The sequence below is a fragment of the Lissotriton vulgaris genome, chromosome 3_1 (genome assembly GCF_964263255.1).
Source record: "Lissotriton vulgaris chromosome 3_1, aLisVul1.2, whole genome shotgun sequence".
NCBI lineage: Eukaryota > Metazoa > Chordata > Amphibia > Caudata > Salamandridae > Lissotriton > Lissotriton vulgaris.
In genome coordinates this window covers 230,307,287-230,379,375 of record NC_141689.1, presented here as the reverse complement: position 1 = coordinate 230,379,375, position 72,089 = coordinate 230,307,287, and the positions used below count along the sequence as shown (strand labels likewise).

At 42.9% G+C, this 72,089-nt stretch overlaps 1 protein-coding gene across 1 annotated transcript; it reads right to left on the bottom strand.

Moving 5' to 3' along the window:
- Positions 1–34,141: 34,141 nt before the first annotated feature.
- On the bottom strand, positions 34,142–68,835 carry LOC147726234 (uncharacterized). The gene is made up of 3 exons (XM_086963441.1): positions 68,771–68,835; positions 36,915–36,977; positions 34,142–35,633 (listed from the first exon to the last, which is right to left on the bottom strand). Exons 1-3 carry the CDS (start codon positions 68,833–68,835, stop codon positions 34,142–34,144), a joined length of 1,620 nt encoding a protein of 539 aa, XP_086819567.1.
- Positions 68,836–72,089: the final 3,254 nt, after the last annotated feature.

Below are 72,089 nucleotides of genomic sequence, written 5' to 3'. Positions count from 1 at the left end.
TAATTTCTGTTGTACCAAAATCCCATTAACTTGCAAGTGCTAAAATGGCCGCCAGATTTGTAAATAACTGAACAGGTTTCTGTATGTCCTTTTACAATGTCTACTACCCTATCCATGTACTAAAAGAAGGGTTCAATGGCGACGCAAAACATCGTGATCAAGGGAGCTTGACTCCCGAAATGCGTTGATGTAAGTTGAAATAAATAAAGCCTGAAACCTACGATACCCGTGTGAGAGTGCCGGATGATTTCTACTGGTAAATTGGAGCAGATATCCTATCTTGAATATATATATATATATATATATATATATATGTATATATATATATATATATATATATATATATATATATATATATATATATATATATACGCTGCAGAAGTACATAGAGGTAGGGAGAATCCCCAGAGGTCTCCGTATCTTTATTACTCCGACCTTTAGCAATCCAGATCCCGCTTTGGTCGAAGATTGGGCTCAGAACAACCATCCATGCGTGTTCTATGAATATGCTACGCATGTTAGTAAAATACGCAACGATAGATGATGAAAGGCTAGCCAAAGAAATTGAAAAATATACAGAGGAGCTGAAAGACATGTGCAGCGAGGAAGAATTTCGCAAAGATATGAACAAAATGGAAACAAACCTAAACAAAATTGAGGATGACATAAAAGTAAAGAAACAACGAAAGTTTCAGAGGGACCTTGTGGACTATCAAAAAAGTCAAATCATAACCTTTGCGAAAAAATACGATAAATTGAGAGGCTCTACCACAAACGCCTTTGCAACGGCAACTACAGTCAACCCTGGCACGGACGCTGCGACCACATCTAGGCAGTCGACAAGCGAAAATCAAACAGATGGAAGCATTACAAGTGGAAGTGACTTTTCAAGCTTAGGAGACTTTGGAGTGGTAAAAACCAGTGCTTTAACAGAGTTCGATCTCATAATGAGAGGGAGACAAATGAACAACAAACGTGGAGGATCCCAAAATCAACGTCAAAGAAAAGGAAACAGAGGCGGGAGAAACAACAGCGCAACAACCTCAGGAAATGGTGGAAGCCCCGTGGGAAAACGGACAAGGGGCCAACTAAAAGGGAAATGATGGAACGGAACACAGTCATCAACTTATCCGAGAGGAGCCTGACAGCGTCTGAGGTAGAACTTTTATCTTTGGGTTTAACATTTTGCCCGTCGAGTATGTTTAATTATACGCAAAGTCGGGTTGATTTATTTCTCTTCACGAGGAAATTAAAAATAAACAAATGGTATGCCACCAGAGTTAAGGAGGTAAACGAGACAATGGGGGAAAAACCTAGCAGTATTACAATTGCTGATGTTAATCTGTTACACACTTTAAATGTTCTGAATGAAAGTGTTGATGAAAATAGTGACCCCATTGATAATTTACGGCATGAAAACATTCCACTTGATCTGAGTGGGAACAGTAATTTTAAACCAAAATCTAGATTTTTGCCACAGATTAAGAACGACGCAATAGATGTTTTTGAAAGAGGTCTCTGCAAAGAACTTCAAAAACGTAGCCAAGAGAAAAATTACAGTGGCTGGAGCAATGTTACCCCAGCACAGAGAAAAGCCATTGAGAATTTGAGAAATGACAGGACAATAGTCATAAAAAAATCGGACAAAGGTGGCAATGTTGTCGTGCAATCTAGAACTAAATATGTTGAGGAAGGTCTAAGGCAAGTATCAGATACAACGAAATATTGCAGGAGCAATAGGATGGAGTATGAGGGGGCAGTGAGAAACTTTGGAACACAACTAGTGAGTTGGAAAAACAAAGGATTGATTGAATATGAAGAACTTAAGTTTCTAGACTGTAAATTCCCAAAATTACCTGCCCTCTACCTACTGCCCAAAATTCATAAATGCATAGACAATCCTCCTGGGAGACCTATAGTCTCAGCAATAGGCAGTTGCCTCGAGAATACATCACAATACGTTGACCACTTTCTGCAGACACCAGTATAAAAATTACCATTGTACATTAAAGACTCTAGTGATTTTGTAAGGTGTGTAGCAAATATCGAATGGGAGGCTGACCTCTCATTATTGTCACAGGACGTTGCTAATCTCTACACTTGTATCCCACACAAACTCGGACTTGACGCATGTAAGCATTTTTTAGCACAGAGATCCATTTCACATTTACACCACACTGAAATGTTGATTGAAATGATGTACATATGTTTAACTGAAAATGTCTTTCTTTTTGACAACAAAATATATTCAGGCAAATCATCGGTACATCGATGGGGACATGTTTTGCCCCTTCATTTTCAGGCCTCTTTATGGGGTATTGGGAAGAAAAGGTAGTGTACCAGTTACCCATATTCGCTGAGAAAGTGGGAAAGTGGGTCAGGTATATAGATGATATTTCTGCGGTGTGGAAGGGAACGGAGAAAGAAGCAACCAATTTTGTCACAATGTTAAACACCAACGACTACAACCTAAAATTCGCAAGCCAGTGGTCAAAAGAAACACTGGAATTCCTGGATCTGAGACCGAGAATAGAGAACAATAATTTGGAAAGTTCACTATTCAGAAAAACGACTGCGGGAAATAGCATTTTACATGCTAGAAGCTGTCACCAATATTCTCTCATCAATAGCATCCCATTAGGAGAATTGTTACGGGCAAAACGAAACTGTAGCATAGAGAGTAGCTTCAGAGCTGAGGAAGATACAATGACATTATGATTTCTAGCAAGAGGGTATTCAATGAAGGTGATAAACAAAGCAAAAAGAAACAGCAGCAGAAAGGACAAGAGATTCAATATTGCAGAAAGATACAGCAAAAGATCAGGTAGAATCAGGAACAACTAGGTTTATCACCACCTATAGCAACCAAGCGTATACCGTTCGAAAATGCTTACAGAAGTTTTGGCCCATACTACACACAGATCCTGACCTGACCAAATGCGTGGCACCTTCACCACAAGTGACTTTCAGAAGTGCCAGATCACTGAAAGACTTCCTATGCAGAACTGTAGAACCCCCAAAAACCAAAATATTGGGAGTACAGGGATTTTATACTTGCAGAAACTGCAAGGCATGTAAAAACAGCAGGAATAGAAAGGAAGTTACCTTATCTGAAGGTAGTGCCCCATTTAAGATTGTAGAACATACCTCATGCAACACGGAATTCGCAGTCTATGCCCTTTTCTGCCCATGTAAAAAAGCCTACATAGGGATCACTGTTAAAAAAGCAAAGCTTAGAATTCTCGAACATTTGAGAGCGATAAAACATGGGGACAAGCAATACCCAATCGCTCGTCACTTTGAAAGCCATCACACAAACAAAACACAGACCTGTTAAGTTTCTGTGTTCTTGACACGATTAAGCAAAATGAGAGAGGAGGAAATAGAATCCAGAGCCTACGGCGCCTGGAGTCAAGGCTTATTATACAGTACAGAACCATGATACCAAGAGGGCACAACTGTGACAAGGAATTAGAAGTACATCTGGGGTAGGAGAAGTCAGAGATCACAAAAATACAATATACAAACTTATTGTGAAATCCGATGCTTTTATATGCTTTTCTGTGTGCTAAAAGGGTAGAGCGAAGAAGATGAACAAATTGTAATAGTGTAAGAGTGTAAGGTTACCAGCCCGCAGAACTAGTTTGTTTTTAATCAGTTCACTGTTAGTGTAAATGTTGATCTATTTTAAGTTATTGTTGTTTTAGGAGAGGAATTAATAAGCTTTATTATTTTTCCTTTTTTTTTGACAGATCACACAATTCATGGGATTGGAAGCTAAAATGAGGAGGATGAGAATCTACGTTAGAATAAGAATAAAACGATGTATCTTATAGTTGGGATCTGCTTTTGACATTTGAGTGCCCACTTGGGCGAGACTAGTGGAGTTTATTTGAGATGGAATTAAGCCCACATGGGCAGTACAGCTACTAAATCACATACCCCTATAGAAACGCTGTGCTAGGCAATGACATTTGTGAAGATTCCTAATAATCATGCCATATTGATAATTTATTCTTAAACAAAGGATACTTGTTAATTAGATATTAAAATATTACTGCTTGAGAATGTTATGTGAAATCAACAAACAATGCTCAAAGGATACTATGTTAAATTTGTTTTCCACGAATGACACAATGTAGTCTGTCTTCTATGGCATCTGAAAAGGAATCACATGTTTATTTAAAAAACACTTTCACTTCACTGACGGTACTCGTGACCAAGAGACAGGGTCTCAAAACTCGTCGAGTGAGTTTTGCCTTTTTGAAAAAATAAAATCACTGTTAATGCAGTTGGAGTCCGTGGTGGTTGTTTCCAAATTTGGAATCGAAGACAACGCTGTGAATATATATATATATATATATGCATATTACACTGGCGGTCGCCAGTAGGTAGTTATAGTTAAAACCTAGTTTCGATAGGAAATCCGCAACATTCTATTTGGAATAACTTTGGCGCCGGTGGACGAATCTTTGCGAATTTCTCCAAGAAAATGGCCTGCTCCACTCCTTCCCTGAAAGTTTGGGGGTGATTCGTGAAGTGGGAGCCGAGAAAAAAGGGGGGTCCCAAAGCGTGTTTTACCCATGCAGTTTTCCATAGGACCTTTAGCCAGGGCTACAGCCCGAACGGCTGAACGGAATGATACCACATTTGGCAAAAAGGTAGAGTTCTGTTCGTAGATCACGCTTCTTGTTAAATGGTGTAAATCCGTTCAGTAGTTTCAGAGAAAATCATAAGTAAAATCATAAGTATATCTATAGGAGCTTACTGTAAGCTTACTGTACTCTGTACCTTCCCGAGCACAAGCTGAATGCTAATTGGCTGTCAAAACTCCAAACCAGGAAGTGTTGGCAGCCATCTTGTGCTTCGGTAGAACCGAGGCACAAGAAAGCAGAGAAACAAACGTGGAAAACGCAAAAAGGGGGCAGGGTAGAAACACCCTGACCACTAGGCATGCTCAGGGGGTCCCACAAGGACCCCAAGGCCCAAAAAAATTGTATTTATTTTTTAAATCATGGGGTTCGCGTACGGTACACGAACTCCCTGAAAAAAAAGAAAAAAACCCTGGTCTGCTTTTTTATAAATTAGCCCCAGGGGGGACCAAATCCCGGGGGCAAAATAATGTAAAAAGTGTGGCGGGGTCCCAATCCCCCCACACTGCCCCAGGGACCGCCACCCCTGGGGAAAAGTAATTGTGATTGCGGGGGGACTTTGTTATTAGTGAGGGGGGCCTCTAAGGCCCCCGAGCCCCGGTGACCGCCACCCCCGGGGCTTTTTTTCTAAGTTTGCAGGGGGGCTCATGACCCCCCTCAGCCCCGGGGACCGCCACCCCGGGGGTTTAATAGTAGTGATGGGGGGCCTATAAGGCTCCTGAGCCCCGGGGACCGCCACAACCGGGGATTTCTTCCTAGGAGCCCCGGGGACCGCCACCCCCTGGGGCTTCATTTTTGTAATAAAAAAAACCTGTGGGGGGGTGCCACCTCCCCGGGGCACTTATATGTAAAATAGGGGGTCCAAGACGGACCCCCCAGCCCCGGGGACCACCACCCCCAGGGCTTTGTTGATGTTGGGAGGGGGGCCGAGCGGCCCCCCTCCTGGAGCCCTCAATGGTCATGGGGACCACCACCTCCCAGGGCTGGCTCCTGCAGTGTCCCGGGGTGCCCACCATTTTGTGTTGCCCTCACGTAAACCTGTGAAGGTGCCCTGGTGAATAAAGCGGCCTGGCCTTCTTAGTCCATGTATACATTAATTATGTTTCTTTCTGACTCTGGAATGAACTGTAAGAAACTGACCTCTTCACCTGAAACTGACCTCGCAAAGCCAATTTCCCTGATCGATCTTTGTCTGAGATTGCCAAACAATGTTCAGGACATCGTTAACTTTTAGTTTCCTTGCACATGCCTTATCTTGTTCATCATCTGTTACTGTTTCTTTTTATGTTTCTTCATTACATGGGTTATGCTTTCAATTATAGGTTTGTCTGACTTTTGGAGGTTGAATTTGGGACATTCTTAATGATTGACTTTTGGGCTGGGATACTGTACATGCCATGCCCTGCAGTGCCATCTAAATCAGGGCTGGGATACTGTACACGCCATGCCCTGCAGTGCCATCTAAATCAGATTAACCTTTGTGAACTATGTAATTATAATGTTTTGCCCATATCCTGCTTAAACCCCAAAGGCTACTCACCTGTTGACACTCCAGATTTTCCATTTGTTTAGAAATGTAATAAACAGTTAACTGATACAACTCCCTTACATGCCTGGGGCAGGATAAAGAGTATATAATATGTGAAGTAAGACTATTCTAGCAGACTGCCCCATTCAGTTGCTAAGGCTTCTGTGTGACGTAGTCTCGCTCATTTGAGTTTAATAAAAATGTTCTTTTATATTTTCAGCTTCTGTGCCAAATTCTTTATTATTGGTTTGAATGGACTAAGTATCAGTGGAACCCCTGAGAAGTGGATTTTTGTGGATTTCTACAGACCGACCCTGAAAAGTAAATGTAACCATACTTACAGTAAGTTGAATTTCCTTCCGTAGGCAAACATTGACCTGCTTCACATGGAAATTTTTCTAAGTGTGGAGTTTTGGAAGTTTAAAAAATTCCTGCAAAATCATCCGAACTACGAATTCCGATTTACTCACCTGTTATCACGAGAGACGTCAGTGCTGCATCTTTGAGCCCAGGACGGACCCTGAAAAGTAATTTTAACGATACTTATAGTAACTTGAATTTCCTTCCATAGGCTAACATTGACATGTTTTACTTGGAAATTCTTCTAAGTGTGGAGTTTTGGAACTTTAAAAAATTCCTCTAAAATCAGTCGAACTACGAATTTCGATTTAATCACCTGTTATCAGGAGAGACCTCAGGGTTGCATCTTTCAGCCCACTACTGATTCTAAAAAAAGATTCTAAACGTTACAGTCATTTGAATTTCCTTCCATAGGCTAACATTGACTGGCTTCACATGGAATTTTTTTTAAGTTTGGAGTTCTGGAAATTTCATAAATTCCTGTAAAGTCAGCCGAAGTACGAATTTCGATTTACTAACCTATTATCACGAGAGACGTCAGTGCTGCATCTTTGAGCCCAGGACGGACCCTGACAAGTAAATGTAACCATACTTCCAGTAACTTGAATTTTCTTCCATAGGCTAACATTGACATGTTTTACTTGGAAATTCCTCTAAGTGTGGAGTTTTGGAAATTAAAAAAATTCCTCTAAAATCAGCCGAACTACGAATTCCGATTTACTCACCTGTTATCAAAAGAGACCTCAGTGCTGCATCTTTCAGCCCACTACTGAACCTGAAAAAAGATTCTAATTGTATTTACAATAACTTGAATTTCCTTCCATAGGCTAATATTGACTGGTTTGACTTTGAAATTTTTCTGTGTGGAGTTTTGGAACTTTAAAAAATTCCTCAAAAATCAGCCGAACTACGAATTCCGATTCACTCACCTGTTTTCAAGAGAGACCTCAGTGCTGCATCTTTCAGCTCACTACTGTTCCTGAAAAGTAAATTTAACTGTACTTACCAGTAACTTGAATTTTCTTCCATAGGATATCATTGCCTGTTATATAAAATATATAGAAATTAAAAAAAATTACAATTTCAATATTTTTAAAAACATTTATTTTTGAATTTATATAAAAAATATGTAATGTAATTTAAAAAATAAAATATCTAAAAATAAATAATTTAAAATAATGTAGTAACTCAGAATGAAAAAAATATAACAATTAATACATTTAAAAATGATCATTTACAAAACCTTTGAAATTCACTGAAAAAAACATAGGTTTCAGCCACGTTATAGTTAAAAATTAGCATTTAAAAAACCTTAGAAATTCACTGAAAAAACCAGAGGTTTCACACACGTTATAGTTAGCTCGATATTTCACTCATACAAAACCATTGAAATTCCCCCGTTATAGTTAACTATAACTCGCGTGCCCGCAATGCACTGCTGATGACGTCACATATTACATCACTCATGACATGGTCAGTGACATTACTGATGACATCACTGATGACATCACTGATGACATCATCCTTGTGAAAGACTGACAGACCTCCTCTCAGCGTAATAGCGTAATATAACCCTTGATACACACATTAAAAAATAGAAACTAACATTTTTTAAAAAAATGGAAAAACCAATTCCAGTTAGAACAACCTATTCAGTAATTCTAAAATCTACATAAACATCCAGTCATTCACTAACAGTTCTATATAGGCACTTATACATGTACTCACTCTTCATGTGTACTCATACACCTAAATACAAATCAACAAAAGAGTGACAGTAAACAGTCAAATACAAACAAAGGCAGTATAATAGTTCAGTTACTACCACCACAATAAGAAGAAAAAAGAAAAACAAAGAAAAACAAGGAACCGGTAAGTTTTGCAAGGGCAAAGTGGTAAAAGAAGAAGAACCCTCAGGCACCAACTGAAGGTCGGATGCCAGTTGTCTTCATTGCATTCTTATGGAAAACATGATTTAGTAACCACAAGTGCTGAAAAAGTGAATTCAAAAGGAGTGTGGACTACTCCCCAAATCAGAAGATTATTTTAATGAAGGGGTAGTTCCAACTCCATTAAAAACATTAGTGAGAGCGGACATACATTTGGTCATGTTAATTTAAACCAAGAAGTCCTATACATAGAAAAACAATGAAGGTCGACATGACGTGTTTCTGCTATAAAGAGCTACCAGTAAGCTCAGCATTCATCAGGAGCAAAAAGAAGAAACCTTGCCTAGTGGCTGGTGCACTCCAAGACACCAATACCAACTGTAGCGGGACAAACAACACACAGATTACAAACTTGAATGCAACCAATGCACAGGTACTTCGTTGTGCGCCCTCCCCAAAGCGTGAGGGATGAAGTTTCTGTAATATATCAATAGACATAAAAAAGAAAAGAAAACAAAGGGTGAACTGCAAGGCATTTCCCCATTTTTAACCGTAATTTTCAAAACACAATTACTGCCAAGAAAATATTGTAAGCAAAACCCACCAGAAATGTCAAAAGAATTTTTGGTAACATAGTGGTACTCGCTCTATCCTAACTAATGGTAATAAACTGATTTTGCGCAATAACAATCAGAAATTCCTGTGCATACAACTATGCAGCTTTTCTGGCGAAATCTCGCCTTTGGGATATCAACCTCTTATCAGCACTCATGATCTCTTATGATACATGGGCCAAGAGGGATTCCTTAAGAAATTATTTGAACAAGTGTCCGTTTTAGAATAAAATAATTACATTTAAAATACACCTTCAGGAAGGGAGATCGGTAATTAAAAGTCTAAGGCATAACACTCACTCATATGGCTCAGGAGTGGAACACCATAGGCGCATGGCAGGGGGAATTCTTCACGCCCGGGTCATCTAAAAGATACAAACCGGGTCAGCTGACAACCGTAATTTAACAGCATGACATGTTCTATTGTGAGCTCTTTCAAAGATAATTAAGTTACTCATACACCTATACATCTTATTACACACCAACACTTATCTATAGAGTTACTCACACACAAACTCACACATGCAAACAAACTATCAAACATCCATTTACTTGCATATACAGCTATACGCCCACCACTACACTTACTTCTACAGAATCGTTCACATACTTACTCTCTTAAACAATCACTTATAGAAACACATACGTATTTATACAGGAACTCCTACAATCTGTAGTGTAGTTCCTAGTTTCCCACTAGGCCCTGCGCATTGGAATAACATAAACAGTAGTATCGACTTGGAACTGCGGATATTCCAGGCCTCCACTGACTATGCTAAACTTAATTGGGTTGTGTTACCAACTAGCTCAGAGGTCACTGGAAACTTTCTTCTCTGCATAGGAAGTGATCAGCTTCCTTGGCACAGACAAGAAGGGATTCAGCTTTCCAACAACCGTGCAACATGACAACTTTGCTCCTCAGATCAAGAGTCAATCTCTAGGGTCGTGTGAAACAATAGACATGTATTTCACTCAGTCAGTCTAGTGCAGTTTACTTTCACGAGATGTAGAGAATAGAGAGACGGGCGTTTGTCAATAAAGGGTTAACATTTATTGAACAGTCTTTCTTCTCATACAAGAGAAATGTATTGCCACAATTGCAATAATTGTTATTATAAAAAGTACGTACAGTAAGATAAGTATTGCGAAATAGAACTGTAAAAGCATTGATATGGTTTCTTAGCCATACAATGGTTTAAAAGTAATAAAACATATATACAGTCATATATACATTAGGCTAACATACTCAACTGGTGCTTCTAACTAAGCCTACCCCAGTGTGCCTGACCTAAGCCTAACAGGTGGAAGGGGAGTAAGTAAGTAGCTTTAAGTTAAGTTGGTTTTGCCAAGGTTTGTTTCAAGAATTCTCGTCTAAGGGTTTAGTCAACACCATACCTCTGAATAGAATGATGGAGGATTGGTATCTCCTTCAGGGGTCTCTCTCGATATCCCAGTCACCTGCGAGGGTAAACCGGAAGCGCCGGGACTGGATTTCTCTGCACGAGAAAGGCAGCGGCTTCTCTTCAGCGCGTCGAGGAAGGAGGGGGGACAGCGTCCGCGGGCAGCTGGAATCTGCTGGATGTCTTCGCAGAGGGACGGCTGTTCAGCTCCTTAAGCGTACTGCACCATAGGTCGCGCTTTAGCGGCGATAATGGTATCAGCAGCTTCACCACCACAGGATAGCAGGCTGCAGCGACAGAGTGCTAGATTTACCAACACGGGGTCGTGCAGGCAGCTAGCTTCAGTAGCTCGTACAACAGGCAACAGGCATTGCTTAAGGCAACATTGGTAATATTTATACCTGACAGGTGCCGGGTTTGACGCAAGTTTGCTGGACATAAGACGTCAATTAAAGATGTCACTAGGAAGTGATAGTTATCAGTTGCTCATTAGAGTTCCATTACTAATCAAAACATAGCAAGCGGGGATTTCTAGGTTTGCTGAGTTTTTATCTTGTTGAAGAACTCGGAGTGTTATCTAGGAATATCAGATAGTGACTACTGCTCTGTCATTGCACTAATTGGTCGCAAAGGAAGTGGCAGAGGGAACTATGCTGGAATGTGGCTCTGTTCGTGTGAGGCCAGAGATGACTTTTCAGAAAATTGCACTTGAACGGTTATGCCAATATAGGGAATAAATGGATTTATAGCCGAATAGGGGCATAAGGTCACAGTATCGATCAGGAACCTAGATAAACACGCAACACCCACTCCACGGGTTAATGTCCATCAAAATTACTAAAACTAAAGCAATTAGATGCATGTGTAACATTGCCCACCCCAAAATACATAAATGCATTCGAAATAGGCATACTTGTAATACATGGATTTAGGTACTGTACGTTTTTTAAAGCATAGTAATCATTCAAAAAATTATTGCATATGAAATCAATGAACGATTATGCAAAAGGAATTACACATGAAGTATCTCTGACAGAAGAAAAGGCGAGATAAATCATCACATAAAAATGCATTGTAATAACATGTGTGCTAGAGGCTGGTGTAATGTTGTTATGTCTCTAGATGTGTTTAGAAATAGAAGTGTGAAGCTTATGTTCTCTAAGAATAGTTTTTACGTTAAGCAAAGAATTGTTCGTGCCAAAAAAGGGTCAATATTAAAAAAATTGTCCAATTCAAAGAAAATAGATTTCCAAAGCTCTTGGCAGTTTTTGTTGATCAAAACTGAAGGCCGAATTCAGAGTTCATGGGAACGCTGTGTGTCGGAAAGCTTCTAAAAGTTATTGTTTCTCTATGGGTGAGAACATCGTATCAGACAGGCTCTAAAAGAATTGGTCTACAAAATCAGGTGATAGTTCAACCAAATTAGATAGCGCTGTAACTTGGCAGGTGTGAGAATGATTGCTGTCATCGAAGGCAGGACCAGCAATGCTCACAGAATGTTGTACCTGGATGATGTTGCTTTTGTCACTCGCTCCACTGTTACCACTTGGCTGTAGCACAGGAGTCTCCACGAATGCCGTCATCAGGATTGGTAGCCGCTGGGGACAACACAATGCGTGAGCCGTTATTGGACTGAGCAAAGTATCGACGTCCATTGGTACTGCTGATGGAAGTGAAAGACAGATGTCCAACACGCATTCATCGCCGCAAAGCATACACCGTAGCACAGGTAAAATGCAATTTTGCCATATCGGTCTGAATGAAAGGAACCAGGTCATGTTTAGATCTCTCAGCCTGGCCAATCCAAGGACGTTAGTTATCCTGTCCCGGTAGCGCATTGCTAGGATTGTCTCTTCCATTCCCATGGGAGCTATGTCTGAGCCGAGGCTTGCCATAACGTAGCAGGAGGGTCAAAAATAGAATCCCTGCGACGAGTCCCAAAAATAAAGGTATGCCGCCAAAAATGGAGTGCACAAAATTAGGAAAGATTCCCAAAATTGCCTGGAAGGGTGTTAGCAGTCCCGTAAAGACTGTCTTAAATATGCCTGGGATGCTTGTAGCACTAGACATGTTAAGGAGTTGGCTGAACATTTCTACGAAATGCACGGGGCAATTTGTTGATAAAAGGTCATGAATTTCAGTAGCTGTCCTTGCAACTAGAAGATCATACGTCTCTTTAGATGACGTTATAGGCACTGTTGTCTGTAAAAGTACAGATTTCATTTTGCTTAATGTATCAATTCGTATAGAACAGAGATTCAGAAGAGGCCAGATGGGAGTCACTATGTCTGGAGGCCCACTCGGAAACAATGCTTGCATACAACATTTGACCATGGACGTTACTTCTATTAGATAACTTTTCCCTGGCGTGAGGCCACAACATCTGTGATCCGTTCTAAGAATGTAACTCCCGTTCGCGAGTTGCATAAAGAAGGGCTCTATCTGAGTTGCAGGTGTGACTAGCTGGTGGCATGAAAGGTTGTTTGAATTTCCATCACATGCTCCGTGTAAATTAATACCCTGACACAAAAGTATACCGCTTAGTGAATGTTTACAATTCTCACCACTAAGAAATACATTTTTGTCACTGTCACTATAGCAAGAATGAGTGTATGGTAATTTCCATTCGGATTTTACATATCCTTTACCCAATTGTTCATACTGGCCAGCAGGTATGTACTCAAGTCACTTTTTAAATCGGAAAGTTGTTATCGGAATTGTGATAATTCCGTGTATTATCCATTCAATGATAAGTGTTTTATTCAGGAATCTATCTTGACAGCTATTTGTGTCTGTAGGCCAGATTAACCACTTTTTCCAATCAGGATGTGTTCTGTTGAAATGTAAAATATGTGACACGTCTAACTCAATATCAGCGGTTGCATTTTCTGGTATTGGCTTCGGAATAGACGGTGTTTTAAGGTCTTTGATCTTAGCTAGGCCAAGACAAGATGTTTGGTGTATTGTGTCATTTAAAAATAACATTTGTTCTGGTATCATGCAGGTTCTAAATAGTGCTTCAATGCCTTGCACCTGCCAATCTTTTGTACCCCAAATTGTTTTCGTTTCAATATTATTTTTCCAATAATCAAAACCAAATGTCATCATTTTGTCATAAAATGCTTCTGAATATATCAATTTAGAATTTGTCAGCATTGTTTTCATTCCTGTTTTATCTAACAGTTTATAATAAAACGTTTCTGCATCACTGGTGTTAAACCCTGAGAAGTATTTGAATTTCTCAAAAAATGCTTTAGAACTGCTTTTAGGTGGTGTAGCACAATGTTCCCATTGATTATACATAAAAACATTTCTAGGCTGTGCAGATTTATGCAAGTAATGATCCCCATAGTGGGTGTAACAGAATAACTGCTCATAACTAGATGAACCTTGTAAATAATCATGATCTGTGAATCTAGCTGACATTACTAAATCAGACATCATGTCATTAATACTGTTAAAGTCCCAATCATCAGAGAATGTACTTGGTGTCACAAAGTCACTTAAGGAAACCTTTAGTTGATGAGGATACTTCAGGATTTCGACCGGACCATAGATCTCTATGGCTGAGATACCCGCCACCCCCTCTCAACACAATCCCCAAGGATGGGAAACCGGAAACAGTTCTGAAGTTTTTGGAGTCGGGAGGGAGTGACCCTCCCGGGCCGTATTTATTAAAATATGAAACAAAATTAAAACATTAAATCAACAGTTTCATATTATGTAAAATTTCATTACCACATTACGATGTTTGGCTAACCTTAACATATCCTCTAATACAAAGGTTCTCCTACCCGAACTAACATCCTACCAGACATTTACTTAACTTTTGAAATTGTACATCCTAACGTTTAAGGGCCAACGGCAAGGTCGTAACCGGTGTCAAGATCCCTAACCCAGACATATCCCCCTCACTTGAGAGGGGCGGCACGGAGGCATACCTCAAGTGCAACTACCAATTTCCCTTGACTTGACGGGGGCCCCAATAAAACTCGACGCCACTTAAAGGTCGTACGAGGACTCGTGTGAGGTATCTAGAAGGTAGCGTAGACCCCCCCCAAACCCCACACAACTTACCACATCTGCCGTCGCAGACGTCCTGGCCCCGGGAAATTCCCCAGGAGGGGGCTGTAACCCCTCCTACCCATGAAGGGGCCTTGACCGCCTTCCCTTTCCTTTCGGCGACCCATCCTTAGAAGGGACCGCCTCCCCGTTGAGGGGCCAATGGCCACCTCCCCCGAGCGCCCCCATCCGTAATGGGTGACGCCCACTCATAGGGATCTTCCAATTAGTGCTCACCGATCATGACCTTACCGCCCGACCAAAATAAATACGACAATGATAACTAAATAACTAAAGACTAAATATAACAGACAGTATCAATAACAACTTTATTCAAAGCCTGCTTACTGATGAACACTAAAGCACAATTCCTTTATTTGCAAAACATAACACAAATCGATCATTCTTTATTGCATACTCAAAATCTTCACGATAATACCACAACCTGTAAATGAAAATCAGAATTATCCATCAAACTTTATTCAAAACCACTCGCTGTCTTCAGGGGCTGGTGGGTGGGTCAAAATTGGCTCTTCGTTCCGTCTCGAGCTCACGTGCAGCGAGGAGGTGCAGCTTCGGAGCACAGGAACAAGAGGATGCTTTCTGGTCTTGCTCCTCCTTTTATCCGTCTTCAGGGCGGGCGTAAACCCGCCCCTGCCTGCCCCAAGGGCGTGGCCAGCCGCGTCAGTGTCTAGGCCAGCCCACTCTAGGGCGGGAAAAGGCGCGCCCCGGCTACGCCGCTTCGGGCATACCAGCCGAGACTCGCCTCCCGCCCAAGATGGCTTCCCGGGGGGATCGTGGTACTCTGCCATACGTTCGGGGGGACCGATTGGTCGCCCCTTTCCATATGGCTGAGATACCCGCCACCCCCTCTCAACACAATCCCCAAGGATGGGAAACCGGAAACAGTTCTGAAGTTTTTGGAGTCGGGAGGGAGTGACCCTCCCGGGCCGTATTTATTAAAATATGAAACAAAATTAAAACATTAAATCAACAGTTTCATATTATGTACAATTTCATTACCACATTGCGATGTTTGGCTAACCTTAACATATCCTCTAATACAAAGGTTCTCCTAGCCGAACTAACATCCTACCAGACATTTACTTAACTTTTGAAATTGTACATCCTAACGTTTAAGGGCCAACGGCAAGGTCGTAACCGGTGTCAAGATCCCTAACCCAGACATATCCCCCTCACTTGAGAGGGGCGGCACGGAGGCATACCTCAAGTGCAACTACCAATTTCCCTTGACTTGACGGGGGCCCCAATAAAACTCGACGCCACTTAAAGGTCGTACGAGGACTCGTGTGAGGTATCTAGAAGGTAGCGTAGACCCCCCCCCAAACCCCACACAACTTACCACATCTGCCGTCGCAGACGTCCTGGCCCCGGGAAATTCCCCAGGAGGGGGCTGTAACCCCTCCTACCCATGAAGGGGCCTTGACCGCCTTCCCTTTCCTTTCAGCGACCCATCCTTAGAAGGGACCGCCTCCCCGTTGAGGGGCCAATGGCCACCTCCCCCGAGCGCCCCCATCCGTAATGGGTGACGCCCACTCATAGGGATCTTCCAATTAGTGCTCACCGATCATGACCTTACCGCCACAGGTCCGGATAGTTGACCGGCTATCCGGACCCCCCACCATACTCCTACCTAAAGGTCATGTTTTAACGTCTTCAGCCAAGCTATGAAGTCTCCTATGAGTAACTCATTCCCCATCCGAGACAAATGAACACCGTCCCCCAAGTACATACTGTCATCATTAATACATCCATGCGCGATAGAATGCAGTGCATTGGAACGGAACAACCTACTTACTTTGTTATTAATTTTCCTCACAGAGTGATTTAAAGCAGAAACAGAAAAAGCCCCCCGCCACACTTTTCGTGGGATCATATGGGACCACCCAATTGTGCACCCTGGAACTCTCCTCGCTAACCAACTTACAGTGGAAAGCATCGCCTCCAGGAGAAGTCGTCTACCAGTGGTGACCAAATCATTGCCCCCAAGATGTACTATGACTACAGACGGCGGTGACCTCGTCCGCCCTAGCAAACCCTCGAAAAAAGATTGAAACTGGTCAATACAGAGACCGCCCTTTCCGTAGAAGGACACACTGTACCCGTATTCCCCAGCCACGTGCACCATGTCACCTGCCTTGAATACGTCCGCGGCACGCCTCACGTATGAGTGGCCCACGACCCACACCTCTTTTTTAACAGCCGGTGATGTCTGACCGCTGGCTCCCCGGTGTTGGGTCGACTGCATAGTCCGCCCCGCCTCGTAGGCTTGCGTAACTGAAAACCAAACAAAACAAGAAGCGTGAGTACATCATTACAGCTTCACAACATGTGCAAACGCACATACCTTTTATAACAGTTGGAGGACCAACGCCCCACACGTTTAACTTGTTCCACATTCAGACCCCTGGCTGTAGCCTCTGTAGCAGCCCTTATCCGAAAGGAATGGGTCCCAAACTCACCCGGGTTCAAGCCCGCAGCTGCAATTGACATCGCAAGCACCCGCTGAAACTGAAACCTTGTCAGTGGGGTGGCGTCTGCGTGTCTCAACAAGGTCCCCCCCCATGATGCCACCCTTTGTGTCAAGTAATCTTCTAAACACTTCACTGGGCACATGGACGACCCGGGAATCCTGTGTATAATTATGCCGTCGCCCATCCCGCTTTGATCGGTCTTGGACCTTACAAACGAGACCGTCATCGTCTCCCCTCTGAGTTGAACGTGCTCTGCGCACAACCCTCCCGTAACATCCTGCTTGTTCCTTGCCACTAATTCGCTTACCCGCATAGCTCCATGAAATGCTAGCGTAAAAGCAGCTCGGAATAACACTGTCTCAAAGTGAGATGAACATGTCGTAGGGAGTCTGGATAATAACTGGGCCAACCTATCCAAACCTATCGGGCGCCTGTCATCTACTCTGCTACCCTCAAGGCGTTGCCACCCTCGTAGCGCTTTTTGCACTGTGAAAGACGCTGTCGGGTCCTGTATCCCGTGAGCCCTAGCAACAAAAGAAATGGCGGCCCGATGCCTCTGGGCCGTGGCCACCGATTTCCCTGCCCGATGTAAAGACATCAAAAAATTCACTACCCATTCCTCCTGTCCCCAAAGCTCCCCTCTAGCAGTCCCCAAAAAGGCTAAATAGGAAAGGAACGCCCCTTCATATGCCTTCCTCGTCCTGGGTGCTAAACTCTCTCCCACGAGGTTACGAAGCTCGGGGCACCGAGAGACCAGAGAGCTTCGGGAAAGGGTGCAGGCTCCGGGTCCGCTGTGGGAAGGAAACCCCAGAAAGCCTGCATACGAAAACGAGAAAGGGCATCAGCCGCCTGGTTCATTATCCCCGGGACATGTCTCGCTTTGAATAGTACATTCAATTGCATACATAATAATACAATTTCCTTGAGCAGTCTCAAAATCCATTTGCATCGTGCTGCCTGGCTATTGATACACTTAACCACGGTCATATTGTCAGACCAGAATACCACAGAGTGATCTCTGAACCCTTCAGGCCACGTTCTCAGGGCCACCAAAATGGGAAAGAGTTCCAGGAAGGCAATGTTACTTGTCAGCCCACTATCTCGCCACCATGCTGGCCATTTTTGTGCAGACCATCGAGTACCGAAAATGGCACCAAAACCTATACTCCCTGCCGAATCTGTCCTTAGCCCCAGTTCCTCGGAGGACACGGCTGGTTTGTTCCAGACGACTCGACCATTGAAATCCGCCAGAAATGCCAACCAAATGCGCATGTCCTGGCGGACCTCGGCCGAGAGCCTTGTGCGATGATGGCCCTCCTTCAGTCCGACCATGGCTTGAGCGATCGAACGGGAAAAGGGGCGGGCCATTGGTATAACTCTTAGGGCAAAATTCAACTGCCCCACTAACTGCTGTAGCTGATGCAGTTTAACCTTAGTTTCACTCATACACATTTGCAGGGATGCCCTGAATTTTAACACTTTATCACCTGGTAAACGGAAACAACCTTCTCTGGAGTCTAACTCGATCCCCAGAAACTCGAGGCAGGTCGAAGGACCCACCGTCTTACCTGGTGCCAATGGCACGCCAAACTGATTCATTAAAACACAAAATGCATCCGAAGCTTGCCCACATTCCGAATCCCCGGCTGCCCCCAGGAACAAAAAATCATCAAGATAATGCATAACATGTTGAAAACCCGTCTTCCTAGTAAAGACCCATTGTAGGAAACAACTGAATTTCTCGAAATAGGCACAAGAAATAGAGCATCCCATCGGCATACACCTATCCATGTAATACTGTCCCTGAAACGTGAAACCCAGTAGCCGCTGATCGTCTGGATGTACCGGGAGCAACCGGAACGCTGACTCGATATCAGATTTTGCCATCAGCGCACCGGGCCCCAGGCGATTCAAAATGGCCACGGCCTCATCAAAAGATGCGTACCGTACCGAACATATTTCTGGGTCTATCGCTTCGTTTACGGAAAGACCACGTGGGGCTGACAAATTATGTATCAGCCGAAACTCCCCCGGGTCCTTCTTGGGGACCACTCCTAAAGGCGAACAAACAAAGTTAGCCACCGGGGGTACACTAAACGGACCAGCGACTCGACCACGAGTAACCTCCTTCCGGATCTTTTCCTGTACCACGGTCGTATGCTGCAAGACCGATATCTGATTTTTGCATCGTTCCACACCCTGAAAGTCCCCCACTGGGATGCGGAAACCATATGAAAACCCGTTCCGCAACACCCCAGCAGAAGCACGATCCGGGTATTCACTGAGCCAGGGAATCATCGCCAAGGTATCAATCGGGGTAGGTAAAGGCGCCCCTCGGACTATGTTAGACCTGTTTGGCGCCTCCTCTACCCCCGTTATCACCCGTTTTGGCTCTGCACGTGGACTCAGGATGGGATGATTGCCCACACCCACTACATTCGTGTTTAAACTTGCACGATCCCTGGGGCCTAGTACATTTACCCCTGTTAAAATTCCAACACACCCCCTTTTTACCTGTATTACCGGTAGGCCTCGAGTGATTGTCGGTACCCGTACCTGATCGAAAGGGCGTCCCCGCATACTGACGGGAGGATTCGCCCACATTACTCCCTACCAATGGCACTTTCAACATACCAGTTTCCTTCATTTTGGACCAGGACACAGAGTCATAACAATCCCAAGTTAAGTTTTTATCATGTTCTTTTGCTTTTCTGAAAAGATTATCATAGCAAAACCAATGATTACCCTCGTGTGATACCGAGTACCCCATGATCCGTGACTGATAACTCGGCAATTCGGGTAGCAATTCGGGCCTCCGTTCACCCAAGATCGATGTGAAAATCCCCCATGCCTTGCCCCAATTGCCAATGTTTTCATTAACCTTAAAGGCGGCCATCTTTGCGCGCCAAACACTCGGATGCATGAGATCCTTCTGACTTTTAACATGCTCCATCTCATAATGATCAGTAAGCAACGAGAAGATGTTTACATATTCCCCTGCCCATATCTTTTCTTTAATAGCTAAAGGAACATGCTGACCCAACCTCTCCCTTCGAGAGGGTGCCGACTCTTCCCTCGCAATCGGCAATGGCCGCTTACCTGAACTGGACGCTGTCTCTGCGACTAAAACCGTCCCCTGAGGCTTCCCTACAGCCGCGGCCGGCGTGGGTACCCTCGCTGCTTCACGAGTTTCCCGCAGTTGCTTCATCAACACCTGCGCGTCTACAGCCGTGGCGCCCTCGCTACTTTTACCCAACCACGCTGCTAATTGTGCTGCCAGCTCGGGTGGCATATCTTCCCCGGACATGGGGGTGACCACCACGGGAATCGGATTCCCTTCCTCCGGCACAGGAGTGGGTGCTTCGAGCGGAACACTGGGACCCGGGGTAACTCCCCCAGCTGCTCCTCTCCTGGGCCTCTTGCCTTTTCCACCCGGGGCCGTACCCTCCAAAGGACGTTTCGGGCCTCCTTCCTCATTTTTATCCATCCGCCTCTTTAGGTCGGTCATCTCCTTCATGAGAACACGCAGCATCTGTTCGGTAGTCATTCGCTTTCCCGCCTTCTTCGGCATTCTCCTACAGAGTATCTGCAAAACAAACGAGAAAGATTACAACGCTCAAAATTGGCTCTTCGTTCCGTCTCGAGCTCACGTGCAGCGAGGAGGTGCAGCTTCGGAGCACAGGAACAAGAGGATGCTTTCTGGTCTTGCTCCTCCTTTTATCCGTCTTCAGGGCGGGCGTAAACCCGCCCCTGCCTGCCCCAAGGGCGTGGCCAGCCGCGTCAGTGTCTAGGCCAGCCCACTCTAGGGCGGGAAAAGGCGCGCCCCGGCTACGCCGCTTCGGGCATACCAGCCGAGACTCGCCTCCCGCCCAAGATGGCTTCCCGGGGGGATCGTGGTACTCTGCCATACGTTCGGGGGGACCGATTGGTCGCCCCTTTCCAATAGTCTGTTTTCTCCCATACTACCCCAGCAGGTATTGGAAATGCTGTGACATTTACTGTTGACAGTTCTCTTTTCTTCACGTGGGATGATTTGTGTGGTTTCAGGACTGGGTTGATGTTCTGACTTGCTGTGTCCATTGTAATATATTTTCCTTCAATGAATTTTCCCAAACACAGTACCATGATGAGCCAAAGCAGGAGGAAAAATACACCTAGACCGAACCAGAACTCTAGCCAAGGGGAAATGAGGTAGATTTCCTTCAGTTGATGAAAGAGTTCCGTTGCTTTTTCTTTAAAAGTCTTTTTAGTTTCTGGCATCACTTCGGGGTCATTTAAATCTTCAGAGAAGTTGTCGAAGTTGATGAAATAACCAGAGGCAGTTCTGTCAATTGATGGAATTGTTCTTTCAATCTGTCTCTCGGTAGCATTTTCTGATGCCACATCATTGTAGACTGGTGTTGTTTCTTGACGAACTGTTTCAATTTGTGTTTCAAGAGGCACGAGTTCCATGGCATTATTGCATAGTCCTTCATTGTGCACTGCAGGCTGATCGAATGTGATGAGTCTTTCAGTTTGAACCTCTTGGATTGTTGCAAGTTTGGGTATTCTGTTGTTTCTTGGGAGTCCACTGGGCCTACTGTTGATTATAGGCCACATGCTTGTGGTTTTACCAGATCGATGGACACGACTCTGTTCTCCTTTTTACCAGCAAGGGGCGGTAGCACAACTGATCTTGTTCCGGTGACTGCTAAGACAGGTACTGCTTTTCTGTAAGAAGGCCCAAATTCCTTCTTAACCGCGATCTTTTCTCTGACTAGATCCCCAATCTTTGGAATCCAGACAGGCCTTGCTGGGGCTGTTGCGGGTGGTGCCTTGTCAGTGGTACTTGGCTGTTGCTTTAACTTTATGTTGCTTAATGATTTTCTTGTTTCATTCAGTTCCTGTAAAACAGCCAAACGATCCTTTACATCAAAGTGCGTTGTTTTTTCTTGTACCACTGACATCTGACTATCGAGGTCCTGAACTCGCATTCTAATTCCGAACAATAGTTCGTATGGGCTGAAACCTTTTAGAGAGTTTCTTGGCATGTTTTTAAGACTAGTCTGGACACTTATTAAATGTTTGACCCACCCAGCGCCTGAACCTAATACCTTCGCTGTTATAGATTGCTTTATGTCACGTTTTTTTCTTTCTACCACACTATTCCCTTCGGGGTGCGACGGACAAGAATACCGCAACCCAATTCCAATGCTAGCCATGGCCTCCTTATAGGCTCGAGAGCTGAAAGCAGGACCCTGGTCCGAATGGAACGTGGTAATTGCGTATGTGCCGATAAAGACTCGCAAATCTTTTATAACCGTTCTAGCGTCAGCCGAGCGCTGGGGCCACATCCATATGAACCTCGTACAGGAATCCACTGCTACCATGATATATCTATAGTTACCGTCCCTTTGTAGGGGACCACAGTGGTCCAGGTAAACGCATGCAAATGGTTTATCCGAGATGAGAAGGGGTGTCTGCGCTGGTCGTTTTACTGTTGATACTTTTATCCTTTGGCATATGTCGCATTCTAATACATACTTTTTAGTTTGTATTCTCAAGCGAGGCCACCAATATCTCTGTTTTAATAGTGATATTGTTGCGGAAACGCCAGCGTGTGCAGAAGCAAGCCCTTCGTGTGCCGCTTTGATTAGTCCTAGTCTGTGTTCCCTGTTTGGAATTACTCTATCCCCCACTCCAGGGATTCGAGCAAAAGGAACATTATTTGTATCCGTTAAGTACAAGTACTTTTCAGGAAAGCCTTTTGGGAGTGTTTTCTTATCATTTTTTACTGACGCACTGACAGCTTGTAGAATATCGCTGTCTATTTTTGTTTGTGACCGAGTTATCGCAGCTACGGAAGCCGTTTGCACAGCTGCCTTCGCGGCTTCATCAGCCAATGAATTCCCTGCAACGTGAACGCCATCACGTTGATGACTCAGTGTATGTATCACGTGAGTCTTTTGTAGTTCTTTCTGTAAAAGAACTACCTGTTCCCAAAGCATTTTATGCTTTATTGTGCCACCTTTTGCATCTTTGAAACCATTTTCCACCCAATTCTGCAAGTATTCATTATAAGATTATACGCAATAAAAAGAATCGCACACCATTAGTGTGGGGAATTCGCGATCGGTATTTTCTAGCGCCATCTTAAATGCTACTAATTCAGCTCGTTGAGCCGAGCAATCTCCTAGAGATTGAGTTTTAGTGACCAGTGGTCTGAATTTTCCTTTGTGCCAGCGACCTTTTACAATCGCGCACGCAGCACTGTAAGCTTGCTTACCCCCAACTGCGGGTTGTGCTGATCCGTCAGTATATATAATACTTCCGTATTCTTCGAGAGGCAGGATTTCAATTGGCAGAGGACATTCATATTCATATTGTAAAAATTCCTGTGTTTTTAAGTTAGGATCAAATTCGTAAACTACGTCTGTTGCAGCAAGAGAATTAACCCACTGAATCCATCTCGGATGCAAAGCTTTAGCATTAGGAATGCTTGCTTTAGTTACCGCTTCTAAAGCCGGTATAGGAGTTACGATTATTATTCGTTTGCCTTGTGCTAGGGGCCTTTCTTTCGCTACAGCAGTCTGAACCGCAGTTAGAATTTTCTCCGTTGAACTGAATTTTATTTCAGCCTTTGTGTACAAATGTGATTTATAAGCTATTGGTACCTTTTCTCCCTCATTAGAGGTTAGGTACGTGAATCCGCATCTTCCTGGGATGACTCGGATTACAAGATCACGTGTGTTGTCACGTGTATCTAATTTTGTTTTTGCTAACATGTCTGTTTGCAGTGATCTCAAAATTTCTGTGTGTTTTTGAGTCCAATTGATTTGTTTAAAATCAGGTTTAATTAGTTCGTAGAGAGGTTTAACCCTCTCTGCGTAATTTATAATGTAAGTTCTTCCGAAATTCAGAAAACCTAGTATGGATTGTAAATTCTTCAGCGTTTTTGGAGCTTGGAGTACAGCGCACTTCTCTAAGAAGTTGTCCGCTAGGCTTTTCCCTTCACTTGATAATTCGTACCCTAAAAATAGTACTGTCAGATGGGCAATTCGGGACTTTTTAAAGTTGAATTTGTAACCCTCTGCTGCGAACCCAAGTATAATGGTGTTTACTCTTTTCAAGTGAGTATCCAAGTCGTCGTCTGTGAGATAAATATCATCTACGTAAGATAATGCTTCATCATCATAGATTTGTAGTAACTCTGTTACCCTAGCTGAGAATAGTCCTGGGCTGTTCTTGAACCCCTGTGGGAGTCGACAGAATTTTTTCTGTGACTCAAATGCGGAGAAAGCGGTCAAATATCTGCTTTCTGGTGCAATGTTTTGACAAAAGAAGCCATTAGAAATGTCTAATGTTGTTTTATATTTTTTCCTAACTATATTATTCATTAGGGCTGCACTATGCGAGTTTTGTACTGCAAAGGTTTTGCAACATGTATTAAGATGTCTGTAGTCCAAAACTAGACGATATGAATTGTCTGGCTTGGAGACAGGAAACAAAGGATTGTTCATTTGAGAGGTGCATGTTTCAATCACCCCCTGGTACTCAAGTTGATCTAAGATCTCCCTGACTTGTTTTTTAGCTTCTTGCTTTATGGGATACTGCCGTTGGGCAGTTGGTTCACTTTTTAATTGGATTTTGTGAGGCGGTGAATCCTCATCCCATCCTACATTTTTTTTTTTTCATAATGCAGGTGCCTGGGCCACTGCCCATTTCCTTGCATATGTGTATTTTTTGTGAATCGGTATGTGATTCGAGAAGGCAGGCATAATCACTTCTTCGCCACGAGGGCACTCCCTGACAAACTCCGGGGGCCAATCTTTTTCAGCTAACAGAATATCATAGCCTTTTGAGAGCTTATCCCAAAATAGACCCTTAATTTTCCTAGTCTTATCACCCTCTATACGCAATGTTATTTCGTATATTTTATGGGGCTCGCTAAGTCTGGCGTCGGCAGTTTCAACCTGAATGTATTCATTCGTGTCCACTGTCTCCAGATGACTCATCAAGATCTTGCGCACTATACTGATTTCTGCTGCACTGTCCAACATTGTCAATGCCCACTCCCCGTTTTTCAACTGTGTCCTCAGTATCCTCGGCATGGTTGATTACTCTAATACTGGCTACCTTCTTTTTCTGAAATTGAGATTTCTTATTTTGAGCAGGTTCCTTGTCTTTGGACTTGGTGTGCTCTCCTGGGTCTGACCGTCCTCTTCTTTCCGAATTCTGTGGAAAAGATCGAGAGGGACGTGTATCAATACTTTGATATCTATCAGGTTTTTTTAGATTATCCCTATTTCTAAGGTTATATCTTTTCTCAGAGGGCTCCCGCTGGGGAGACTGGCGTTCTCGAGTCGGAGTTCTTTCCCTCCGTCGAGGAGACCTTCCTCTGGACTGGAAAACTTTTTCCTTGGGAGTGGATTGTTTATTTCCATCCCAGCTCTTTTTCGGAGTGTTTGAATTATTTTTAATAAATAATTTTTCAGGATTTTCGAGCAGTTGGGGCTTTACTGGTTTCCCACCCAAGCTGTCTCTACCTAATTCTTCATAGCACTTTTCTATGATTTTTGCAAGCTCAACAGGATCTTTTATATCTGTTTCCTTCAACTTCTGGCGAATCGCCACAGATGCTGCTTCTCCTCTTATATTGGCTAATAATATAGCCGTGACCTGCTTGAAGTCTTTCAGTAATTTCATACCTAGATTTAAAGCGGGCTCTGGACCGAATTCATTTTGAATCTGTTTTAGCACTTCTGGTATTACCGCCATAGACGGAACACCGTGTGTTTTTGTGTAAATGGAAGCAAAGACTGTACCCCAAGTGTCACAGTCCTCCACGTGTGGTGCGATTCCCATAGGAAGGCAGATGGTCAAGATTCTGTGTTTCTCAATAGGGGTAGTATCAGGAAATACTGCCTCTATTTGAGTGATTTTCTGTGCTAACCAGAAAGGAATTTGTTCCCGTTTTACGGGTGTTTTACCAAGACATGACTGTATGTTCTGTGGTGTAATTTTATTTTTGTTCCCCTGATGAGGGGTCAGCTGTGGTACATTAACAGCTGGCTGGACTGTTGCAGTTCGCATTACATATTGGACTAATTGCCTATGTATTTTTATTAATGTGTTTAGCTGTACTAACAGCTCTTCCTTAGACATTTTTGCAATGTCAGGATGTGGTGTGTAGCTGGCTAGAACCGGCCACGTGGCTCCTGGTCTACCTAGTGGACCGAGCCTGGTAATGTGATCATTGTGTTTTAGGGCGCCATTAAACCAGAGCAGGTGCTCTTGAAATTTAAGTGGAATTTCAATCTCCTTGAAAGGAGCGTACTCTTCCGGGGGTTTCTCTATTTTGTAATAGTGAAACTCTTTTGTTATAGCGTTTACCGCTGGAAAGTTTATCCATGAATAGAATACCTCTGTCTGCCGATACTCGTGAGCCTCTATCACGAAAATTACTGTACCACCCTGAGGTGTCAGTCCGTTTACTATAAGTTTTGAAGTTATAGATTTTCTTAACTGTGCCGGGATGATTATTGCATCCGGGTCTGTGTATTCGGGACCTTGCTGAGTCGCATCTACTGCGGCCCCAGTGGTTCCGTTATTTTCTGGCATTGTAAAAATGCAAGGTTTGCAGAGTAGGTCTCCAAGGAGACAAAGATTAGGTGCACAATATTTTGGAACACTGTATCCTTCAACGTTGAATAAACCAGAGCTTTACATAGGAATCTCTTCCTACTGAGGTCGGGCAGATTTTAACCTTTCACCCACTCCAGACGTCTATTGGAGTATTTACGGGAGAAAGGGGTGTGAAATATGCACGACTGAGTTACTCTAAAAGTCTTGTGTTAGTTTATCGCCTTACCAAACGTTAGGGCGCCATGTAGTGTAGTTCCTAGTTTCCCACTAGGCCCTGCGCATTGGAATAACATAAACAGTAGTATCGACTTGGAACTGGGGATATTCCAGGCCTCCACTGACTATGCTAAACTTAATTGGGTTGTGTTACCAACTAGCTCAGAGTTCACTGGAAACTTTCTTCTCTGCATAGGAAGTGATCAGCTTCCTTGGCACAGACAAGAAGGGATTCAGCTTTCCAACAACCGTGCAACATGACAACTTTGCTCCTCAGATCAAGAGTCAATCTCTAGGGTCGTGTGAAACAATAGACATGTATTTCACTCAGTCAGTCTAGTGCAGTTTACTTTCACGAGATGTAGAGAATAGAGAGACGGGCGTTTGTCAATAAAGGGTTAACATTTATTGAACAGTCTTTCTTCTCATACAAGAGAAATGTATTGCCACAATTGCAATAATTGTTATTATAAAAAGTACGTACAGTAAGATAAGTATTGCGAAATAGAACTGTAAAAGCATTGATATGGTTTCTTAGCCATACAATGGTTTAAAAGTAATAAAACATATATACAGTCATATATACATTAGGCTAACATACTCAACTGGTGCTTCTAACTAAGCCTACCCCAGTGTGCCTGACCTAAGCCTAACACGTGGAAGGGGAGTAAGTAAGTAGCTTTAAGTTAAGTTGGTTTTGCCAAGGTTTGTTTCAAGAATTCTCGTCTAAGGGTTTAGTCAACACCATACCTCTGAATAGAATGATGGAGGATTGGTATCTCCTTCAGGGGTCTCTCTCGATATCCCAGTCACCTGCGAGGGTAAACCGGAAGCGCCGGGACTGGATTTCTCTGCACGAGAAAGGCAGCGGCTTCTCTTCAGCGCGTCGAGGAAGGAGGGGGGACAGCGTCCGCGGGCAGCTGGAATCTGCTCGATGTCTTCGCAGAGGGACGGCTGTTCAGCTCCTTAAGCGTACTGCACCATAGGTCGCGCTTTAGCGGCGATAATGGTATCAGCAGCTTCACCACCACAGGATAGCAGGCTGCAGCGACAGAGTGCTAGATTTACCAACACGGGGTCGTGCAGGCAGCTGGCTTCAGTAGCTCGTACAACAGGCAACAGGCATTGCTTAAGGCAACGTTGGTAATATTTATACCTGACAGGTGCCGGGTTTGACGCAAGTTTGCTGGACATAAGACGTCAATTAAAGATGTCACTAGGAAGTGATAGTTATCAGTTGCTCATTAGAGTTCCATTACTAATCAAAACATAGCAAGCGGGGATTTCTAGGTTTGCTGAGTTTTTATCTTGTTGAAGAACTCGGAGTGTTATCTAGGAATATCAGATAGTGACTACTGCTCTGTCATTGCACTAATTGGTCGCAAAGGAAGTGGCAGAGGGAACTATGCTGGAATGTGGCTCTATTCGTGTGAGGCCAGAGATGACTTTTCAGAAAATCGCACTTGAACGGTTATGCCAATATAGGGAATAAATGGATTTATAGCCGAATAGGGGCATAAGGTCACAGTATCGATCAGGAACCTAGATAAACACGCAACAAATCTCTCGCTCTCACATATACTCACTCATATACATCACTTATATACATCATTACTCACATATACTAGTTTAAAACATATGTAGTTACCCATAAAGATACTATTGAGACAGTGATTCACTCACTAACACACCCATACACACACTCATCCACCCATACAGTCCTGCACACATGTTGTCTTCAAAACACATTCAAACAGTGAGTCGCACGTTCATGCATCTATGTGGTAAGTAATACCCCCCACGAAACCATACAGACACTCATACTGATACTCTAAAAACCAACTAATAACCCATATTGACACATATGTAGCTAGTCACCAACCCATGCAGCCACTTATATACAAAGTGAGACACTGATACAGATATTTACATATTTAAACATTACTCGCTAATACATGTATTCACTAAGATACACTTAATAAGTCAGTTATACAATCATTTTTACAAAAAAAACATCCATTTAGACACTTATTTACACATTTATTCTTCCATCGACCTTTAGATATACATATATAAAACATTTTTATTTTTCGGAAAGACACACATTCAATGGATGCCAGCAATGCATTGCTGATGACGTCACATATAACATCACTCATGACATGGTCAGTGACATCACTCATGACATCACTCATGACATCTCAAATGACATCACTAATGACATCATCCTTGTGAAAGAGTGGCAGACCTCCTCTCAGCGTAATATAACCTTTAATACACCCATTCAAAAATAGAAACTAACATTTTCAAAAAAATGGAGATACTGATACCTCTTACCAACAAGCTATTCAGTAATTCCACCATCTACATACACATCCACTCATTCACCAACAGTTCTTTATAGTCACTTATACATGTACTCACTAATCATATGTACTCATACACTTATACATCCTGTTACACACCGACACTCATCCATACACTTACTCACACATATACTCACACATGCAAATAAACTATCAAACATACATTTATTTGCATATACAGCATATACACACAGCACTATACTTAATTTTACAGAAACGCACATATACTTACTCTCTTAAACAATCAGTTACAGAAACACATACTTATTTATACAGGAACTCTTTCAATCTCTCACTCTCATATATAATCACTTATCTACATCAATACTCATATATAGTAGATTAAAACATATGTAGGTACTCATAAAGATACTATTGACAGTCAATCTCTCACTAACACACCCATACACACACTCATCCACCCATACAGACCTGCATATATGCTGTCTTCAAAACACATACACACAGTGAGTCACTCCTTCATGCATTTATGCCCTAAGTAATACTCCCCACCAAACCATACAGGCACTCATACTGATACTCATAAAGCCAACTAATAACTCATATAGACACTCATGTACTCACCAACCCATGCAGCCAATTATAGACAAAGTGGGACACTGATACAGATATTTACATATTGAAACATTACTCGCTAATACATGTATTCACTAAGATACACTCAGTTATGCAATCATTTTTTTTTAAAAAAACATCCATTGAGAGATTTATTTATCTATTTCTTCTTACATCGACCTTGTGATACACATATAGAAAACATATTTAAATTTCAGAAAGAAAACATTCACTGGATGATGTCATCAGTGATGTAATTTGAGATGTCATGAGTGATGTCAGTGACCATGTCATGAGTGATGTTATATGTGATGTCATCAGCAGTGCATTGTGGGCACACGAGGTCTAGTTAGCTGAACTAACTATAACGGTAGAATTTCAAAGGTTTTGTATAAGTGAAATGTCCAGCTAACTATAACATGTATGAAACCTATGGTTTTTTCAGTGAATTTCCAAGGTTTTTTAAATGCTAATTCCTAACTATAACGTGTGTCAAACCTATGGGTTTTTCAGTGAATATATATATATATATATATATATATATATTACCTACTGGCGGTCGCACGTAGGTAGTTACAGTTAGGACCTAGTTTCCGTAGGAAATCCGCAAGATTCTATTTGTAATAACTTTGGCGCTGGTTGATGAATGTGCGTGAAATTCCCTAAGAAGATAGCCTGCTCCGTTCCGCTCCTTTCGTGAAAGTTTGGGGGTGATTTGTGAAGCGGGGGCTGAGAAAAAAGGGGGTCCCAAAACGTATTTTTCTCATGTAATTTTCCACAGGGTGTTTAAGAGGGGCTACAGGCCGAACTGCTGAACGGACTTACACAAAATTTAGCAAAAAGGTAGAGTTTGGTTCGCAGATGACGCTTTTTGTTAAATGGTGTAAATCCGTGCAGTAGTTCCTGAGAAAATCTAAAGTAAAATCATAGATATATCTATGGACAAAGTACCGTCTGAGGATTATACGTGTACCCTTACGAGCACGAGCTGCATGCTAATTGGCTGTCAATTGTCTGTCAACACTCAAAACCAGAAAGTGTTGGCAGCCATCTTGTGTCTCGGTAGAATCGAGGCACAAGAAAACTGAAAAAGAAGTGCCCAAAAGATGCTAAGGGGTCAGGATAGAAACACTCTGACCCCCTAGGCCTGCTCAGGGGGTCCCACAAGGACCCCCAAGGCCAAAAAACATTTTTTTTGTTTTTCTTTTAAATCGCAGGATTATGAGTCATGCATCCATGGCGTGCACAACCGGGGTCCGCACTGAGCTGGGTTCGCAACTTCTACTTCTTCCGTTAAAAAATAGCCCCTATCAGAACTTTCTAATATTCCTGGGGATCGTATCCCCAGGTCTTATAAAAAATGTTGGGGACCGTGAAGGGAGCCACTATGCCCCCATGGTCCGGCCGGCTTCCCGTGTTCTTTGGGAGCCAGTATTGCTTTTTCACATGGGGAGATGCTAACTTGCATGTGGAAATGCAATCCTTTTTTGGATTTTGAAAGTGAGAACAGATTTCACTGCTCTGTCTTTCAAAATGCAAACTAAGTGTGCTATGGGAGAGCAGGAGCCACAAGACATCTGCCTTCTCATAGCAAACAGCAGTGTCCTGGGGGTAGGCACCCCGAGACACTGCAGGAATCGGCTCTGGGCGTGGCGCTCTCCAGGGTTCTCGAGGACACCAGGCGGAGGGCCACGCAGCCCCCCTCACACAATACAGAAATCGTTGGGGGTGGTTGTTCCCAGGGTTTGAGGGGCGTCATTGAGGCCCACACACTTTTAATTTTGTAGGGGGGGCCTTGGATGCGAAAGTGGTGCAAGGGGGTTGTAAATCTGGTACACAGTGTTTTGTTTTACTTTGCTTTCCTTTCCTTTCTGTCTTGTACAGCCAGTACATTTCAACCCTACCTACAAACGGCTTTCTGCCTGTTACCATAGTACTTCAAATTATAAATATTATTTCTATTGGTGACCGTTACCCCCCAAAAAAAGACGTATATACTTTTTTTTAAATTATTGTTTATTAAAACAACAATATCTGGAAACTTAACTTAAAGATAAGAATACAATAAAGAACTAGAAACATAACTTTAATAAAACAATATAATAGACAAAATGTAATGTGGACCCCAATAGACGTAACGTAGGTAATCTGCAAAACAAAAAATAAATGCGTGTTTAAAATTAGATCAATGTGACTAAATGAAGTCAAACATTACAAGTCAAGGTAACACTAGGATTTTACGTGTGCACTGTGCCTGGTACATTTCACTTGTGTTATACGCCTGCATTGAAGCGGTGTCTGTATGGAAGTGCCTACTGCGTTAGTGACACCAAAGTGGCGCAACAGGATTGTAAATAAGTTCTTTTATTTGTAATACATTTAATCAGAGGCATTGTATATCTAGGCCTCTCTGCTTACCTTGTTTAAAGACTGTGACCAGCAGAATTCACAACTTCAACTTAGTTTTGGTTCTACACGTCAGAGTAGACAGCAGCGTCCATAACTTTGAAAGAGGAAGAGAAATGATATGAGAGAAAGAGAGAGAAAACAACATTAAAACTGTGAGAGAAAGTTATAGATGGAGCAGTTAATACTGGATAAAATACTCATAGCTCACCTTTTGCCTCCGTTGTCTGTCCACGGATGTGCTGCTTCAGAGTGCACCCTCCAGTTTAGTGGTCTGAAAGATAGTATAAATAGTTAGTAATAGCATAGTCCATACAACTGCACACATATATTTTTGCTTTTTTTTTGTACACTCAGGATACTATATTACAACAAGTTTAGTTTAGTTTAGTTTAGTTTAAAGGGGTTTATAAAGCGCATGGTGACGCCTCCCGACGTGTCCCCGCGCTGTGGAGAAGAGCAAGCAAGAGTAGAGAGGGGAGTGCCATTATGAGGTGAAAAGAAAGGTTTTTAACAACTTTCTAAAAGAGGCCTCTTTAGTCTCTAGCCTAATGATCGTAGGAAGGAGATTCCAGTGCTTGGCTGCCAGAGTGCGGAAGGATCTGCCTCCCATTCTAGCTTTTCTGGGGCGTGATGTTCTAAGCAGGCCCATTCCTTTCGATCTTAGGGTTCTATTCGGTTCATACAGGGATGCCAAATCTGACATATAAGCTGGCGCTTTTTGGTGGATTATCCTGTGGCACCATAGTAGAGCTTTAAAAACAATCCTCTTGCTAATAGGTAGCCAATGGAGGGCTGCCAGAGAGGGGCTCGAAGGGGCTCTGCGAGGCATCCTTAACACCAGACGTGCTGCAGAATTTTGTAGAACCTATAGTCTCTTGATGTTTTTGGCAGATGTGCCCAGAAGCAACACATTCCCGTAATCGATCCGGAATGTGATTAGAGCCTGTGTCATGGTGCATCTAGAATTCAGAGGCAGCAAGTCAAGGGTGCGGTTGAGCATTTTTATTACTCCAAAACATTTGCCTACTGTTTTCTTGACGTGGCTGTCAAAAGATAGCTTGTTGTCTACCCAGACACCTAGATTTTTTGCTTCCCGGTTGGGAGTAGGCAAAGGACCCAGGCAGTTGGGCCACCATTCTTTTGTCCATTTTGCCTCATTGCCCCCGATTATAAGAATCTCTGTCTTAGTGCCATTTAGTTTTAGGCAGTGCTCTGTCATCCAAGTGGCCAGCTTACTCATGCAAGCATTGAAGTTGTCTGCTTCCATTGAGGGGGCTTGTGACAGAGATATTAGAAGTTGCGTGTCGTCGGCGTAAGAGACAAGCTCTACGCCGAACGATTGTACAACTTCTGCCAAGGGAGCCATGTATAAATTGAACAGGGTGGGACTCAGGGCAGAGCCCTGAGGCACCCCCTGTTCCAGCATCACGCTGTCTGAGAGAAAAGTCCCTCTCTGGACCTGAAAGCTCCTGTTAGTCAAAAAGGCTTTCAGCCATCCCAGTGCCTTATTGGTGACTCCCGCTTTGTTTAGACACTGTAGCAGGATGGAATGCGCTACAGTGTCAAACGCGGCACTGAGATCCAACATGATGAGAGCCATGGTCTTACCCTCGTCCGCTCCTTCCCGTAGGGTTTCAGTAGCCCTCAGGAGTGCTGTCTCTGTGGAAAAATTAGATCTAAACCCCGATTGGGATTTATGAAAAATATTATAGACTTCTAAATGGTCCATGAGTTGGGCATTAGCAATTTTCTCAGCTAGCTTTGCAAGGTAAGGTAACAGAGATATTGGACGTAGATTGTCTAGTATGTCTTGACTTATATTCGGCTTTTTTTTTTATCGGTAGTAAAACAGCCTGTTTCCATTCCATAGGCAGGCTAGCTGTGGAAAAGGAGACTTGAAGCAGATGTCTAAAATGAGGTTCTAGTACAGGAAAAGCTTCCGCTAGAATTTTAGGAGGCGCAGGGTCCCGGGGAGATCCTGATTTGATTTTTTTGCACATTTTTGGCCAGTACTTCATAGGGAGGAACTTCAAATGAGCCTAGGCACTCCGGGGTGCTTACGAGATTGATATTTTCAACAAAATCGGTTGCCGACTTTATATTATTGGAAAAACTAGCATAGATGTTTGTAATCTTTCCTGAGAAGTATTGGGCAATTTTGTTACAGGTTTCCACCGAGTCGTTTTGGGAGGAGGGATTCGCATCCACTATGGAGATTTCTTTATAAATTTGGTAAAGTTCCTTAGAGGAGTTATCTGCTTCCATAATGCGAGTATGGTAATGAGCTGCCTTAGACAGACGTATGGTTTTGTTGTATTCTCTTTGCGCTATCTTGTACTGGGCTTTAATTTCTGGGCAGTATTTTTGGCGCCATGCTCTTTCAAGCTTTTTACAAGCTGTCTTCATGGTTTGAAGTTCTTGACTGAACCAGGGAGCAGCTTTTTTTGTTCTCCTATCTTTGGTCGTGGTGCGAATTGGGGCAGTGATGTCAAGGGCCTTGGTGACAACATTATGTATATGCTTATTGGCTGTCTCGCAATCATTCCCTCTAGGAGGTCCTACATCCTGGACAATTTTAGTAAAAGATTCTAATGAGAAATTTTTCCATTTTCTGCGTTTATATCGTATGGACTGATGACGATAATGTTCAGTTCTGTCTAATTGAATAGTGATGGGGATGATGTAATGATCCGACCAAGGTATAGGTTGAGGAGCTGAAGTTTGAGCTCCATGCCAGTTGCCAAAAACAGGGTCTAATAAGTGCCCTAATTGATGTGACGGTTCCTTGTTTTTTAATTCCAGCTGTATCGAGAGTAGCTCAGCTTGAATATCAGTAGCGTCAGTGTCTAAGGGGTCTTCAAAGTGGGCATTAAGATCCCCTAGCACTAGTAAACGAGATTTCCTTAGTGCTAGGTGGGTTATGGCTTCCATAAGGGTGGAAGTAAAGTCATATAACCTGCCAGGTGGTCGATATATCAGGATGCCCGATATAGAGTGATTGGGGCCGGTGTTAATCGTGAATGAGCCCGCTTCACTGTGGTCTACCGAGATGGGAGATATCGTGCATACTAGAGGGGCTTTCGTAGCGATGGCGATGCCACCACCTCGACCGTCTTTCCTATCCAATCTGGAAAGAGCGTATCCAGGGGGAAGGGCTTGAATAATATCCGGGTCGGAGTATTCATCCAGCCAAGTTTCCGTCAAGAATAATATGTTAAGGTTCTGATCCTCGAGTAAATGGAAGATTTCTATACAATGCTTACGCAGAGATCTGCAATTAAGCAAGGCTGCTTTGATGGTATGACCCGTGTTAGTTGCTGGGACATGGCTGACAGGAGCAAAAGTGCATAGGGTGCATTTATTTAGCGACAGGGCATGCAAAGAATGTTTGCAGCCTGCTGGCGTGTCAGGTTGCAGGGCAAGCAATTCCTGTCTGCCATACCTGATAGTGGTAGTCGTGGGAGAGCCAGGGATTATGGCCCCGAGCCCCGTCCGGCCGCGGACGGCTGCAGACGGGCTGGACTTTGGCTCGACTTCGGCGCGCTTCCGGCGCGCCCGCTGCACGCGTCCGCTGCGCGGTCGCGGTCCTACACACATTTATAGATGAGGTAGGGGCAACTAGAGCGCTGACCTTTCGTCCTGAGCCCGGAAGTGTTGGGCTCCTCCTCCACCCTCCGCAACAAACGCCCAGCAAGGACGCGGCGGACCGGGGTGGGAGTTCTACAAATACAACCCAATCTGTGAGTTTACATTATCCTACAAGGTGAGGTAGCCTTTTTAAAAATGCACAGTCAATTTAGCACCAAAATACACAAAAGATAAAATTAGCGGTCACTAAGTTTTTAAAAACGTTATATGCTTAGCACTTGCAGTGCATGTCTAGAGACACACAACGCTAGCAGATAGAGTCCGCCACTGCCACCGGCGAGACTCTTCTCCACCACGTGCGTGTGTCCAGACCAAGTTTATATTACCTCCCTCGTACAGCGCAACTAGAGCGCTGACCTTTCGTCCTGAGCCCGGAAGTGTTGGGCTCCTCCTCCACCCTCCGCAACAAACGCCCAGCAAGGACGCAGTTACACTGTAAGGAGATGTTTGTGCGCTGTTTTTGTTCCAACGTAGTGTATCCCATGCACTCCCACTGCATAGCAGTAAATTCTCAATATTGCGTACCTAGACTGTTGCACCTCATTGACTCGCAGAGTCTGGAGGTGAGTGTTTTTCTTGAGAAGTCAGAGGCAGATTTACAAGCTCCTTGCACCACTTTTCCAATGATAAAAGTGACACAGAAGTGGCGCAAGAAGCTTGTGGATATGTTCCTTGGATTGTTGTAACCTATCTATTCTCACTGCTCGGAGGTAATTGTATATTTCTATGCAGTCCAGCTGCTGCACACTACCCACTCTCTACTTTCGCAGATAACTTGTTGTTGTTTCGGAAACAAGTTTCTTTGCTCACCTAGTGCCATTGGCGTGCTTCAAAGAGGGTGCACTACGTGTCAAAGCAGGCTTCACTGTGGCCAACAGAGTTCACTACTTGAACTCAGCTAAGGTTGTACATGGCAGAGTGGACAGCAGAGTCCATAACTTTAAAAGAGAAAGAGAAAGCGAAACGATGTGAGAGAAAGTGAGAAAGAGAAAGAGAGAAAAAACGACATTAAAACGTGAGAGAGAGAAAGTTGTAGATGGAGCAGTTAATAGTGGAGAAAATACTCATAGCTCACCTTTTGCCTCCATTCTGTGTCCAAGCACATGCTGCTTCAGAGTGCACCTTCCAGTTTAGTGATCTGAAGATAGTATAATGAGTTAGTAATATCATAGTCCATACAACTGCACACGTTTTTTTTTCTTTATTTTTTTGTACACTCAGGATACTATATTATACCAAGTTCCACTGTAAGGAGGTGCCTGTGTGCTGTTTTTCTTGCAAAGTAGTATATCCCATGCACTCCCACTGCATAGCGGTGAGTTCTAAATATTGTGTACCTAGACTGTTGCACCCCATTGACTCGCAGAGTCTGGAGGTGAGGGTTTTTCTTGAGAAGTCAGTGGCAGATTTACAAGCTCCTTGCTCCACTTTTTACATGTTAACACTGACACAAAAGTGGTGCAAGAAGCTTCTAGATCTGTTCCTCAGACTGTTGTAACCTATCTATTCTCACTGCTCGGAGGTAATTGTATATTTATACGCAGTCAAGCTGCTGCACACTACCCACTCTCTCCTTTCACAGATAACTTGTTGTTGTTTCAGAAACAAGTTTCTTTGCTCACCTGGTGCCATTGGCGTGATTCAAAGAGGGTGCACTACGCGTCAAAGCAGGCTTCACTGTGGCTAACAGATTTTACTACTTGAACTCAGCTAAGGTTGTACACGGCAGACAGCAGCGTCCATAACTTAAAAAAAAAAAGAGAAACGATGTGAAAGAGAGTGAGAAAGAGAAGAGAGAAAAAACGACAATAAAACATGGGAGAGAGAAAGAGCCGTTAATAGTGGAGAAAATACTCATAGCTCACCTTTTGCCTCAGTTGTGTGTCCAAACAGGTACTGGTTTATAGTCCACCCTCCAGTTTAGTGATCTGAAAGATAGTATATAGAGTTAGTACATAAAACATACAACTGCACACGTATATTTTTGATCCATTTTTTTTTACACTCAGGTAAATATATTTGATCAAGTTCCACTGTAAGGAGGTGTCTGTGCGCTGTTTTTTTTCCAAAGTAGTATATCCAATGCACTCCCACTGCATAGCGGTAAGTTCTCAATATTGCGTACCTAGACTGTTGCACCCCATTGACTTGCAAAGTCTGGAGGTGAGTATTTTTCTTGAGAAGTCAGAGGTAGATTTACAAGCTCCTTGCGCCACTTTTTCCATGTTAAAAGTGACACAAAAGTGGCGCATGAAGCTTATAGATCTGTTCCTCAGATTGTTGTAAACTATCTATTCTCACTGCCCAGAGGTAATTGTATCATTCTACTCAGTGAAGCTGCTGCACAGCAGGCGGGCAACTAGAGCCAAATTTGGGGGGGGCTGAAAAATAATTCTTCCAACCATAGACACAGTGGCTGTAAGAAGGGGTGAACACATAACAAAAGCCTCATTTACAAGTAAATAGACTTTTAAAGAGATGTTAAGTACTCGGGTGCAGCTGCAATTAGATGCTCGCTTGTCCGCGAAGCTGTCTTTGCCCGGGCTGACACACACGATGGGGGGGGGTTAAAGCCTTGTGAGCCCAATGGGTGTTGCGCGCCTGCTGCACACTACCCACTCACTCCTTTCACAGATAACTTGTCATTGTTTCTGAAAACAGCTTCTTTGCCCACCTTGTGCCATTGGCGTGATTCAAAGAGGGTGCACTACGGTCGAAGCAGGCTTCTCAGTTGTTGTTACAATGGCCACGCATCATGGCAGAATACACAAACGTAGAGCTTTGTCGTTATTTTGGGGGGAGGTGACGCCAGTTTGTGAAACACAACCTGTAAGATAAAAAGGAAGTTAACATTGTGTGTAATTTTTTTATCAAAGTAGAAAGGAAGTGAGAGAGTGACTGTAAAGAATATTAGGAGCTCAACTTTCTGTCACCAGTGTGTTTTTCACTACGTGCCGGGACATAATGCACCCTGAAGCTCTACATCTAAAAGGTAGTAAAAGAAAGATGTTATGATTGGTGATTGTTACTATCTTAATGTGGAGTTGAATAACATCGCCCTTTCGCACACGTTCCTTCTCGCATTTAAAATAACTATTAGTATAGTTTATATTCCGGACGTTTGAGTGATTAGCAAAACGTTCCTGCTATAGGAAACAAATATATACATGTAATTTGATACACTATATAGGACTCCGTTCGTCTAAATCGCTGCGTTTCTTTTTTTATCCAGTCTGCTACAGCCCTTCGACTTAATCCGATGCACACCCAGGCCTCACTGCTCACCTTTTTGTGGACAGAACACCTTCTACATCATGTAGTCCCGATCTGCCACCAAGAAGTCTGACATATGGTGCCGAGTCTTGATATCGGTATGGCTAACGACATACTCATGCTCCCATCATCATCATCGCAGGTTCTTCACCCGCTCAGTGCTTTGGGTACCACTAACTCAGTGACCAAAGAGGCCAGGGACGTGGTAGTGGGCCCATTTGTTCGGTAGTTCGGGCCTACATGAGACGTCAGAACCACTAGGACGGATGGGAGCAACTCTAAAATGGCATACAGCACGTGTGCCCCGTCTTTTTTATAGATAGGGTCACATGTGTTGTGCCGCATGTGCTGGATGGGTGTGGTGTGGGTGTATACCAGCCATGAGGGAGTGTGTGTGCCATTCTGACAACTAGACCTGGAACTAATAAATCACTACAATGGAAATCTGGGCCATGTAGTGTTGTTGTGTTTTTCTGGTAGAGTAAGCGGAGTGGGCTGGCCTGACGTACACCAGTGCTGCACGAGGCTCTGAAGCATGATTCCGGAGCTTTGGGCGTGGTCACGTCGTGAGCTGTATGAAAAATCATGGGATTCGGGTGTCCCTTTTGTAGTGCTGAAATCACCCGGGTTTTAAAAGTAAATGTGTCATTATATCTGTAAAGTACTACAACTTGGCCAACATGGACGGTACGGGGTATCACTGACTGTATATTCGTTTATAGTTGCACACATAAAATATGGTAGACATGACGTATTTCTGTGAATATTAATGTTTATTGTACATTCAGTGGAGTGTTGTAGTAGTAGTAATATAGGGCTGTGAAAGGTTTAAGTTGTATTTTCTGGCACATGAAGGGCAGCTAATTTATATACGTATGTTCTCATTCAGGTACACTGTACAACTTGATGCTGGAAATCAGTGTAATCACATAATGTATGTGTACCCCGTGAGAATAAAACCCGAAGCCCGCTTTATTGTTAATTAGCCCCTGGGGGGGCCAAATCCCGTGGGCAATGTACTTATTTAAAATGGGGGGCCCAGAGGGGCCCCCCTGCCCCGGAGACCACCACCTCCCCCGGGCTTTGACATTATGTATGCAGGGGGCCTCATGGTCCCCCCGCAGCCCTGGGGACCGCCTCCCCCAGGCTTCTTTTTTTATAATAATGGGGGGCCCAAAGGGGCCCCCCAACCCCGGGGAGCGCACCCCGGGGCTTTGACATTATGTATGCGGGGGGCTCACGGCTCCCCCGCAGCCCCGGGGACAGCCACCCCTGGGGCTTCTTTTTTAAAATAAAAAATACCTGTGTTGGGGGCTCAAGCCCCCCACATGCTCCGCAGACCGTCAACTCCCCAGGGCACAACATTTTTAAATTGGGGAGTCAGTGACGGACCCCCCAGCCCTGGGGACCACCACCCCCGGGGCTTTTAAATGTTGGGAGGGGGGCCATGCTGCCCCCCTACTGGAGGCTTGTGGTGGCCCTGGTGTGCACGCGTTGGGTACGCGTACCATACCCCGTATTCTACCTGGTTTATAAGCTTATGTGCTTAGATGTTGAGTGGCTCTAAAAAGAGCCCTTGTGTTTATTGGGCGATTTTAGTACCTACAAGTAATTACCGATGCAGAGCCTAAAGTTCAAGAGGAAGACTCTTTATCCTTCATCAGTAAATTGTACACCATCTATCCTATGGATGCCATGCATATTGAAACGCAGATTGTTTTGTTAAATGGACCCCATTCTATAGTCTCGGAGAAAAGCAGAAACAGATGTATTCACATGTTTCCTAGCTTTCTCAATCTGTGGACAATATTAGTTGGACCAGTTCCATTTCTAGACAAAGGCAGTTTGGGGGAAAAGTGCCATCAATTCTCCAAAGGTGTCCTTCATAATCACTTCCAGCCCTACCCCAGTCAAAGTGCCTAGGTCATTGCCACCACAGTGCACAATTATGAGGTCACGGTTTTGGAGATGCAAAAAGGATTTAACCAATGGCATCAATTGCTGCCATTTTAACCCTCTCTGTCCAATCCATTTAATGTCTACATTTGGTAAACCAATATAGGTCTTTGTGAATTCCTTTCTGTTCTGAGTACCTTTGGCTCCAGAAAATATAGCTGTGACCCACAATCCACACTCTAAACATGTTGAAGAGAGGTCTGGATGCTCTCAGATGGTCTCTGAAAATGAAATGGCAGTTTGAAAACTAAGATTTTTCTAAAATGGTGCATAAGATGCAGTTTTGAAAAAAGATCAGAAATGATTGGTTGTTTGAGAACAATCTACACTGAAATTTAGGGTGCATGATTCTGGTTTTTAAAAGCATGTTTCTTATTGGTTAACAAAAACTGCACATTACATAAGATAAGCTGGTATGTTGAAAATTCAAGCAGTTTTGATTAGTAACATTGTGTGATGAACTTTTGACCTGTGTGCTCAGTGAAGTGTAGTGTTTCCATGGTAACAGGCAGAAGGCAGAATGGGGGTAGGGTTCAAAGCTATGTCAGTTGGATAGGGTTTAAAAGTTCAACCAATAGAAATGTGTGTTTGCTTTTGAATTAATGTGGGAAGAAATGTGATTTGTTATTTACATGTATATGCGAGTAGTATAAGAGGGAAACCTTGCCATTTTCTGGTTTTTTTAAGAACACTGAAGTACAAAGATTCTGTGTAAGAATATCTGCTGTGTGACTGACAATCTTCTTAATCTACAAATCAATTTGAAAGGTGAGTTGTTAACTTGTAAGGGGATGTATGTGGTGCATTTTTTTTAATAAGAGTAATGTGTTTATCGTTCTAAATTGCAAGTAGTTTAGTTGTGTAGAATCACATTCTGAGTTTGTCTGCATTTTGATAACCATTGTGATAAAAGCATTTGGTAAGTTAATGTCTTTGGTAAGTCACCTTTGTACAGTAAAGTGCAGTACTAAAAAATGTAGAATGTTTGCAGTTACTTTTGCAGTTGAAGTGTCGTTCAGCACCCTGCATCTTCTGGCTGGGCTATGCACCAATGTGGTTTCCTGGGCATAGTGTTTCTAACTTACATGGGTCGTTCAGCACCGTGCATCTTCTGGCTAAATCTGGTTTAAATGCTCTGGTTTCTTTTCTTTGGTCAAATGTTTTTATTAGGGGTATAGGGTTAAATTTCCTAAGTATTTTGGGCTATGCACCCATGTGCTTTGCTGGGCATAGTGTTTAATTGATGTTGTTACACTGGCCCGGTTGGCGGCAGTTGAAGCAGAGCCTAGCAACTTCTTTTATTCTTCTCAGCAGTGTCTAAATATCTTTCTTTGGAGCCCCATTACAACACGTGACAGCAAGTGCTTGAGAGTGACAGATGATGCTCAATACGGACGTTTACAGATGGCAGATGCAGCGTGGATGAATGATGGATGGATGGATGTGTGAAAAGGTGGATGAAAAATGGATGGATGGATGAATGGATGGATGGAAGGGTGGATGGGCGAAGGATGGATGTATGGATGTATGGATGGAAGGATGAAAAGGTGGATGGATGAAGGATGTATGGAAGGATGGGAGGATGAAAGGGTGGATGAATGAAGGATGGATGGATGGTAGGATGCAAGGGTGTATGGATGAATGATGATGGATGTGTGAAAGGGTGGGTGGATGAATGTTGGATGAAAGGGTGGATGGAAGAAGGATGTATGTATGGATGGAAGGATTAAAGGGTGGATGGTTGAAGGATGGATGGATGGGTGTGTGAAAGGGTGGGTGGATGAATGATAAATGGATGGATGGATGAAAGGGTGGATGGATGAAGGATGTATGGATGGAAGGGTGAAAGGAAGGATGGATGAAGGATAGATGGATGCATGGATGAAAGGATGGATGGATGAATAATGTATGGATGGATGGAAGGATGGAAGGGTGGATGTATGAAGGATGAATGGAAGGATGCATGGGTGGATGGATGAAGGATGGATGTATAGATGAGGCATGGGATGGATGTAGGGATGATGCATTGGCGATCTTAATGCACATTCAAATATTTGCACTGTACGGGATAAGTCTCTCTTTATCAGTTTATACGAAATATTAAGTATTCATATAATCATATACACTGCAATCTTTTTGCTTTTCTGTGCCTATCCTCAAAACGCTGATTCTGATTAGGGAAAAATTATTTGTTGGAATCAAATCATTGACTGCAAGAACTGCAACTGATATTACATAGAAATGCTGCGTGACAGTGACAGATTGCCGCACATATTTAATCTCTAGCGATTGCGCTAAAGAAGAGTTTAGTCTAAGACACTTTGCTGAAAGAGGCTGACAATATCCATAAACTGTCACATGGAAATTATGGTAGCAAACGTATTTGCACACTTTCCTTCCTCACAAATCTGTTCCGTTAGCCAAACTGAACAAATTATTTAACCTTCGCTCTCCTTTGCTTGCTGTTAAAGCCTTTGAAGAATTGCGCTCGCATTATGGACATTAAATGAATTTATGTTTATGCTGCTGTAGCCTATACCAGTGTCCCAACCTAACCTGCACAAGATCAAACTTGCATCGATGCTAGTATGACAGGTGCGTGCAGAAGATGTTTCATAGCACATAGAAATGTGCTGCTTTTCATTCCGACTGATCAAACGGTGAACACCCATCACTGCGGAGTGTGTGTTTTCGGTTAAGGGTCGGGTCAGGGGGATGTAGTGTAAGGTACTAATTAAGGATTTAGGAGTATGGGTTTAGGGGGACAGGAGTAGGGGGTGTTCTTGTGCTGGGGGTAGTGTGTGTTATTTCGGGGGAAAAAATGCGATGTTAAAGCATGCGGGGTGTTTGTGTGCGTAGAGGTTGTGTTTGTATGCATTTCAATGGTGGAGCGAAGTAATGGGTTGCGCTGTGTCAGCATGCTTTGTGAATGTGTTTGCGATGTAAAGACGGGGATGTGAATGTTTGCAATGAAAACGTGTGCGCATTTCTAGACTAGTAAATGTGTTTTGGTAAAATGCAAGGTCTAATATTGTTTATCTAGAATTACACTGTGCGTCTGTGTGCATTTAGGAATTATTCTGAGAGAAGCATTTTTGTATGTTTTGTGTTTGCAGACACGTAACTGCTTAAAGATCTATCCTTTTTTTAAGTTTTGATAGGATTAGAAACCAGTTATTGCTTTTGTATTTGGAAAATGACTCATGGTTGTATAGTAAAATGCAGTATTTATATTTCTGGAATGTGTACTGTCATCTTAGCCCTTCAAGAGTAATTAATAGTGTTGCTTGTCTAGAATCAGACTTCTGTTTCAAATCTACAATTTCTCAGTCAGTATACATACACTGCTGCACACACTCTGGGGCAGATTTACAAGCCCCTGGTGCCTCTTTGTTGTTCCATTGTGTCACTTTTTTGATGTAATTTTCGCGCCAATAATGCAGCAAATTGGTTATGTATTTGCAAAATGAATCAGGATTGTATAGTAAAATGCAGCAGTCATATATATAGAATGTGTTTACTCACTTTAATGTTTCTAGACTAGTAAATGTGTTTTGGTAAAATGCAAGGTCTAATATTTTTTGTCTAGAATCACACTGTGCATCTGTGTGCATTTACGAAAACGTGTGCGCATTTCTAGACTAGTAAATGTGTTTTGGTAAAATGCAAGGTCTAATATTATTTGGCTAGAATTACACTGTGCGTCTGTGTGCATTTAGGAATTATTCTGAGAGAAGCATTTTTGTATGTTTTGTGTTTGAAGACACGTAACTGCTTTAAAATCTATCCTTTTTTCAAGTTTTGATAGAATTAGAAACCAGATATTGCTTTTGTATTCGGAAAATGACTCATGGTTGCACAGTAAAATGCAGTATTTATATTTCTGGAATGTGTGCAGTCATATTAGCCCTTCAAGAGTAATTATTAGGGTTGTTTGTCTAGCATCAGTCTTGTGTTTCAAATTTACAATTCCCCAGTCAGTATACATACACTGCTGCAGACACTCTGGGGCATATTTACAAGCCCCTTGCGCCTCTTTGTGGTCGTAATGTGTCACTTGTTTGTAATGTTGGTGAAAATAGTGCAGCAAATTGCTTATGTATTTGCACAATGAGCTAGGGTTGTGCACTAAAATGCAGTAGTTAGATATATAGTAGGCTTTAGGGCATGGACTACTTCAAACAGCTATGCACTATGCAGTCTTGTATCTACCTGCACAATTGTCTTTCACACCTTCAATGCCCCAGTCTGTATCCTTGCACTTCCACCAAACACTCTGTCAGTGCTGTTGCACTGTTGTAGTGGCCCATTCAGCAGTATGTGCTAATCCATTTACTGCGCTAAAACTCAAGCACTTATAAACTCAGACAGGCACTGTCCTTGCAGAACTGTAATCATTCAGTCAGTACCCAAGTACTCATGCAGCGAAGTAGGCCTTAGGGCAAGAACTGCTTCAAAACGCTATGCACTATGCTTGTAGTCTTCTATTTACTTGCACACTTGTCTTTTGTACCTTCAATCCCTAGTCTATATCCTTACACTTCCACCAAGCAGTCTGTCACTACTGTTGCACTGTTGTATAGACCCATTTAGCAGTTTGTTCTAATCCATTCACTGTACTAAAACTCAAGCACTTATAAATTCAGTCAGGCACTGTCCTTGCAGAACTGTAATCATTCAGTCAGTACCCAAATAGTCGTGCAGCGAAGTAGGTCTTAGGGCATGGACTGCTTCAAACCCATATGCAGTACGCATGCAGTCTTGTATCTATCTGCTCACTTGTCTTTCACACCTTCAATTCCCTAGTCTGTATCCTTGTACTTTCACCAAACACTCTGTCACAGCTGTTCCACTGTTGTAGTCACCCATTCAGCAGTATGTACTCATCCATTCACTTCACCAGAACTAAAGCAGTTATAAATTCAGTCATGCACTCTTCTTGCAGAACTGTAATTATTCAGTCAGTACCCAAGTACTCATGCAGCAAAGTAGGCCTTAGGACATGCACTGCTTCAAACTCCTATGCACTATGATTGCAGTCTTGTATCTACCTGCTCACTTGTCTTTCACACCTTCAATTCACAACTTTTTTTTGCAGTTTTTTAACAGTTTTTTATTTTTTTGTTTTTTTTCAAAGGAAAAAAGGAACTGCGCAAACAAAACAGTGTGCAACGGGAACAAATAAACAAAAAAAATTAACGGCAGCAGCAACGGTGCTCCTGTTTGCGCCTGCAAATCAAATCAATAGACTGTTTGCCATAACATAATGTCTCTTTACAAAATTTGAAAAGAATGATAAGGTCTCCAAAATCGGGACGGATGTCCGGATGCGGACTAGATGGTGGTGTGGAAGTGCTGGCTACAGCTGGTGGAGAGTCTTCCCGAAGCCTGTCACATGCAGCTCTCGCATAATTGCGGGGATGAAGATTCTTCACATGTCGTACCATGCTGGCGGTTCCAAATGAATAATTTTTATTCGGATCACCTCTAGAAAGCATGGTCCCACACACTTTGCATGCAACCTTGGCTGCATTCACTTTTTTTCTCCGTCTGGAACTGTAAAAAATTTCCAGATCAGAGCTTCCTTCCTTTTTGGCTGTGCATCCTCAGCAAGAAATTCTTCTTCTGAAGAGTGTTCAGATGTATCTTCCTCCTGGCATGCATCCATATTAAAGATGTCCTCAAAAACAGAGGAGCTTCAGAAAAGAGATGGTTCTTCAGTGAAAGTCAAAGAATGATTAAAACGGGTGGGGTCCTTCAACAGTTAGAATAGGAAGTATTATGAACCAATCAAATCTCTTGTTTTGAAGTCGTATGTGGTGCGTGGACGGGGATCTTATGATGCGGATACGTACAAAGTACACCGCGATTTGAGTAATAGCTTTTAAAAGTAATATACGCTTATTAAAAGTAAATACATACTAGTTTCATGATTATCTCAGATAATGTCTTGCCTTAATATTTACATTAAATACATAGATATATCTTTTTAAACATTAACAAACTTTTGCGGAGTACGCGTACGTGTGCCGTACAAACGTACATGACGTCACGCGGAAGCACCGATGCAATGCGTTTACCACAAAAAAATGCACACAAAAAAATATAAAAATTAATTTAATATATTGAAAATTTAAAAAAAAAGTTTTAGAATTTTGTTTTTTATATTATTTTACATAAAAAATATGTAATGTAATTTAAAAAATAAAATAACTAACAATGATTATTATAAAAAATTTAGGAAATTAGTATAAAAAAATAAATATAACAATTAATACATTTAAAAATTGACATTTACAAAACCTATGAAATTCACTGTAAAAAACCATAGGTTTTAGGCATGTTATAGTTAGGAATTAGCATTTAAAAAATCTTGCAAATTCACTGAAAAAACCATAGGTTTCAGCCACGTTATAGTTAGGAATTAGCATTTAAAAAATCTTAGAAATTCACTGACAAAACTATAGGTTTCACATGTTATAGTTAGCTGGATATTTCACTCATACAAAACCATTGAAATCCCCTCCTTAGTGATGTCATTTGAGATGTCATCAGTGATGTCATCATTGATGTCACTGACCATGTCATGAGTGATGTGATATATGACCTCATCATCAGTGGATTGCGGGCGCGCAAGTTATAGTTAGCTGAACTAACTATAAAGGGGGAATTTCAATCGTTTTGTATGAGTGAAATGTCCAGCTAACTATAACGTGTGAAACCTATGTTTTTTTCAGTGAATAGATATATATATATGAAGAAAGTTCTGGCCGCCAAATGCAAGACGGGCAAAAATCAGGTGCAGACCTCTTCCGAAATCCCTGTAATTACGGACCAGCACACAAAATCAAGGTGCAAGCAGTGTAGAAGGTTTATTAACATAAAACGACAAGTGTCTATCCATGACGCATTTCGCTCCGCGAAGGAGCTTGGTCACATGACGTGCCCCGGCAAACATTGCATTTTTAAAGTGCATTAAAAACCCAACCAGCTTTAAAAATAAACTGGCCAGCAAAAAAACAATGATAATTAATATAGACAACAGACTATATCAGAACGGCACATATTCCAAAAATGTTGTCGTTTTTGCATGTAAAGAAGCCAATCAATATGGCTATTTACACAAAGTTGTTTGTATAAAGTGTCTCGGTGGAGTGCTGAAAATAAAAGCAGATAAATACAACGTCATAGACACAGGAAAATATTGTAATGGATTTATTTGTTTGAGATAATCAACCCTAAGAGATTGCATATTTCCGACAGATGTATTGGCAATCAATCACTCAACAATAGAGGAGATAATATCTCAAGAATGAAAATAAGTATAATGCAAAGATCTGAATTGCGGGCAAGTGCCCAAGCTAGTGTACTCTCGAAGCTATGAGTGCAAAAGTAGAATCCAACTGAAGGTCATTAAATAGAAAAATTGACCCAAACACAAATAATGTCTTCCAACAGTTAAAAAAGTAGTTCTTTAAAAATGTGTTTAAACATCCTACGCCTAACAAAGTGCATATGCAAAATATACAAGGCAAAAGATTCGGAGGAGACATTGAGTCCATATACAAAATGAAGCTGCCAAAGGATTCAACAAGTCTTCAAATCAAGTGCCTCACTAAGAGGCCAAATGTATCGTAAATGTATCAAAACAAGAGTTCACAATTCAGAAAAATGCTAAAAAGGGTTGTTAACCATATATTATTACCAAAATACAAAAACGTTGTAATAGACAAATAATCACATTGCGCCAATATCATAGTCTAAAGTGCATCAGTGCTAAAATAGTGGTTTGAAAATGTGCAAAATTAGAGCAAAAAAGTGCATGAGTGAAATAGCAGCAAAGTAGAGGTTGCAGAATTTACAGCCTTTGAGGAATAGTTAAAAAAGGGGGGCAAACAGTGACTAAAGCTATAGATATGATACTATAGCCAAATTTCAAAAATTGTAATTAGGTGGATGTCTGCTATACAGCCATAAAGTCAGAAACAGCCACAGATCATTTTTTCTCGGTTCCCTCCCCGTCCGAGATTCGGGACCGAGCCTAGGACAGTATACTCAAGATCTTTGAGTTTGTTATTATGTATTGCTTTGAAGTGTCTTGCCACCGGATAATTGCTGTCTGAATTCACGAAGGCTCTTATGTGCTGCAAGATGCACTTGTAGACGGGGAGCTTTGTGCTGCCAATATATTCAAGATTGCAGGTGCATTTCAGTTTGTAAATCACATAATCAGACCTGCAAGTTAGATATTCTTGAATAGCGATTGTATCCTCACTAAAAGCTGTTGTATAGTGAGTACCGTTCTTGGCAAAGGTGCAAGCACGTCATGACGTGCATTTAAAAAAAATCATTTTTGATAACCATGTTTCTTGACATGGACCTCAGGCATCGGTCTGTCAAGGGCATCTCCCATGGAGGGAGCCCTCTTGAATGTAATTGATGGCTGACTAGGCATTATAGGTCCCAAGATAGTGTTGGTTAAGACAATAGGCCATTAGGAACAGATAATCCAACAAATTGCTCTTTCTTGGGTGCAAAAGGTGGTTATCAGGCGCACTGAGGGTTCACTTTTTGGAAGGACAGATGTAGTAGCCACAGGAGCCAAAAGTTCATCCCGAGATTTAAGTTTGGCTTTAAGTAAGGCTTGATCCAGAATTTTCCATTTGTATCCCCTTTTAAGAAAACGCTGAACCGCTTCGGCTAAACATGCGTCCGCTGTTTCAGTATTGCTGCATATCCTACGGATACAGATAAATTCTCCGTACGGAATGCTGTAGATGGTATGGACGGGGTGTGCACTTTGGGCATGAAGGATGGAATTGCCCACTGTTGATTTTCGATGGAGCCTAGTGTGTAAAATATCTGCCTCAATATACAGTTGCACATCCAAAAATTCTGTTAGATTGTTGTTAATATTAGCCGTGAACTTTAAATTAAGGTCATGGATGTTAATATTAGAAACAAAGGCTGCAGCCTCCCCAGACGAACCCTTCCAAATAATGCATACATCATCGATGTAACACCAGTAATGGACAATATGTTGCCACCAGTGGCCGTGGGCGACTCTGAGCACGTGCTCCTCCCACCAGCCAACATGCAAGCATGAATAGCTGGGGGAGAAGTTCGAGCCCATTGCCATCCCATGCAACTGTTGGAAGATGCTGTTCTGAAATTGGAAAAAGTTAGTTCTGAGACAGATCTCAATCATTTGTAATAACATTCTGTTATGTTCACGAAATGACACATCACAGCTATATAAGACATATTCAGTAGCTCTGATACCATGTTCGTGGTTGATGGATGTATATAAGGATTCAATATCCAAAAATAGATAATCAGTACACCATTCAACATTCCTAGTTTTGATTAAAAAGTCAGTGGTATCTTTCAGATAAGAAGGAAAATTAATGACATGGGGTTGGAGAAAAAAATCAACATATTTAGAAATGTTCTCATTGATGCTGCCTTGTGCAGAGATTATTGGACGTCCTGGGACTGGAGTAACCAATGTGTGGACTTTTGGGAGGAAATACAGAATCTGGGTAATAGGGTGTTCCACACTTAGGAATTTTGATTCCTCTTTGGTGAGTAAACAGGTTCGCTGCCAGTTATAGATCTTCTTGCCTATTCCCTCCTCACTTTTGTGCATCACGAACTTGGTAGATTTTGCATAGCAAGATACATCTGATAAATGTCTCTCGGCCTCTGCCAAATAATCAAGCCTAGACCACAAATTATATATAAGTATATATATATATATATATATATATATATATATATATATGAATCAACAAAGGTCCAGGCTTTTGTGGGCGCACTCACTGCAAGTTAGCACCAGCCGAATTATCTTCGCTGCACGCACCCCCTTCGGCGTGCCTGAAGCCTATGGTTTTTTAAGTGAATATATATATATATATATATGGGATGGTCTTGGCATTGTGGAAATTAAGTGAGATAGCGAAGAATCCATTGCTAAGGTAGGGAAATCATCTGGCAAAGTAACAAGATTTTTTACTAGAATATTGATGAGAAGAGAGAATTTGAGTTGGAAGAAGAAGGGGCAAAGAAATATGTTTTGAAATTGAGTGAAGGAAACTGGGTTGTTATTGACGAATTGGTCTCCCACCTAAGCAACACCCTTGTCCCTCCAGGACCTCCAAAATAGAGGTTGATTGCAAAGTACAATAAGATTATTATACCAATTGTGTGTAAGTATACATGAAGAGAGCAGAGGGAGGCACTATGTGGGAAAAATGTCTAAATTCTAGGTTGGAGAGATATGCAGGAGTAAAGGAATGGGGGAGATATTCTTGGAAAAAAAGGTAAAATAAATTATTTTTCTATTGTTAGGTAAAGTGGGGAAGAGGAAGTTGGGGTTTTACCAATCAAAAAATGGCCTGTCAAAAAAAAAACAACTTAAGATACTGTTTGGATGCCAGGAAAATTTAACAGCTCCTTCATTTCGAAAGTGTTTCAAATGGGACAGGGAAATACAAGAATTCTTTTTGTGGCATAAGCATTTTGATAGTAGAGAATCCATAAAAATAAATAAACTGAGGTATACAAATTGGAATCATCATATAAAGAAATATTGGGAGAAATCAGCATTTTCGTTGACTCTAGTCGAGCCCGCAAGAAAAAAAGAAGGGTGACCGAGAAGAAATTAAAGATTTAAAGCAGAAAAAAAGGTTGTTAAGTTTCAAGAAGATATAAGAAGTAATGGTATTAGAAATAAATTGCCTAAGTATTTAATTTTAATAGGCGTCCTTGTGAAGCCAGAGAAAGAGAAAGAATGTTTATTACAAAATATGTTTAAAGGAAAGACTTTGTTTTTATCAACATTACATTTTATAAACAGAAACCTGTGAAAAGGTGGACATTTCTTGAGATTAAGCTGGTAAGTAGGATTCAGGGTTAGAAATAAAAAGAAGGATATCATCATCATAAGCTGTTGTTCTTAATTGATAAGAGTCATAATGAAAACCAGAGATTTATGGATTGTGGTTGATTTTAACAAGAAGTATTCGAAGGGCAAGCAGGAATAATATTGGGGATAAGGGACATCCCTGTCTTATGCCTCTATGAGGATATACCGTTAACCAATACTGATTCCATTGGAGGGCCATAGAGAACACAGATTACGGAAAGAATCATTGGGCTGAAACCATGCCATTGCAAAGCTTTGAGCATGAAGGGCCAATAAAGTCCATCAAAAGTCTTTTCAGCGTCGATAGTGATGACTAAAGAGGATAATCGAGGTTTATAGCTATACTTAAAATATCAAAGAATATTCTGGTATTGTCGTAGCCCATACACCTTTTAATGAAGCCTACTTGTTCTGGTCCAATTAGATGAGGTAAAAAAAGATTTAACCACTAAATCGGTCTATCATTTTTAAATAAAGTAGGCTCTTCTCTCGGTTTTGGGATCAGATCATTGCTCCTAGGAAGGTACCTTTCGATGAATTAAAAGCAGAAAATGACAAAAATAGGGTAAGCAATTTTGGAACTAGGAGGGAAATTCTTTTTGAATAAAACTCAACAGAAAAACCGACAGGACCGGGTGATTCACCTTAAGGGCTTTATTAATTTGGGAAAGTGAAATGCCCCTATATAAAGTGGAAAACTCCAAAGTAGGGTTATGACATTTGGGGAGTGAAAGGAAGAAATAGACAATATCAGATACATCAGGATTAATATCAGGAGTAGAAAGTGAATTGTAAAAGATTACAAACTCTTCAAGGATGTCTGAATCTTGATAAATTGAAGAGTCTGCGGGAGACTGTAGAGAATTAATTTTGTAGCATTCTTTTCCAACTTTGAGGTAATTGCCAAGAGTTTGCCCATTTTAATATATATCCCATATTGCCCAGAACTGCTTTTTAATAAATAATTAGAATCATTATCAGTGGATATTTTTTTTAAGTGTATTTTGGGACCAATCAAATCTTGTAAGATCATTGGAGATGGGAAGTTTAGTATTTATCTTCCAGGGTCTTAATGTTAGATAATAAAGTAGTATTTTGGGCAAGAAAAGTCTTCTTTTTCTTTGCAACATAATCAATAATGAAGCCGGAAGCTGTGGCTTTAAAGGAATCCCAAAGTAGTTGGGGGTGTACAGGGAGGTATTGATGTTTGGAGAAGAATTATTTAGTGAATGTTAGAAAAGAGGAAGAAAGGTGCATGCTTGAGAGTAGGGAGGTATTACATTTCCATCTATTAGAAGGTAGTTGAGGGGGATATATATTAGAATCTGATATTACTGGTGCATGGTCTGAGAGTAAAATGGGTTCAATCTGTGATTTGATAAGAGTATGAGATAGGGATTTACTAATGAATATGTGGTCTAATCTGGTAAGGGATGTGTGAGCAGGAGAGAAGAATGTATATTATCATGCTGAGGGATTAGCTAATCTCCAAGAATAAATTAGTGCTCTGTGAGAAAAAAAGGAGTTAAAGTGCTTGCACATTCTTTGTGGAATAAGTTTAACATGGGATTGTCAATTGAGAAAGGAAGTCAAATATTTGATTGCATTCTCCAGCTAAAAGAAAATATTGGTCAGTAAATTTCAGACATTTTGTCTCATGATCAGACCAATATGGCGCGTAGACATAGTGATATGTATTTTGTTAATAGATAATTTGGTAGCAATCCATCTACCATAGGAGTCTGTTTCTTGTGAAAGAATAGACATATCAAGATGTTTGTTACATATGGTACCAACCCCACTTTTCTTTTCTAGGGTGGTGGAAACAAGCACTTTTCAGACTGATGATCTTTTCAATGTCTGTGCTTGTGTTTATGTCACGTGATTTTTCTGGAGAATTACTAAATCTGATTTTTATTTTGCCAAATGGGAAATAACTCTTTGTCTCTTAATAGGATGATTTAAACCATTTACATTTCAGGTTAAAACTCTGAATGTGAACATTTATACAACAAATGAGAATCAACTGACCAAGTCTGGGTACGAGATAACTGGGAAGGATGATGAAGAGTGAAATTAGAGGTGTAGAAAGGCCAGTAGTGGGAGAAAAGGGAATGGGAGACAGGAAAGGCAAAGATAAAAAGGAAACACTGAAGACAGCGCAAGCCACAAATTTGACAACTGAGTGCAGTACCTGTATATATGGAAATATCAGGGTGGGGGGTGTAATTCACATCAGAAGGATGACTGAAGTAGAACCCCATGCAGCACACAAGGCTAGAAACATTATTGATGATGATAAAACAAGACAAAAGTATATAAAAAGAAGATGGGATCAACCAATTAAAAGAGCAGAGAGAACAAGGTACGAGAAACAAAAATATAACATTCAAGTAGAAGAGGCAGCTATGTCCCTGGAAGTTGAAAACTTTGCTCAAGTGAAGTTTCTCAGATCTGAAGGGTACTCAAAAGTTTAGGATTGATCCTTATAGGTGACTTCAAAGGTGCCGGAATGAAGAAGGTCAAAACGCTCACCCAAGGAGCGTAATCTGGATGCAGGGAAAGAAAAATCTTCCATCTACTTTCTATTGACTTGTCAATGCCCTGCATGAAGAACAGCTTGGAGCCAGAGTAGAATAGGGATTTGGGAGCGTGTAGAACCTTGACTAGGTCAGTATATTCAGAGAAGATAATAATGCCTCTTGGTTTAATTGGAGAGGTAGGAGTAGGAGACCTGCAACCAAGCCAATGATCTATTTGAATATTAAGTGATGCAGATTTGGGTAGATCTAGAAGTTGTTGTAAAAAGTGTCATGTGGTCCATAGGGACATAGTCGTTTTTCACTAACTTAGCATGAGCCCGCTGCAGCTTGCCTGCTGTGTTTGTCCATGTTACTACATATCTTTGTTTTGCAATACTTTCAATCATTGCTCTCACATGAGAACTCATCTCTGTGCTCACTCTCTGCATGTTCCTGGGCTGTTGACTGCACATTACGTGCAAGGTCGAACAACAATGCCCCTTGTTATTTTGTTCTGGCCAGACCTTAGCCCTTAGACAAAACATACTCATGCAGCTGTTGTTTGGACAGCATACTTAGGTTTTTAGTGGGGTACACAAATAGGTGATACACATTTGGAGAGGAGCCTTTCCAGGGAGAAGTGCGAGACAGCACTTATGATGTAGATCTACAATCTATAGACTAAAGAATGGGGTCTGCAGACAAAGCCCAGAGATCGTCTATTGTATAATAATATGTCTTCTTCGAAAGAGGAAGGAGTTTAGATACTATAGTCTTTAGTCCATTGTATTTTTATGATGACATCTCCCTTCATGGTTCATGGACCAGCTGCTATGCTGACTATATTTGTATTACACATTTTCCTACTCATAGTGGCACGTATACTGCTTGTTAGGGTATGCTAGTGAAAATAAATATTTTAAACTATTCTGTGTGTCTGTGAGATCTTATTGTGGACGAGTACAAGAGTGTGAGCGAAAAGTGTGTCTTGTTACCGCAATTCCTAAGAGATCTGGGAATGCTGTGTTCTGGGGTGCTTAATTATTGGTTTCTCTGTAAGTGAGTAGGAGAGCAAGTGGGACACTATAGCTAGTCGATCCTGGGTTCGTGGGTACTGAGGTGGTAGGAAGACCCAGTCCCTATACACTAAGGTCCCTTAATCCTGCGCATCGTTCTATGTTTGTGCAGAATATCTGCAACAAAAGGTAGTGACGAAAGAGACAGGATCCTTGCGTTTAACCTCCTCAGGGAGGCAATAAATATGAAGATTGTGGTGGTGGGTTCTGTTTTCCAAGTCTTTGGGATGTTTTTGAAAAGCCTGAATCTGCATGAAGGGAATTTTTGAGGATTCGTCCTGAAGGTCTCTGAGGCATTGTTCAGCTTACATGTGAGTCCAATTCAACATGAGCTTGCACATTTTTTCCATAAACAAACTGTGGTATGAAGAATAAGCAGTATTTATTTGTCACTAAGTTAATTGAAGGAAGCAGACACGACTAGGCAGGCAGAGAGCATGAGCTCCAATAAGTCACATAGAAGAAAGGGCAAGAACAATGATTTAAAAAATATGTTGAGGCACTTCAGCATAGGGAAAAGTCAGCAAAATAATAGTGTGAGCTGATAAACAATTTTAGTACCTGCAGAGCCAACATTGAGGTGTGAGAAACATCAGGGGATATGTTGGTGAAGACCTGAAGATATGTTACAAGAAAATGGCCGCCACAAATCTGAGGAAAACGATGAGGTGGGAAAAGCTTCAGGCACTGCAGCCAACAAGGTAAATTCAAGGAGCCAGGAATGCTCTGAGGGTGGTCATGGCATCTTCTGTGACATTTTTCACTCTACAGAACAAGCAGCCTGTAAGAATTAAGGGAGCTCTTCGTATGAAGGCTTTGCTGTGGAGTGGACCTCCGCTAGGCTGCCATAATTCCTCTTGAGAGAAAGCCACGCCCTCATCATAATAGCAGGTTGAGCTAAAAACCACCCAGGCAAATATTTATAAGCCAAAGCCACAAATAAACAAATAAACTCTCTAATGAAATGCCTTTAAACTTGGAAAGAATCTTGAAATCTTGCAAGGAGTGTCAATTAACAGGTTGTGTGAGTAGCACTGTTAAATTGTCTCAAACAAGCTATAAAAGACAATGCAGAAAGATGAGGAGCCTGGTGATTTGAAATGCCACATTAATGCCTGTGTTGCACGGCAGAAAGATGTGGACCTCATTGTTCCCAAAATGCTGCAGAGTAGGAACACTGGCACCCAAAATAGAGGCAACTATGTTTATTCAACACAGTGCTACAGACAACTAACTGCATTTTTTGAAGTGGCAGAGTGGAAGGGTACCACTTGCACCTTGGGACTTTTCATCCTGTCTTACTTGCTGTATGCATGAATCTACTGCAGCGGCTCATTCTTGCATATTGTGGACCCAGGCGTCCCTGGATGGTTCTCTAGAGCTTATCCAGTGTATGGTTCTACCCCTTCTAGCCAATATAGTGGCCAGTCTAAAAACCTTTTTTCTTATACATTTCCTCTACCTTCCCCATGGTAGGATATCCAGTATGTATTTTTTTCAGCCTGTTGGTCAAGTTACCTGGTACATTTTGCCTATTGTATGGGCCACCTCCAACCAAAGAGCATGTATGACAGGAAAATGCCAGGCTATATGAAAGAAATCCATCCCGTCACTTCCACATCTGCTGTAGCTCACCAATGTGCTGGGTAAATTTTATGGAGTTTCTCCGGAATGTAGTATGTCATGTAAATGTAATTATACTGTATTAATTTAAAGCATGTGTTGGTGGACACTGTCCACACCCTCAACCATTCCTTGTCTCTGAGCTTGCAATTCAGATGATCCTGCCACCTGTCCCTCAATTTCAAAGTTGTTTTTGGTTTGTTCGCCAGCAATGAGTGATCTAAGTAACAAATAAAGTGACTGCAAAGGGGCAGGGCCAGCAGCTTAGTCTGCGCATGTAACCACAGTGGGGCATTTGGCAAGAAAGTCAATATCCCTCAGGCTATGTGGGCCAGCTTTGCATACTGGAGGAAGTGGCTCGAGTTAATACCCGAAGGCCGTCTGCACCCTCTCAAATGAGATACATTTGTTCTGCTGAAAAAGGTCTACTGGGTTTAGGCATTCCCCCTTTTCCATCTGTCTATTGACATATTTGATGCTGTCTGCATGCATGGGGTGATAGGGCAAATGGTCACTGTGCAAGTATTGTTGTAATCACTCTTTCCTAGATATGGAGGACATGTCAGATCATGTAAGGAAGATGATGAGATGTTCCCTGTCCCTCATTAATAGTGCAGGGAGTGATTCATTAGCATGAAAGTCACCAAGTGATAATTTCTCCCAGTCATCTCCTTTGTCGTTCCAGTGGATTGCATGCCTCCATGTAATACAATTCCAAATCAGGGACCTCCAACCATCCTTGCTCCCACATCAGTTTCAGCATATCCAATTCAACTCTTCTCCTTTGGCCTACCATTATCAGATCTACCAATAGTTGATGGGAAGCACACGCATCTGTCAAAGAATCATGTAGGTGGCCCCCTGTAGTGCATCTTGGCAAGAATACCATTTTTGCTCCTGTCACTCGGCTCTTAACCTCCAGAACTCGATGGAAGGCTTGAGCCCATCTACCACTCGCTCCATATTCAGCCTGTGGCTGATAGACTCATCTAGTGTGATGTATTTGTCCACGTTTCCAAAATCCAAAGCCACCCAGGGTATATCAAGCCTAGGGACTTTCAGATTTTGTGGCAACCATCTGCCCAAAATGGAAGTTACCAAGTAGGACCTATTTTGCCTAAGTGGCTGTTCCAGCGCTGCGTCACGATGTGCTACAGTTGGTTGGACAAGCCTTGCCGCAAAGTGTTGTACACACCATCCGCCTGACGACACACAGGAATCACAATGTGTAGGCAAGTTCTGTCACATGATCATTTCGTAGATAAAATTCAACATATTGCGTGCCCCAGAAAGGAAGGGGGGTTGGGGGGAGTGAAGGTGTAGGAGAGAGTGTAGGGTAATTTGGAAAAGTGACACAAAAAATGGTCAATCGACCTTACTGTACAATGCACTTGTTTGATTCACAAATATGGACCAATGGTTCAAACATATTATCTGTACATCATGCTTCCAAAGAACAAATGTAATTAATAACATATATGGACAAAAGCTGAAATGATCGTGTGACAGAACGTACCTACACATTGTGATTAAACAACAATGTGCTCATCATTTCAAGACTTATGTTCTTAATTATTATGATGCATGTTTATTCCTTCTTAATTTTGTGCTCTGGGACCCCTCTTCTCAGTACTACGTTCACCCAGGTCCCAGTGACTTTAGTTGGGTACAACCCGCGTTTTTGTAACGCATATATACTTTAAACATTGATTCTAAGTTAAGGTTGTCTGCTTTTGTGCCAAGTTACCTGAGGATTAAGCAAAGGCTAACTGAATTACTTTTGTGGTTCACCCTTGCAAAGATTGTGGTTATTGCTTGAGTAGGATTTTCACCCCTCCCCCAATCAATAACCTGATTTCTTACAATGTGCTCATATAATTACCTCAGCTCATTGCAAGTGTCTGTTCTTTCAGACATTTTCAAAGTAACTGCCATCTTTCTCAGTATTTCGCTGTGTGTAGAGCTGAAATACGGAGACCTCCAGTCATAACTAGGACAGTGAATAGAAGAGAGCCCCCTTTGAAAATCTAGGACCTGCTAATGATAGGACCGCCATACCAGGAAGTATTGACAACCTAATTATAAATAAACCTTGAAAAGTTAGGAAATAGATGGGCTGAGTAAATGTACCCAGCCCGCGCTGTCTTACTATTGACATCAAGCCCGTATTAAATAATATAGCACAATATAAATAAAGAAAAAAAGATGCTAACTAAAGCATAATTCATTCCCTTAGAGTACACAATGCTACTTAAAATACTGCATTATGAAATACATGAGCTTTAGAAATACTAAACATGATAAAAAGGGGTGTAGACTAGTCAAAGAGAATTGGAGCCATAAATCTCAAATTTCCCAACTAAAAACACAGTGGGCTGTAGGTTGGAGGGGCTTGAGAAACTTGGTTGGGATGGACTGTTTAGTTTGGCCTCTGTCTAGAATGGCACAGAGGTTGAAAAACAATGGGTTGGATTGCTACCCCAAGTAATTGCCACTGGTTACACTAAGCCTTTCTCCCATCAACCTATGGGCGCTTGATTGCCTGTAGCATGTCTGGAAATCTAAGGCTGGCACAGCTTTCTCAGCCTACTGCTGCGAATTATTTGTGAATAACAAAAGGTAGTACATTTGCACCTATTCAAGGAGTGTTTCCATGGTTCCATATTTACATTTTTTTGGTAAACCAGTCATTATATATATATTAACGTTTTCCACTCCAAAAAAGAACAAGCTAAAATCTCTTAGTAAATTGAGAATGATGAAAAACTGACACAGATAAAAAACCTTACTTACGACCCCTTGCCAATAATGCATTTTGGGAGAGGATTGTCACACACAAACTCCACCCATCAGCTACTCTCCTGCCCACCCTAACTCGGCCTGGTATTTCTCCCTGAGAACTTAAGATTACAGTCACATACAACATAACAGCTTGGTGTGCCAGCCTTGGGAACTTATTTTAAATGTATTTTCAATCCATGAGCTCTTCTACTCAGCTATGAAAAGCTGTCATGGTAAATCTGTCAAATTGGTGCAGGTAGGCATGGCTTCATGTTTCCAGTCCTTGCATTTATAAATAATTGTATCTAGTGACTAACGTTCCATGTACTAAGACTAAGTTGCAAATAGAGATGGATGCACCGGAAAATCAATAGGGTAGGGTGAGCCAGAGCTAAACCAAGGATCTGGCTCGGCTTTAAGCGCCCATGCATCAGCCAAGCCACAAGAATATTTGGCATGCAGATTGTACAACAAATATAATGTAAACATATGATTCAGTCCCTTCAAAATTCAAAAAAATGTACTACTTTAACATGTAAAAACGTTTCACTATAACACATCAGATTATATCACTGTATAGACAGACATTTATTAAAAGTGACAGTTTTTAAACATTTAACTTTGAAATATTAACTGGCTCTTGGACCTGGCCATTTCCACAGGCTCACCCCAGATTTTTGCCTTCCTGTGCCCTTCCTTGGCTGAACCTTTTTTAGTTGGTTTTTAGAACTCTTTGCATCTTGTCTCTACTTACCAGTGGTAAAGGGCTTGTGCTCTCCCTTAAAAACAAGGTAAAATTAGCCTACACCTGATTGTACAATTAATTTACTTGTAAGTTCCTAGTATATAGTACTGAATATACCTAGGCCCTGTTACTTTATTACTACTAGTGGGCTGCTGCACCCATTGTGTCAACCCACTGAAGTAGCCTTTTAAATCATGTCTCAGACGAGCCACTGCGGCCTGCAATGCAGTTTTTAAATTCTATTTTAACCTGAGAAAATAAACCTTTTGCCTTACCTAAACCTTCCTTTTTCGGTCCCGCTGAGTCAGCGCACATGCACTGCATGGAGAGACATTTAGTAGCGGCTTCTGGAAGGGCTCCCAGAGCGGCCTCCAGCTTGCGCTCACGCGCACAAGCATGTGCACTGCCCGCGCATCCCTTGCGTGCTTTAGCGCATCATCACGATCACTTTCATTTTCACATCGATCGTGATCGCATTCACTTTCTCTTTCACAGCCGCACGGCATTACTATTACTCCCACACGGCCACTGCTTGTTTTCTTTAGTACACTAACTTTCCAATTTCTCTCATCTATCTACCTTCTTCCCAATGTCAGACTGTACTAAGTTTATCCTCTCTCCCTCATTTTATATTCTTTTATTTTTACCTTCCCTCCCTAACTCGACATACATATTTCGCTCACACTCCTCCCCAGCTCTCTTCCTTCTCCCCAGACTTCTCTTTGTTATGATTTTCCTCCTGACTACCCACCTCTCACCCCCTGCTCCATTCTCAGACTGGCGCCCAATCCCTGCAGCAGCCAACCGATCCAAGGACCCAGTGCACCCCAAGGACGTCCTTGGAATCCCCCCGCTGCTTCCTCCGCAGCCGGCCGCGATAACTTTCTCTTGTTATGTTAATAACATTTATTAGGCGCAACAACAGCTGCCCCAGCGAAGGGGCGTCCTGGCGCCTGATCACATGTACAACACAACAGATCAAAGCTGAGAAGTGGGGACATTAGATAGCAGAGATGAACAGGTGGGTTTTGATGGCCCGTCTGAAGAGAGTCAAGCTGTTGAGGGCGCGAATGTGTACAGGAAGGGAATTCCATAGATCCGCCGACAGAACACGGAAGGAACGTCCTCCCATCCTGCTAAGCCTGAACCTAGGCTTGTTCACCAGATGCTGAGCTTCGGATCTGAGGGACCGCGTGGGGACATACGAAGAAATAAGGCCCGTCAAGGCCGGGGGAGAAGAAAGCTTCAGAATCTTGAATGTCAGACAGAGAGCCTTAAATTTGATTCTCTGTCTGACCGGAAGCCAGTGCAGAGAGGCCAGGACAGGAGAGACAGAACATCGTCTCGGAAGACCTACAATGGCCCGTGCAGCAGCGTTCTGCACCCTCTGAAGCCTAGTCGCCTCAGCCTGGTTGACTCCAAGGAGCAAGGCACTCCCATAGTCTATCCGGGAGAGGATAGAGGCCTGAACCACCAGTTGTCGCGTGGGAGGGTCGAAAAATTTGAGGACTGGCCTGAGTCCTCGCAGAATACCATAGCAGGTAGCTGCTGTCTTCTTTGTGTGGCTGGTAAAAGAAAGATTGGAATCCAGCCATACCCCCAGATTTTTGACTTCGGCCACTGGAATGGGCATCGCCCCCAATTCGAGAGGCCACCACTGGTCTCCCCAGAGTTCCGCCTGCTTCCCTACAATCAGGACCTCGGTTTTCTTGGCATTAAGCTGTAGGCAGTTGTTACGCATCCAGCTAGCCACAGCTATGATTCCTGCCCGGAATCTGGGCGCAGTCACCTCAGGGTCCCCACTGAGTGTCACCGCCAGCTGCGTGTCGTCGGCATACGATGTCATAGTAAGGCCATATTGCCTGACGACGGCAGCCAGCGGTTTCACATACAAGTTAAATAATGTGGGGCTAAGGGCAGAGCCCTGAGGGACTCCCAGTTCCAGAGAATGGTACGAGGACTGGCCAGGTGGAATGGCTACTTTAAAAAACCGGTCCGAGAGGAATGAGCGGAACCACTGAAAAGCCTTCCCTACGATCCCCACTTCCTCCAGACGCCGCAGCAAGATGTCATGAGACACCGTGTCAAACGCGGCGCTCAGGTCTAACAATAGGAGCGCCGCGGTCTGCCCCGCATCTAGCACTGACCGCAAATGCTCGATCATAAAGAGCAGAGCAGTTTCAGTGCTGTGTTGAGCGCGAAACCCATTTTGACTCTCGTCAAGAATGTTATTACGCGAGAGGTGGGCAGACAGAAAGGTGTTCACGTGCGCCTCCATGACCTTGGCGGTCCAAGGCAGGAGGGAGATGGGCCGATAGTTCTCCGGGAGCAAGGGGTCAGAATTGGATTTCTTCAAAATGGGCTTGACCACAGCTTGCTTCCAGGATGGCGGGACCATGCCCTCACTGAGGGAGAGATTGATCAACTCCAAAATGGGCTCACGACAGAGAGGCGGGAGAGAGGCGAAAAGCTCCGGCTTCAGAGGGTCTAAGGGGGAGCCTGATTTAATTTTGAGGCTCAGAGTGTCGAATACCTCATTAGACATGGTCAGCAGGGTTGACAGGGTTTCGGACACCAAGACCTCTACATCGCTAAGAGCATCCCCGGGGGCAGCTGGTGTGAATCCTCGATAGATTTTCTGCACTTTCTCCACGAAAAAGGATGCCAAGCTTTCACAGTGCGAGTCCGTACAGATTTCTTGCGAGGTGGCCCGTTTCCCCATCAGGTCTTTAAGTACCTTGAAGATTAATTTAGAGGGGTTGGGGCTGTTGGAGAACTCAGCTGCATAGTATGCGGCCCGGGTTTGACAAATAGCTCTGTGGTAGGACTTAAGCTGGGCAAAGTACAGCGATTTTAACGTGGGATCAAAAGCTTTCCTCCAGGCCCTCTCAGCTTGCCGGCAGGTTCTCTTAAGCTCGGCAAGAGTCTCATTGTACCAAGGGCTACGATTTTTAGCGTGACATTTTGCCCAACGCAAAGGTATGAGAGAGTCGAGGGCAGTAAGAACCCAGTTGCAGAACTGTTCATAGCCCTGTTCTACATTCTGCAGTTTGCCTAGGGGTTGTGCCTCCAATATCCTGACAAACTCCTCCAGCTTAAGTTTACGCCAATTGCGTTTTAAACTCTGTTTATCTACAGGTTTCAGTTGTGGAGTGTCAAGGGGACATGACACTTTAACCAGCAGATGGTCAGTCCAACCCACCACCATCGGGTCAGCTGACCTAGCCCGAACTAAGGTGGTAAAAAAGGGGTCTAATATGTGTCCTCCTATGTGGGTGGGGGAGGCGACTAGTTGGTCAAGTTGCAACGCTTCTAAGTCCGCCAGCAGGGAGCTGATGGAAGGAGATGACGACTGGTCCAGATGTATCTTTAAGTCACCTACTATATTGAAGTTAGAGCATGTTGCGGTCAAAGAGCTGACTACATCCACAAGGGCAGCCTTGAAGGCGGTGTCATTCCCAGGTGGACGGTAGATAAGCACACCGCTGAAGGTGAATTGATGACTGACCTTTACCTTAAACGATGCGCTTTCACACATAGGGAGGTCCAAAGCCTTCCACTCAACCGAGAAACAAGATTTAGTCGCCATGGCTATACCACCTCCCCTAGTCAAGCGGTTCAAGATAGACACCGTATAGGTAGAGGGGAAAGCCAGGTTAACGATGGCAGTGTCCGCGTCCTGTAACCAAGTTTCGGTCAGGAAGATGATATCGGGAAGGTCCGTATCAATCATATCCCGTAGTGACTGATGGTGTTTGACCAAAGATCTTACATTCAAACTCCATATGTTAAGTGCTTGTCCGGTCCATTCCGTATGGGTACCACGGACAGTCCTGCTAACTGGACGAACTCCAATGGGAGAGGCCAGTGAGAAGAAACCGCAGGCACACTCATATGGTCCTGAAAGAGGGGGTAAAGGGTCATGATTACAAACCCGAAGACTATCTTTTATTGAGATGAGAGCAGCGCGATCGTACCTAAGCGCCGCCATGTTAAACAGGCTGCTAATAAGGGAGGAAGCCAGAGTCCATAGCCCGCACCCGCTACCTCGACGCGGACGAGCGCAGACGGGCAGGACTCTGGCACGACTCCGCTACGCGACGGCGTCCCACTGCGCGATCCCGCTGCGTGGGAGTGGGCAACTTTAAATAGGCGCCTCCCTAAACAACTCGAGCGTCGGGACGCTCCAAAATGGCGCCCGCGCTCCAAACACTTACCCCAAGCTAAGATGGCGCCCAGGAATCCAGCCCCAGGGACCCGGACCCGCCAAATGGCGGTGCGAATTCCAAAATTAAGTGAGAGTAAGGGGACAGCCCAGACACAGAGATCGAGTTAAAAACAGTGGAAGAATTAAACTCAATAGAACCAAAATACACAAAAGGTAGGTTTTAAAAGCGTAAATATCGCAGCTCGCTAGCAGCGCGACCTGCGCTAATGCAGCAGTGATCAGGGCAATGAGAGTACAAAAAACGCCTTAAATAGGCGCCTCCCTAAACAACTCGAGCGTCGGGACGCTCCAAAATGGCGCCCGCGCTCCAAACACTTACCCCAAGCTAAGATGGCGCCCAGGAATCCAGCCCCAGGGACCCGGACCCGCCAAATGGCGGTGCGAATTCCAAAATTAAGTGAGAGTAAGGGGACAGCCCAGACACAGAGATCGAGTTAAAAACAGGGAAGAATTAAACTCAATAGAACCAAAATACACAAAAGGTAGGTTTTAAAAGCGTAAATATCGCAGCTCGCTAGCAGCGCGACCTGCGCTAATGCAGCAGCCGCGCGGCGTTACTATTACTGCTGCACGTTGCCGATGCTTGTTTGTCTCACAATCTAAATCCCTGCTTAATTAGGAGTAATTCAGAGGGAAACCCAATTTACCCTTGTAGGTTGGGGCAGTGATGTGCCAAAGTAAATACCTGCAAGGGATTTTGTTTAAGCAAAAATTATACTGCATTAAAAGATTTAATCAGGGATGTCACTCCAATTGGAGATAACCTATAGGTGTCAGCAGACAACAAAACAACAATGGAAACAAAAGAATAAAAACACGGGAAATCTTTGGTATTTGAAAAGAGATGTCAATCTTATTTTGGCATTTAGAATAAAAAATAGGGTACACAATAATGAATGGATAAAGACTTTTACAGCAACAACATTATGTAAAGAAGCCAAAATCAAATTGTGCTAACAGTACATAAATGAAAGAACTATTCCAAATATGTCATAAGTCACAAATATCAAAACTGAAAATATGTAACTTGGGGAAAAGAAATTTCTTTTCCCCAAGTGATGAACATGAACAGAGAAGGCGAAAAAAGAACCTAGACATGCTTTTGGCATAATGCTTTGTCTGCCCATAGAGCCCCGTTTGTAACGTTCTGTCAGCAGTGTTAACCCATAAGTGGCTCTTTAATCACTGTAATGTAGCCCGTGGTCGGGCGAGTCAATGTTTAACCCACCTGCGGGAATGTTTGAGCCACACCCCCGAGCGTGGCAGCAATGGTTTGGCCCTGCGTCCGCGCGGGCCGGCACGCAAGAGTATTTAATAAATAGCCCAGGGCTCTGGGCGTGGTTTCAGTTAGTTGCTGGCCACCACACTGACACCTGTGTGTGCAGCGCCAGTCATTTGCGCCCCCCCCCTCACAACACTACAAACACCATGATTCTTTTCTAAGATATGAATCACCTTCATAAAAATGTTTTGATATTTTTGGCATCGCCATCGGCCCCTGAAGATAATTCAGCTTGTTCTACCAGTTGCCATCCCTTTGTATTTTTCCCAGCGTGGCAGTGGGCTCTATGGAATTAAACAGACTAACAACTTTCCTATCTTTAGACTGAATATTTCCAAACTGTTTACATCTCGGCTGTCAATCTAGTTTCACCACCTTGAAGAAATTTTAATAGCAATGCTTCTCCTTCATTTATTTTCCAAATGTCATGCACTTTTTCACTTCCTTTATTGAGTCTTAATGGTTTATCACAGTTACTGTAACAATAGAAAGGTTTTAAAGTCAGGGTATAGTGATTATACATTTAATAGTGTGTTCTTATAGCCCATTTTTGCAATCTGCAGTTTCTTTAAACAAGAGGTGTTCCCTTTACCAAATACCTTGAAGGATACAAATCGGAGTTGTCCTTGCAGTTTCATTCAAAACAAACATCAGATACACACATTTTATCGAATATAAAAATATCGACAAGTAAGAAAGATTATATTTTTTATACCTAACTCCATACCTATGTACCTATATGGTACATATATCTTCAAAGTACGTAAATGTGGAGTTAGGAATAGCAAATCTATACTTCCATATATGCACTTACTTTTCTAGATGGTGTCCCTCGATATTATGTCGTAGATATAAGTATGCCACAATATTGTTGGTGTTGATTTTCAATAGTACAGTCGTATGAATAACATGTGTACTGAAAGATTTTTGGCCAGTGGGGGTCTGATGGGAGATAATGTGGAGGTCTCAAACCAGGCTAACATCTTAGAGCAGGTAGCGGTTTTCTTGTTTATTTATTTGCACTTCTATATAAAGCGGACTTGGCCCGAAGGCATCAGAGCGCTTTACAACAGTAAATCAATTCGATATGTTTATTAAGAATTTAGGGGCATATCAACAAGGCCCCATGATAAAATTATCGCCACTTTAGCGTCTGTTTTCGGGTGAAAAACAGCAATAATTTTATCGCTCTATCAGCAAAGACACGCTATTGCGTGTTTTGATGCCTCTGCGCCCGTTTCCTCAATGCCCAGCTCTGCATTGCTAATGAGATGTAAAGTGGGCGTAACACACAGAACCTACCAGGAAAATGTCGCTAAGCGACATTACTCCTATTATCAAGCTGCACGCTAAGCTGTGCAGCGACGCTAAAAGTAGCGCGCTTATCGCAGGCTTCCTTTCACCTGCTTTTTCTCTGATTAAGACATAATAGCCTATGGGTCGTGGATTATAACCTTTAGACCACCCTGCCCTATCTACAAGGTTTGGCCTATCGCTGTGCGATTATCGCTGTATTTTCTGCGATAAACGCACATTTTGCCTCTATCGCTGGATTTTATATCGCATTGGAGATAGGCGTTGATGATAACGAGCTATCTCTGCGATATTATCCAGTGATAGCCGGCGATAATTATACTCGCGCAAAGTGCACTGAGCAATAATTATCACTGGGCCTTGTAAATATGCCCCTTGGATCTCTGATGAAGTCCACTTAAGACGTGCATATTGAAAATACTAGCAATAGTTACAAAAAACACTTCATTAAAAAACATTATATATACGTCACTACACCGTTCTGTACAAAATCAGCGCTGGAGGCTCCTTTAGACAGCAAAGGAAGCCCTCCAGTAAAGAAATACAAATGGGGACACGATAGGAACGGAATACAAAATAAAACAAGCATTGGCATAGCCAATAGGTCTCACCTTTGGGACCGTATAAGTGATTAGCCATACAACAGTTGATGTGGTTGCACCAAGGATATTATGCTGCATAACGAAATACTTATAAGGTCTGAAAGGTGAGACCTATTGCCTATGCCAATGCTTTTTAATACATATAACTCACCCTTAACAGCCCCTAGACCAGAGTGTGTGGTACTTACAAAATAGGAAGTGTGGGTTTTGGCTTTGCATTCTTACCAGTGAAACATTTCTAAAGTCATTTTTTACTGTTTACCATAGACTAAGATTGGGTTACCGTATTACATTTAACATGTGCTAACTTCAGTTTGAGAACATATAGAGATATACAATTTACATTCCAATGAATTGTCATTTAAAATCTCCACTAATAGTACAGTCAGATTTTAAGTTACTATTCTGGAAAATGCCACTTTTAGAGAGATGGTATTGTTATGCCTTAAACCCAGCGTGCCTTTCTTCCTGTATTAAGGGTAACATAACTAAGAATGGCTCACCTGTAGTGTTTAGTGTATTGGTTCTAGAAATGGGTACAAAGAATGTCTAGGAGTGAGGAAAGTGGATCTTCTTAATGAGATGGCTGGGAAGGAACTTACCTTGCATTGCAAGGCAACCTTGAGTTGGCATATGTGGAGTCGAAGCCCTGCTCCAGCCCATACATGGCCATTGAATAAGTTGAAGGCCCTGGAGAAAAGCACAATTAAGAAGTCTGCCAGAAACTTGCTTGTGAGACTGTTGGCAAAAAAACAAAAGAATCGACAACCATGTACGAGAAACAGAAACGGTACTACTTACGGTCAAGAGTGAAGGGAGTGCTGTTTTAACCTTCAATTGGGTGTGACGGTCAAGGTTCAAGCACAGAGCCTGAAGGGAACAGGAGATACACCCCGGCTACATTCCTGAAGCCAAAATACTGTTTGACATGACAAAGAAACAGAACATCTGCGCCAAGTGGGCTGCATGGAGCAAAACTAAAAGACGAAGATGACAAAAAAATTATTAAATATCCTAAAAACATTGCCGGTGATGGAGTGAAAGAAGTGCTAAAGAAAGTCTCACAAAATGATGCAATGTCGTACCAATAGAAAAAATAAGCGTTGGAAGGCATGTTCAATCCAATGCCGAATGTTGACTATTAAAGGTTCATCTTCAATTAAGCATAACAACAGACTTCTATATGGACAACATTTCCCTATCCTCACAGTCCAGCAGGTGTTGCTCACCATCTTTGGAAAACTGAAAGATAAGATGCTCCCTCATATCGAGAGGTGGGTTTTGCGACTGCAAGATTAGGAGTCGCGCGAGCGCGTCGACCAAGATGGCCGCCGCCACCGGAGCTCCGTGAGTTTCCCGGCTTAATTAGCCGATTTACGACAATTTCTCTGTCAGGAATGCTCATTTTTTATCGGCGCTTGCTTGGGATAACTATTTCTTATCTTGTGACGGATTTTCGGGCGATTCTGCTGTGGGGAAGTGCTTCAGCTGGCTCCTTGGTTCCTCTCCCCTGCCTCTGCTCCAGCTTCTGCTGGTTTGCTCTGCTTCAGGGGCGGAGTGCCTACAAAGAGAGGGCCTGGCTTGGGCCTGGCCACACCCACTACATAGTTTAGCTGCTGCACCAGCCCTTTTGAAGAGCTTTTGGGGAATTTTACATCCTTTTTCCCTCACATTTATTAAATTTTGAGGTGTTTTTCATATTTGGTATTTCTTTGACGTAAAAGGTTATTTTTCCACCTCAAGATGGAAAATAAAAATTTGGCAGCTAATAAAATGAAAAAGCAGATATTGCCTACACCATCTAAATCTAATGTTGTTGACTCTTCTGATCAGTCATTTGCTCTAATTTTGGAGGAAATTCAAGCGCTGCGCATGAATACAGATACTATTGCGACTGAAGTAAAAAATATTCACAAAGATATGGCTTCTATGTCCATGAAAGTTTCTGATAATGTTATAAAATTCAGGAAAATAAAAATAAATTGGATTCATTTACTCTTGGTGAGTCAAATAGTACCAATGCGTACTCAATTGCTGGAATTGGAAAACCGTAATAGACAATACAATCTCCGTATTTTCAACCTGCCTGAAGAGATTGAGGGATCTGATTGTCGCTTATATCTAGAGTCTTTACTACCTGGCCTCCTGTATATCAAATTCCCCGAAAAATTTGAAGTAGATAAGGCTCACAGAATTCCATCACATAGAAATCCTCGCCACACTAAGCCCAGGCAAATGATTTTCAAGGTTTTGCGACACCATCACTTGGTCCTTATAAGGAAAGCAGCAAGAGACATTCCCTCTCTCTTAGTGAATGGTTGTAAAATCTTCATCCATCAAGACTTTGCTAAGGAAACGGTTGCTATTCGCAAGGAATTTTCCTCTTACCGTCCACAACTGAGAAGCCTTGGTTTTAAGTATGGTCTATTTCATGGGTACTCACAAACTTTCTCTCGGGGGCCAAATTTACATTGTGGTTTGGGTCCGAGGGCCGCACCGGTGGGGGCGGGGTCTGAGGGGGAGGGGGCGGGGCTAGAGCAACAACAAAAAAACTGTGGCCATGAGGTTGAACACAGGTCCCTGCAGCGGACGCCTTCGTCCACTGAGCCACCAGACCCGGCATACACACATATTTCTCTCTCTATCTGTTTCGCTCTCTCTCTCTGTCTTCCTCCCTCAATCCCTCTATCTCGGTCACACTCCCTCTATCTCTCTCTCTCTCTCTCTCTGTCAACCCTCCCTCCATCCCTGTCTCCCTGTCTCCCCCACTCTGACTCTCTCTCCCTCACTCTGACTGTCTCTCTGTCTCCCTTTCTCCCTGTCTCCCTGTCTCCCTCTATCTCACCCACTCTGACTCTCTCTCCCTCACTCTGACTGTCTCCCTGTCTCCCTGTCTCCCTCTTTCTCACCCACTCTGACTCTCCCTCCCTCAATCTGACTGTCTCTCTGTCTCACCCACTCTGACTCTCTCTCCCTCACTCTGACTCTCTCTCACCCACTCTGACTCTCTCTCCCTCACTCTGACTGTCTCTCCCTCACTCTGACTGTCTCTCCCTCACTCTGACTGTCTCTCCCTCACTCTGACTGTCTCTATCTCCTTCCCTCTCTCTCCTTCCCCTCTCTCCTTCCCTCTCTCCTTCCCTCTCTCTCCTTCCCTCTCTCCTTCCCTCTCCTCCCCTCTCCCTCTCCCTCCCTCACTCCCCTTCCCTCTCTCTCTCCTCCCCTCTCTCTCCTTCCCTCTGTCTCCTTCCCTCTCTCTCCTTCCCTCTCTCCTCCCCTCTCTCTCCTTCCCTCTCTCTCCTTCCCTCTCTCCTCCCCTCTCCCTCTCTCACTCCCCTTCCCCCTCCCTCTCTCCCCTTCCCTCTCTCCCTCCCTCCTCTTACCTCTCTCCCTCCCTCTCTCCCCTTCCCTCTCTCCCACCATCACTCCCTCTCTTTCCCTCGCTCCCCTTCCTTCACTTCCACCTCCCTCCCTCTGCCTCCCTCACTCCCTCCCTCTCTCCCCTTTCCTTACTCCCTCACTCACTCCCCTTCCCTCACTCCCTCACTCCCCTTTCCCCACTCCCTCACTCCCTCACTTCTGCATCCCTCCCCCACCTCCCTCACTCCCTCACTTCTGCTTCCCTCCCCCGACTCCCTCACTTCTGCTTCCCTCCCCCGCCTCCCTCCCTCTGTTGACCTCCACCGCTGTCTGTCTCCCTTTCTCTGTCTCCATTCGGTCTCCCTCCCTCTCCCTCTGTCTCTGTCTCCCTCCCTCCCTCCCTCTGCCTCCCTTGACGTAAGAGTTTCACTAACTTAAGAATGCTCTTGCCCCATGAACTCCTATTCAATAGGACTAATTCTCAGCAGTGGCTAATCTTGATTTTTCACTTTCTGGAAGTAGCATCTCTTACGTGCCCTCACTCCATACAGAGTGCCACCA

Bases quoted from the DNA above. Each gene is read 5' to 3' on its own strand.
- LOC147726234 (XM_086963441.1), bottom strand. From the start codon at position 68,835: ATGTATGGGCTGGAGCAGGGCTTCGACTCCACATATGCCAACTCAAGG. The intron at 36,978-68,770 runs GTAAGTTCCTTC...TACTATCTTCAG, and splicing joins AGGTTGCCTTGCAATGCAAG to ATCACTAAACTGGAAGGTGC. The intron at 35,634-36,914 runs GTGAGCTATGAG...TACCACTATCAG, and splicing joins ACACAGAATGGAGGCAAAAG to GTATGGCAGACAGGAATTGC.